The following is a 72,089-nucleotide window of genomic DNA, read 5'->3' on the forward strand; positions in this document are numbered from 1 at the left end:
TTTCCATGTTTGGTGTCAATAACAGCCAGAAAAAGTTAGCAGCAAAAAAATACGCCAAAGAAACGCGCCGTCTACGGGAATAGAGTATTATGAGCAAAGGGGTTCGTGTTAATGTCTTTAACCACACAAAACTTTAATATATTTGTCGCAACGGGAAAACAAGAGTTTTCATCAATGACGCTAAATGTTTTAATGTAACAGGAATTCGCAAAATATTTAAAAAGATCTTCATAATTAGATGGCTTCTCCAACTCACAGACAAACTGTCACCTTCCAATCTACCCAAGACCTGGAGCTATGCTGCAGTTCGGTTTGTCATGTCAGCCTCATGCATACATAACACATTCCGAAACATCATTCCCCTCAGAAGGTCACTATCTCCACTAGGACTATGTAGGTTAGTAAAAAACATGACCTAAGCCACGGACCACAAGAAATAAACGACATATTATCAACAAAACACATGACTGACATTTAGAACTGAAGCATGTAAACTTATACGTCACAGACGGAATCCACGCAGTGTATCTGCACATCGAAGCATGGATCGATGTTTCGCGTTGTTCACTAGATCTGAATGTCTACTTTCTATAAGAACTTTACTCTGAGACAAATTTATGGCTTACATTCAATGAGTCAGGGAACTCATGAATAATTTCACCACCCACACAAAATATTTGTTCGTAACGTGTTTCAAAAGGGAACGAACAGACATTGCTAATGTTATTTCCCTCCCCTTGGAATTACGTATATTCACGTCCTTTTGCATGTTCTCCAGATGCATGTCCATATTAATGCCAGTTCGTTCTCTGCCACAATATGACCACACCTTGTATCGTATGGTGTTTTCAACAGACTACAAATTCTCGAGTCTCTTCAGTCATAAGTTTGAAAGCTAACTCAAAAATGCATAAAATATTTGCCTGTCTTCTTCCATTCAAGAGTATCATTGTAAACCATAACTTTCTCCGTTGTGTCACCAGCAAGCTTCGGTAAATTATTCCTACATAATCAATATGCCGTTCACAGAGAAAATGTTACCCAATATGTCCCATCACATAATACTCCATGTAATAAATTAAGGTGGTGCGCTGCTAACAAAAGGCGTCACATAAATAGCCCCTACACTTTTATTAATACTGCTGAAAAACAAAAACATGGTAAAACAGCCAGTTCTGTTGCTTAGACAGAAACGAACAGAAACTTCAGCACGAAATCATCCCCAACTAAAACACTGCTAACCATACCCAGTTGTTCCATGGGTACTATCTACACATTAGCAACTGTTCAACCCGTTTTATTTTTATCTCATTGGAATGGAGTCAACTATAAGAGCCACAAATCATATTTCCCAAAAGTCATTTACTATTTAGTATTTCCTCTAATAAATGACCTAGTAGATAGTGTAGGAAGTTCCATGCGGCTTTTCGCGGATGATGCCGTAGCATACAGAGAAGTTGCAGCATCAGAAAATTGCAGCGAAATGCAGGAAGATCTGCAGCGGATAGACACTTGGTGCAGGGAGTGACAACCGACCCTTAACATAGACAAATGTAATGTATTGCGAATACATAGAAAGAAGAATCCTTTATTGTATGATTATATGATAGCGGAACAAACACTGGTAGCAGTTACTTCTGTAAAATATCTGGGAGTATGCGTCCGGAACGATTTGAAATGGAATGATCATATAAAATTAATTGTTGGTAAGGCGGGTGCCAGGTTGAGATTCCTTGGGAGAGTCCTTAGAAAATGTAGTCCATCAACAAAGGAGGTGGCTTACAAAACACTCGTTCGACCCATACTTGAGTATTGCTCATCAGTGTGGGATCCATACCAGGTCGGGTTGACGGAGGTGATAGAGAAGATCCAAAGAAGAGCGGCGCGTTTCGTCACAGGGTTAATTGGCAAGCGTGATAGCGTTACGGAGACGTTTAGCAAACTCAAGTGGCAGACTCTGCAAGAGAGGCGCTCTTCATCGCGGTGTAGCTTGCTGTCCAGGTTTCGAGAGGGTGCGTTTCTGGATGAGGTATCGAATATATTGCTTCCCCCTACTTATACCTCCCGAGGAGATCACGAATGTAAAATTAGAGAGATTCGGGCGTGCACGGAGGCTTTCCGGCAGTCGTTCTTCCCGCGAACCATACGCGACTGGAACAGGAACGGGAGGTAAAGACAGTGGCACGTAAAGTGCCCTCCGCCACACACCGTTGGGGCTTGCGGAGTATAAATGTAGATGTAGATGAACGTATTGGTCGAAAAATAATGCAGTGTTGCCTTCACACTGTGTTCTGTTAAGCTATAGCTTCACACTATTACTTCAACAAATATTGTCCATTAAATATTGTACAAAAAACACAAAGATCATAGTACTTGTAAGTAGGATGTTTAGGCTTATATATTGGTAACGCCACGCAGTGCTCTGTATGAAAATCACTGGCTTTGCTGTGTGCAGTCTGTGGCTGGTTGGCATTGTTGAAATATTCTCTATTGTAGTGGGCAGTTGGATGTGAACAGCGCATAGCGTTGCGCAGTAGGAGGTGAGCCGCCAGCAGTGGTGATGTAGGGAGTGAGATGGCGGAGTTTTGAGAGGGCATGATCTGGACGTGTCTCCATCAGAGAGAGTATATCTGTAAGACTGGATGTCATGAAATAATATATATATATAATTACTTTTGAACACTATTAAGGTAAATACATTGTTTGTTCTCCATCAAAATCTTTCATTTGCTAACTATGCCTATCAGTAGTTAGTGACTTCAGTAGTTAGGATCTTTTATTTATCTGGCGCTTGCTGTATTGCAGTATTTTGAGTAACGAAGATTTTTGTGAGGTAAGTGATTTGTGAAACGTATAGGTTAATGTTAGTCTGGGCCATTCTCTTGTAGGGATTATTGAAAGTCAGATTGCGTTGCTCTAAAAATATTGTGTGTCAGTTTAGTGATGATCAGAATAAGTAAAGAGAGAAATGTTTGAGTACATTCAGTTTTGCTCAGCTGTTTGAAAATCAAATAACGTAAGGGGTTTACTAGCACAGTAACTCACTAATTTTTCTAAGGGGAAGTTTCATATGTCGACCCTTAGCCGAGGATACCTCACTGGAATCTTCTGATTTTTTCTTGTAGTTTGTGTAATTAGTGTAGCTATTGTTTATTGCTAGCGCGTAATTATAGAGAGAATCTCCTTTGCAGTTGCAGTTTTTCGTTGTTGTACAGTAAAACGGTTTTGGCATGCATGTAGACTTCCACCAAGTATTTCGCAGCTGCGCTTGCAATTAACGAGATATTATTTTTAATGCTATGTTAATGTGTTTTCTTATTTTGCTCTTCCAATTGTGCTTTTTTGTGTTATCGTGTGAAATATTGTGACAATAATGGCGTGCAAAAAACGTAATACTAGGCTCCAAAGTAAACTAAGAAATGACAGTGGAGACGAAAGCAGTGTGTTAGCGCCACCGTGTAGTGAATTAACTAATGTTCAACATAGTAATCTGGTAATTGTGCATAGGGAAATGGAGTGGGCTGCAAATAATGGTGTAGACAGTGAAACAATTAGTGAACAGGGAAGCATTATCGATCGATCGGTCGGCAACAGCTCGCCTCAGGAATCCGAAATGACAGGACACAATCTTGCAAATACTATAGATTCAGGTTTTGCGTCCTCACCGTTTTCTCAAATAAGTAAAGACACATTATCTGTTTTTCAAAATGCGAATATTGCCGGTTCAAATGCACTGCCGAATAGCACTGAGGAACATGTTTCAGACACCAGTGCATTGTTATTACAGTTAATGCAACAAATGGGACAAAGGCTACAAAAGTTAGACACAACGCTTGAACAAAATCAGAAACAAATGGGACAAAATATTCAAAAGTTAGACACAATGGAACAAAATCAGAGACAAAAACAGCAAAAGCTTCAAAAGTTAGACACAATGGAACAAAATCTTCAAAAGTTAGACACCACGATTGAACAAACACGTGAAGGTTTAACTGCTGAGTTACATAACATCGAATCGAAATGTCAAAAAGTCTGTAATGACGTAAAAACACCAATTTGTGAGCATTTCCAACCTATTTTTTCGTGTCATGAAAATGCATTACAGAATCACGAAGCAGCCATAAAAGAACTGCAAACTATTGTTCATGAAAATCATGAGACCTTGCGGGCTAAAATTGACTCAGTTGCATCTACTGATTCGGTTACGCTACTTGCAAAAACTCAGGAAAACTTAATGGACACAGTAGATACTCTGAAAATTGGTTCAGAAAGGCACATGGAGGAAATTAGTTCATTATCAGAGGAAGTAGTCGAACTTTCGGATCAGCTAAATAATTTATCTACGAAGGTAGATGATAATCTGAATGACACAAGACCAGTAGTGTTTAATGACGCAGAAGAGTACAAACAAATTAGGAAATTCAAACAGAATCAGAATCAAATTAATATGCAACACCAAAGAGAAATCCGGGAAGTACAAAATCAGTTGACACAGGTAATACAAGAATTATGTATTTCAGAGGGCACTCGCGCTCTAATACGGGAAGAGGGACATAGAAATACGGAACAGCCACAAAATAATAACACGGGGCACTTCGGAAGTTACGAAATTAATTGGCAAGGTACACCGAATTTTGAGATGGAACCGCCGAAACGAAGTAACAATGACCGATATGCGACTTGCCGACAAGATGATTTTGACTATAATCTGTTTATTACTACACGTAAATTCAAAACATTTAAGAATTTCGGCAAAGACATTCATCCACAAACGGGGCTGCATCAACTCTCATTGGTTTCCTCCCAACTGGTCATTAGAGCACAGATTAGAATTTAAGTGTGGCTACTTAGAGAATGAACCAGCTCTAAGAACGCGATCGGTCATTCACGATTGTCACAGTGAAGGAGTATTTTAGCATGCCTTCCTCTCAGCATATTGGTCTCAAGCTACACGAGACCGAGTAAAACAAAGCATCATAATGATGAAACATTTCGAACAATCTGAATTTTCAGTCAGTACCTGTCAAACCCATACAGCCCCTCAGAACTCATCCGCATTTGCTTAATCAAATTGACTGCACATTTACGACATATTATTTTGGCAGGAAGTTGCAAAGACGACATTGAAGCTTTTCAGGGATTGTTACAATAATTGCAAATTGACAGTGACAATTGCGGGACGCGAAAACAGGAACACAACAATGACAAGTCACATCAGTCACAAGTCCGCGATGAAAGAAATAATAACTGGGCATGACAAGGCTATTCTTACAACGTAAATCGTGACCAAAACAGACACCACCCGTATGACAATCGTTGGCAGAGTAGTAATAATTACAGAGACGGATCGCATTTCCATAGTAATGAATGTGACAGAGACAACCATAGAAACAGACAATATGGGAACCAAAACAATTATTATCTAGGGAGACAGAATAACTTCAGACACAACGGACCTCTGTGCAGTTACGACTCAGGGAGAAGTTCTCCACCATGTGACCATGTGACAGAAATTACCGACACGACAACAGACGATATAATCGTAATGACAGACCTGAATTTCATCAGAACTGGCGAGATTCAAACAGGGCAGGGCCTTCTCGTCAAGGTGAATTTGTTGAAGTTAGGTCTCCTAATCCTAATAAGGAAGCGCGCCAACAAAGAGACAGAAAATGACTCGCACCGCAGGCAGCCACGTGTGCCGGCTGGCTCAGAGAAAAATAACATAGACGCTAACCTTGAGAAAAATTTTAGCTTTCCTTACCGACGTATACAACATGATAATTGCTTTCAAGTTGAAACTCTGATAACTAGGAAGTGTAAAGGACTGCACCACATTTCACAAGTAAAACCGTTTATTGAAAGATAATCTGCTTTTTAACTTAGTCTTTGCCATAAAATTTTTCACTTCACACTACTAGTACTATTTGTCGCACTGAGAAACTGTTAACATGCAACAATGTTTTGAAGTTAACTACCCGGTCTAGAACCTAGGGAACATACTTCGACAGTATTTACAAATGCATTGTTATAGTGAACAGAGGACACAGTGTTATTGTGTGTACATTCTTGCTTGTTAGTTGCACGATTACGTAACGACTATAAGGCTTACATACTTAGAACATATACCAGTACTGCTAATGAGATTTTAATGTAACATTTTGGTTTACTTGCAAATTCATTCTAGATTTAAAGTACTTTTTGAGAGATACCAGATGACACAGTGGTTAGTTTATGTGACAGCTACATAATTATATCACGACGCTACTAATGTGTGACACAATTTACGTTGTTGCTTTTGCGGTGTATCTGTTTTATCTCTGCACAGTTTTTCTGAATTCTTCTGGAAAGGAAGACATGTTTTAGTAGTAACTTTTGTGGTACAGCTACAATGAGACAGCCTTTTCCGTTGTACCAGTTCTGATGACTGGGTGTTGTGTGACGTCCTTAGGTTAGTTAGGTTTAAGTAGTTCTAAGTTCTAGGGGACTGATGACCATAGATGTTAAGTCCCATAGTGCTCAGAGCCATTTTGTACTAGTTCTGATACTAAATGTAACTGGGTTTTCCCTTTTGATGCTAGTCAATTGTCAGGATGAGCATTCTAAAGCATCATGTCAGGGTGAAAATACTAAATTAATTAATTTTTCTCTCTTAACAACATGTGGGCAGGGTGGTTTCTTCCTTGGCTCGGGTATGAGGTCGAATGAAACATCATTATTACATAAGATAACTTTTATTGAAGATTTGTACAACTGTTTCTTACTCGATGTTCTAGCTCGGAGAGCGGCAGCTGTGTCGTTTGCGAAGTCTTCTGCTGCGGCAGCTGCAGCGGCGGCGTCTGATTACGCGTGGGAGTGTGTATCTCGTGTCGCCGTCTCGCCCGGCTGACTGGAGACGGGCAGCGCGAGGTGGACCGTTTAATTATTGCGAGCGAAGTCGTGCATCGGATGGTGATACCTTCGATGTGGCGTCCCAGTGTTTCTCTTCTCTAAGCGGCCGCGTGTGTTGTGCGTCGGCCAGCGGAGCGGCGCGGTGGGGGAAGGCCAGTGTCCTGGACTCGAACAACGGACTCCCGCTTGCCAGTCTTCGGCTGTCAGATCTTCATCCCAGCTCACAGGTGACTGCTGATGTGAGGCTGTCTCCTTCCCATCCTCACGAGTCACCCGGGTATGTAAAAATCAGACTTCAAATACCTTTTAACTTCTGTCTTCTGGCGCCGCGGCTGCTGCTTGTTATTCCATTACAGCGGCGGACTTGGTGCGTCTGTGCATGATGCAGTCTCTTCTTGCATGACGGTCTTCAGTACCGAAACTGACTAAAAACTACTGCTACGCTTCTTCGCTTCTTCGTCTTCTTCGTCTCTCGTCTCTCGGGCCCACTGCGTCTCGCATATTTATTCACTTCAGTTTACTGAAGGTGAACGACTTCACGGTCATTGCCTCTTCTGTCACGTTGAGAAGCTTCTCGAAGAATCTTCTTAACGTCGGTCATTGGCTCTTGGAATGTAGGCGAGGGCTTTTGATCACATGTGACGACTGAAAAACACGTGAGTCGGTCATTCCCTCTTCTGTCACGTTGAAAAGCTTCTTGAATAATCTTCTTAACGTTGGTCATTGGCTCTTGGAATGTAGGCGAGGGCGTTTGCTCACATGCGACAACCGAGAAACACGTGAGCCGGTCGGGCGATGCCCTGACGGCTGAATCGACAGCGCCCGCTTATGTGGAACTTGCTGACTTCACAGTCATTGTCTCTTCTGCTCTGCTGTTCTGCCCGCTGTTTGCCAGTATGTAACTCTCTAAACTAAACCAAGTTTTTCATTTATATTCTAATTTCTACTTCACTTTGATTTCACTAATTTATTTACTTAAGTACCACTCAACACCGTAGCACAACAATACGTTACAGCACAGTACTTTCTTCATCACGGCAATAAGCGTAATAACTAAGATATCTATACGCAAAGCATTTCACTTTTGTTTATGATGAGGTGAGTACATTGACTTCAGCAGAACTTTGCTTACAGAGGACGATAACTATGACACTTCCACAGAATTATCTTACAGCAAGATGCACATTTAGCACTACAGGACACGCATTTGAGGGATTAATTTTGTACTTAAAACATTTATTTTTAAAGACTTTTGAGTCACTAAGGTACAAAGAATGTTTTCGGTGATACATTTCATTCGATTGCTGTAATCTGTAACACCTGAGGGTATAATTACATTAATCCTCAGGGGGTACACGCTTACTTTGTGTACCATGTGTTTGGCATGCACAAGGAGCGCTAGCAAATATGGTATTTGCTTATACAACTTTACACATCGGTACCATATTTCTCTAACACAGAATTACACAGCTATCTGATCATTTAACTGAGATGGACAAACATTTTTTTTTACTACGTCAGTGACACATGTTTATGCAATTACACAGTTGGATAACTTCACACTTATGAAATTGTATTTTGTCTGTACTGTGTGAACTGTTCATATTTTTTCGGAACCATTGTGATACTATGAGAGCTTTGAATGATATGTGGTATGGAATCATGATTTTTAAAGTACGTTTGAGGTAGATGACACTATTGAAATGAGCAGAGAATTTTTTAGGTTTTGAAATTATTGCAGAAAGCTACGACATTTTTGAGATTTGACTGAGGTGTTATGATGTTGGTATTACGACGACGATGTGTATTATGCTTTGAGATATGTTTATGATCAATAAGCTGATGCTATATGAGGAATTTGATTATGCTACGTATTTATTATGATGAAATATTGAAGAAATGTCGACGAATATGTATATGTGTGATAAGGTAAGGAATAATGAGTAGTGGTTTGGGTCTCTGATTTGTGAAAAAGGATGTTCGAAACCAAGAATTGTACTTTAAGAGTTATGAAATGTGTGTAAATGCGTGAACGTATCACAACACTGCTATTCACGAGATTTCGTTTCTACGCATTTCTACTGAAATTTAAGCGACCTGTGAAATTTTTTTATGAGACTGTCACTGTAGCGCAAATTGCTGTCGTAAATATTTCTGTAAGAAAGCTAAGTAACCTTGACAAATGCGTTGTGGACACTCAGCTGTGCCAATCGCCTGAAAAAAGAAAGCCATTAGGTGGAGAACCTGATTATGACTACTGTCTTTCTAGTTGAGAGATTTTTTTACTGCCTTATGAAATGCCATATGGCTAGTGAATGTTGTTTCATGCCTTCCTTTGTACATATTTGCCTATTTTGTTTAATATCTAGTTTCTAGCTGCACTGCACCATTGGTTAATATAAAATTTAATAGATGTACTAATGTAAATGTTTTCTGTTTACAGATCCATTAAACAATAATTTTATTATCTGCTTTCTTAAAAAGAGGGAACACAAATAGACATTTCCCTTCACAGGAATTGCATAAATAATTTTTTTAAGATTTGGTAACTTGTCTGCTAGAGTAAGTTAGCGTGATGCATCACTCTAGTGTTAAGATGTGACATAGGTATTAAACATGGCCATTTTTACTGTAATATTTTTTCTGCTTGAACTTTGTCATGTTTAGGTATAAGTTGTAGCATTTGCTGCTGTTGTTTGCCAGGCATAGTTCTACTGAATTTTACACTGTATTAAACCAGTTTTACTACTGATTTATTTCTCTTTTTGCTGCACATTGGCTCATATTTTTGATAACGTTGCATTTGCTTTGCTAATTTACATTTATTGCTGCTTGCTTTGCCAATTTGCATTTTTTGTTAATTGTTTTGTGCTGCTGCATTGCCTCGTCCCTTAGTTTAGCATCTGAGCTCAGTAGATTTAAGTTAGCTTAAGAGGGGGTAGGCTATATAACAGAATGAGTTGTGATGAATTGGAAGTAATGTATTGACAAGGTAAATAAAAAAGTGAAATAAGAGGAAACATCTATGAAATGAAGTTTTGGGTTGGACTGCAGTACCAAATGTCACACTGAAAACGAACCCTGTCTTTCCTTTTGTGTTATTCCGCTAGGTGTTTGTGTACCCTTGTGTATATGTGTTCTTCCTGTCTTTATGTGTTTAGCTGATACGAGTTATGTTGCAGAATTTTTCTAATAATGTGTTATTTACTTCGTGAAGATGTTTAGACATTATTTACTCTGTTTTGTTTTAATGCTCACGTGTGAAGTTGATGTTTCGAAAGTTATTCTGACCTTTTATGTATTTACTTATGTCATAATTCCTGTAACACTGATGTATATGTTATTTCGATTCTTTTGTAAAACCTGCATCACCAAAAATGTTATCTGTATTGTTATGTTCTTTAATGATGTATTTTGTACCTTTGTAATTGTATTCTTATGTTGTAATTGTATAGACACCAATTCCTCAAATTAAGTTTCATTTCAGTGCACACGTTTCTGTTGGTCATAGTATATGCACAATATGTGAAAAAAAGGGGCTGTTAGTGCTTGCACGTGTGTTAATAATTCAGCAAGGGACTGGTTAACAGCATTGCTGGTTCTAAGGACATACCAAAAAGTTTGTGAGTGCACAAGTGGTGGTTTATGAACTTGCTATATCGTCCGCAACAGTCGCAACAGATGGGTGCTGGCCGTCTCTACAATCTCTACAGTGGGTCTGCATCATTGATGGCCCAACAATACCATTATTTCTACAAGAACTGAAGTGGGTCTGCACCTTTGATGAGCCACCAACACCATAATCTCTACCAGGACTACAGTGGGTCTGCTCTGTGATGACGTACCTATCAATATTCTTCAAAACTTCGACTGCCTCTGCTGTGGGTTTGCTCTGTTGTGGCCCATTACCTGTCTGCATGTCAACAGTCAGCACTGTCTTTCCTTTGGAAGGACAACACTACTTCTTCGAGACTGCATGGAAATCCACTACTTCCGTGTGCATTCTCTTTCACTGCTCAGACTTTGGAAAAAAAACAAAGCAGTTTTACTGTGATGAATGATCAGGACTGTCTTTATGGATTATGAGAAAATTTTAGCTTTTGACCAACAGTGTATCAATAAGTGTGTGCATTTTATATTTTTGTTATTGTAATTATGACAAATTTTAACAAATATGTATTGGCCAGTGCCCAAAACAATTTGTAAAGTTCTTTTGTGGGGAGCATGGGGGTAACATAAGAAACGTCCTCTTAGAAAAATTAGTGAATTACTGCGCTGGTAAACCCCTCACATTATTTGATTTTCGAACAGCTGAGCAAAACTGAACGTACTCAGACATTTCTCTCTTTACTTATTCTGATCATCAATAAACTGACACACAATATTTTTAGCGCAACGCAATCTGACTTTCAATAATCCCTACAAGTGAATGGCCGTGACTAATATTAACCTATGCGTTTCACAAATCACTTACCTCACAAAAATCTTCGTTACTCGAACTACTGCAATACAGCGAGCGCCAGCTAAATAAAAGATCCTAACTGCTGAAGTCACCAACTATTGATAGGCATAGTTAGCAAATGAAAGATTTTGATAGAGAACAAACAATGTATGTACCTTAATAGTATTCAAAAGTCATTACATATCAGTTCATGACATCCAGTCTTACTTACAATTTCGTTTTTTTTTTTTTTTTTTTTTGACTGACACACGTCCAGATCGTCCACTTTCAAAATTCCGCCATCTCTCTTCCCACATCCACCACTGCTGGCGGCTCACCTCCAACCGCGCAACGCTAGGCGCTGTTCACATCCAACTGCCGACTACAATAGAGAATATTTCAACAATGCCAACCAGCCACAGACTGCACACAGCACAGCCATTGATTTTCATACAGAGCGCTCCGTGGCGTTACCAATATAAAAACCTAAACAGCCTACCTACATAGTTTCCGGGTAAAAACATTCACACTTACGTAACGGAAAAATCAGATTGCAAAAATTAATTACTGACCAGCTGAAGACATGTGTCTTCGTTATCCAAAGACAACTGATGATGTACCACTTGCTATCGGAGCACCGAAAAGAGCATGACTTTGTTAATCGGACCGGATTCCCAGAAATAAATGGATTCACCTTTCGCAGACACTCGCCTGATGCTGCAGATATCCTTCGAAAATATTTTATCCCGTTACAAACAATTCGTACTCCCAGAATGTGCTTGTCTCTTGTAACACCGCTATTAATAATTGTTTACTGAGGCCATTCAAAAGATGCGCGTCATTCGTCCTTTTAGCTCATTAGGTGAAAAACTGCTGACTTCACAACTCCAAACCAATCGGCTCATAGGACATCATGCGATGTAGTCGCTCCTTCTGGAGTGTGAGACGAACACCTATGGAGTATGAATTGAAGCTTTCAGAAACAGCAGGTCCAAAAGACTCTTGCAGTCACGGTGTCCTGGACCTATTCTTACCACTTGAATCACAGTCCAATATGAACAACTATTACTATTTTTGAATCACTGTTGCGTTTACTGCTAAGGTGATATCAAGTCCCGTTTGTAAGATCAGTGACGCCCATTCCAGTGTCACGACTATCATTGCTGAGATATTTTTCGCTATAATACGAGTAGCAATAAAAGTGAGACAAGATCGTACAGTACCAGATCGCAGAATATGGCCAATGTGTTAGTTTTAATGCAACACTTCTCTACACTATAGTGCTAACAATTACAACTGAAACACTAGGAAGGATAGAAAGCTACAAGTTGTATCTATTGTGCGTACACGATGTAGCAGGAAGACTTTGTAGGTGGTTTAGTACTCAAAGCTGCTCTGGTAGCGCCAGTGTCTGTAACCAAGCTGCGCATCGAGTTGAGCTGAGCTTATGTGACTGATGAGGACTTTTTGTTCCACACTGCTTAAACTGGGCACTAGAGTTCTTCAATATAGTGGCTGATGACTGGTGACAAACCAGCATCTCCGCAACTCATGGTAGACTCTTTGCAGTGGGTGACAGGTTTACAGAACATACTGGCCACAGCAACAGTCCAACGCCTTCTGTATCGAGAGGAGTCTAGACGATCGAGACGAGCTACCGACACATGATAAATGGAACAGTGGCATTCCAAAGTTTTTTTTTCTTTTTTTTTTTTTTTCTTTTGGACATCAGTCTACTGACTGCGGCCCGCCACGAATTCCTTTCCTGTGCTAACCTCTTCATCTCAGAGTAGCACTTGCAACCTACGTCCTCAATTATTTGCTTGACGTATTACAATCTCTGTCTTCCTCTACAGTTTTTGCCCTCTACAGCTCCCTCTAGTACCATGGAAGTCATTCCCTCATGTCTTAGCAGATGTCCTATCATCCTGTCCCCTCTCCTTATCAGTGTTTTCCACATATTCCTTTCCTCTCCGATTCTGCGTAGAACCTCCTCATTCCTTACCTTATCAGACCACCTAATTTTCAACATTCGTCTATAGCACCACATCTCTAATGCTTCGATTCTCTTCTGTTCCGGTTTTCCCACAGTCCATGTTTCACTACCATACAATGCTGTACTCCAGACGTACATCCTCAGAAATTTCTTCCTCAAATTAAGGCCGGTATTTGATATTAGTAGACTTCTCTTGGCCAGAAATGCCTTTTTTGCCATAGCGAGTCTGCTTTTGATGTCCTCCTTGCTCCGTCCGTCATTGATTATTTTACTGCCTAGGAAGCAGAATTCCTTAACTTCATTGACTCCGTGACCATCAATCCTGATGTTAAGTTTCTCGCTGTTCTCATTTCTACTACTTCTCATTACCTTCGTCTTTCTCCGATTTACTCTCAAACCATACTGTGCACTCATTAAACTGTTCATTCCGTTCAGCAGATCATTTAATTCTTCTTCACTTTCACTCAGGATAGCAATGTCATCAGCGAATCGTATCATTGATATCCTTTCATCTTGTATTTTAATTCCACTCCTAAACCTTTCTTTTATTTCCATCATTGCTTCCTTGATGTACAGATTGAAGAGTAGGGGTGAAGGGCTACAGCCTTGTCTTACACCCTTCTTAATACGAGCACTTCGTTCTTGATCGTCCACTCTTATTATTCCATCTTGGTTGTTGTACATATTGTATATGACCCGTCTCTCCCTATAGCTTACCCCTACTTTTTTCTGAATCTCGAAGAGCTTGCACCATTTTATATTGTCGAACGCTTTTTCCAGGTCGACAAATCCTATGAAAGTGTCTTGATTTTTCTTTAGCCTTGCTTCCATTATTAGCCGTAACGTCAGAATTGCCTCTCTCGTCCCTTTACTTTTCCTAAAGCCAAACTGATCGTCACCTAGCGCATTCCAAATTACCATCCATTAAATCCAGAGGTGAATGCCTTGCGTACACAACGGGACCTGACATTACCATGTCAGGCTCTGAGCCGTATGACGATATAGAATGCTCTCGGGGAACGTCGTCTGTCCTTGTAGCCTTCTCGCATGGATACCGCCGTATATCACGTGATGAGATGCCTGAGGAACTACGCAATTCAAATCAGCAAGATAAAGGTTTATTACAACACAACTAGATACTAGCTAAACAAAAGTTATCTTCGTATAAAACTCAGTACCAAACCCTCATAAACTTTTATCAGGCGTTCGTCTGAAAAACAACCAAGTTAATCAATGTGAAGGGACGTAAAGACTGGATGGAAGGAGAGGGCACTCTACAGCAGCTGGCTGTAGATACTTCCCTGAGGCGACGTTGGAGAGGTCCGAAGTCCCACGACGGTGACTCCAACTGGGCTCTCATGGAAGGCCTAGTATTAGCTGGAACATGAGCTGGGCCAAGGTGTCGGCAGAGAAGTGCCAATAAGTTTTCTTTTCTTTATTGTAATTTCATGACCCTGCCCCATAGGGGTTTTACAAAAATACATCAAAGGGGAACTGTTACTTAAAAAGGGGGAATAAAAGGGGGACATAAAAAACACAGTAAATGGAGACCATGGGACATGCACTGGGGTACAGTTAAAAAGTCGACATAACGTTGAAAGAACACAGCTCGCAATTCAGTGAGCACTTAATGTCACTGGAGTCAAACACAAGTTAAAAGTCAGCCACAGTATAAAAATCACACAGAGCGAGACACTTAAAAAACCACAGGAAACGACAGAACACGCATGCGGCCATCCAGTTCCTGCAGAGTTTTATGGCCCTTCTGAACCCATTGGCTCCACTTTTGCTTCACAGTCGTGAGATCCCGGCCAACCCGAGTAACAATATCGTCTTGGTAGAAGTTTCTCCTTCTTACAAGAGAAACAGCACGTCGACACGAACAGCCAACACTGAAATCTGATTCTGAGTGAGGCAGCATAATCTTTCCTTATATACAGTACATTGTTGGCAATCCCGCTAAGAGCTTAGTGCGGTTGCGCTGAAAAGCTAATTCAAAAATGGTTCAAATGGCTCTGAGCACTATGGGACTCAACTGCTGAGGTCATTAGTCCCCTAGAACTTAGAACTAGTTAAACCTAACTAACCTAAGGACATCACAAACATCCATGCCCGAGGCAGGATTCGAACCTGCGACCGTAGCGGTCTTGCGGTTCCAGACTGCAGCGCCTTTAACCGCACGGCCACTTCGGCCGGCGAAAAGCTAATTATTTGCATATCCAAGCGTACAATACACGTCATGGCAATTTCATGTTCGTTGCATAAAGCCTTCAAATTGTTGTAATTTTAATGTATTTTGGTGGGTCCAAGAACGAAATCTCCAGAAGATTTTGAAATTGATCATGATGAGTCCGTGCGATTTCTAAAATCGAATAAATACTCCCACCAAATCCACGATTTCATATATTCGATAAGGATTACTTCTCATGGAGATATCCAGTGCTATGTGAACACCGAGGCTCTCCAGACCAGTCGTGCAGACGGTGTCCGCAGATTGAGTGAACTCCACATTATATTTTTAACACATTGTTTGTTCTACTGAATGCGAGAACGCGGACAGATGAAAACACACAAACACTACACAGCTATGAAACTTCCTGGCAGATTAAAACTGTGTGCCGGACCGAGACTCGAACTCGGGACCTTTGCCTTTCGCGGGCAAGTGCTCTACCAACTGAGCTACCCAAGCACGACTCACACCCCGTCCTCACAGCTTTACTTCTCCCAGTACCTCGTCTCCTACCTTCCACACTTAAAAGAAGCTCTCCTGCAGGAAGTTTCATATCAGCGCACACTCCGCTGCAGAGTGAAAATCTCATTCTCACTACACAGCTGCATTCCCATAAATTATTCGAACGGGAAGTACAAGTGGAGAAACTTATAGTTGACACAAATTACTGGCTTCATAGTAAAGAATTCGTGCACTTAAAGTGGAATCAGCGCATCATATTAATTTCAGGTAAAACAACTTGCTGACTCAGATGCGCCGGAAGAATGTTAAAGAAATGTTATTCATTCGTGAATAAAATGCTTAGGAAATACTTACTAGACCGGCTCTTAAGTAATACACAATCTGTTACCTTTATCAGGTTAGCCGGCCGGAGTGGCCGAGCAGTTCTAGGCGCTTCAGTCTGGAACCCCACGACTTCTACGGTCGTAGGTTCGAATCCTGCCTCGGGCATGGATGTGTGTGATGTTTTTAGGTTAGTTAGTTTTAAGTAGTTCTAAGTTGTAGGGGACTGATGACTCCCGATGTTAAGCCCTATAGCGCTCAGAGCCACTTGAACTCTTTTACCAGGTTAGATAAATAGAAGAGGTGGTGAAGATCCAAGAAAGATCGGAGCATATCCTCACTGTGTTGTTTACTAAGAGCAAGGGCGTTACGGATATGCCCAATAAACTCCAGTGACAGACTTTACAAGAGAGGCGCCGTGTACCATATAGAGAGAGATTTGGTGAAACGTCGAGAGTGTACGTTCCATGAAAAGTCGAATAACACGTTATCTTCTCCCGCACACGTGTCACGTGGTTACAACGATAAAATCAAGGAAGTCATTCTTCCTACCAACCATTTGTGAGTGGAACAAGGAAAGGACGTGGTAGTTGTGCCAGAAGTATCCTACGCTACACTTGTAAGGTGGTTATAATTTCGCACTTTACAAGAACTCATCAACATACTTTGCCGTGATCTACAAACACAATTTCGTATCATGTGACAGGTTGTACATCGTATATATGAATATAAAAAGGAGACTGACATTGTTGTGTATGTCTTGTAATTGTTAACCCTTATTGCATGAAAGGTAACGGAGTGGCTTTATTATAAAAACGGCGTAATGAATGATTGCCTATACTAGTAGAGGTTGGAACACCGGTGGAGATGAAACGGCAGGCAGAACTCAAGCTCTGGGTGGAAGGCCGCACAGGTGTTGGTCCTGCTTAAACACAGGAAGTAGTTCGACAGACGTCGTGGCACTTGAGCTCTGGAGCACAACAGGGTGACGGTCGGTCATTATTGTAGTAGGGGCCGGAAGGATAACTGGATAATAGTTCCGAACGCTGAAAATCTTGGACCCAGATGGGAGGAACGAAGAAGCGGCACCTCGGAAACCACGCAGGCTGGGTTATTTGCAGGGATTTTTACTCAGAAGCGTTCCATTGTACGAGTATAAATTTTCCTCGCAAGCTTTCCACGCTGGACGACAAAAGACTAAAATGTGTTTGGTCGGCGTTCGGAAGAATCTGTAGAGAGGGAGAATATTCCGTGGTTTCGGGACTGTGATTCGTTTTCGAAATTACGATGGTGGGGAGCTAAGCCTTGCTGGGAAGCCAGCGCTGGAGAGACGGGTTGTAAGCACCCGTGTGTGACGGTCGCACGATATCAGCTTTTGTTGGTACAGACGGACTTCCTGGCTTTGCTCTCAGTAGACTTTATAGTTAGGACATTTAGAGACTGTACTGTAGCGAACCTATATGATCCGGGACTTCACCTCCGGCTTGGACGTCGTCGTTGAGTATGCAGCGTTCAGTAATTCAGAGCACTTCCTCTGCCTATACTTACGTTGAGACATTATCTGAACTCCGTCCTTGTGGTTGGTAATTCTCGTTTCTCGTCTGTAGAACGCAGAGAGGAGATGACAGTATTAGAGTATATTAGTCAGACGACCGCCTTCTGCCGTTCTAGTGTTTGAAAGAGTTTATTTGTACCTGGAGGTCTTCCATCGTCGCAGACGAGTACGAGAACCATCACTTCGACACACCGGACGCAGTACATACGGTGATATCGCAGATTGCTTCGGCTTATTAGAACTATGAAGGCTAAACACCTGTGATCACGTTAGTTTATTTCCACAGAGGTTCCACACCACCGTAGATCATCTTTGAAAGTAGAGTCTTCTTGTGTTTAGTATGTAGATGATGTCAGTCATTAAGCGTTATTGACATTAGACCGCGCAGTCATAATAAGGGGCAGAGTTGGCCAACTGATTAGTAATTTTCTTTAGAAATGTAAAATTTGTAATCTAAAGGTCTTTTTTTAAATCTACAATAAATATATAAGCAGGAAAAGCGTTTATAATTTAGTAGGAATAGTTGCCTTCGTTATTCATTTACGTTTGGAATTGTAATTTATAGAATTAAGAGATCCTAAGCTCTGCTTCAGGGGGTAGTCAGACAGGGCAAAATCTTCATTTATAGTTTATTATTTTCCGTTGCCCACATTCATTTTACAGCCGCCTGGAGTAGCATCTTGGACACATTACAGTGAAGACTTGTGGAGTTCAGATGTAGAAAATGTATGGCATTTTACACTACTTTGGCAAAGCAGAATGCACTGTGCTTTTCCTTAATCCTGCCAGAAGACGCGGCAATCGAATTCAATGTCCGTAATACAAAGTTACATTTGACCAGTAGCATAATGCAATAAATCTAATTCAAGTAAATACAGCAATGAAACATTTCACATCATTAAGGAAGAGTAATTTTACGCTAAGAAGTATCACTGCTAGTTACTGAATCTAGTGGGCTAGGCTTCTGCTACTCATATCCGTACGTAACTCAGACTTCCGTGATTTTACGGATGCTCATTTCGGTTGTCACTATTATTTTGCTTTAAAACTACAAATTATATTTCCTTCCCCCTTTTGTGTTTGCTTCACTTGCTCTTCTTTTGATGGTCATCTCCTTCTTCTATTTACGCTTCAATTAAATTTAAAACTAACTAGTACTTCCTTCCACACCTATATTTATCTAATTCCATCTTATCACATAATAACCTGATAATATCGATGGACATTAAATCCGTTACCTCATAATCTGTACCATAAAGCTAACTCAGTTATTTCCCGCAATCTATTCGTTGGCGTTTAATCTTAGTTCTGAGAGCCAGTTCTAATTAACGAGGCGAATGGGTAGAGGGATTTCTCCCTCTCATTAAATAATTCCCCCGGCTCGCCAAAGAAGGACTGCTTCCCAGCAGGGAAGTATTCTTTCTTTTTACTGTAAGTAACGTTACTGCTCTCTGTAAATACAGAAAGATACGGAACACTTTTGATAGAGACTGCACATGGTGCGAGCGCGAGCTGTGAGTAAGGAGAAGTATATTATCGCATATTCGTTAGCTCTGTAGGCATTCAGGGACATAGCTTCAGCAGTTCTGTACCAGCAATGACGACTGTAGCTTGTGGTATTCAGTTAGGTTCCTTGCAAAAGTAAGTGTTCTATTGTTGGTAAGCATGGATAAATCTGTGACAAAAAAGCGTAAAGCAACTGAAAGTATTAACAGTGATGTATTCTAGTTCGAATCTTTGGCTTCAACTTCAAGTAATATTAATATTACATCTTCCCACTTACAAACTGCAGCCCTGGAAGTGACACGTATTATTGAAAATATTGACATTATTTGTATTACACTAACCAGGACATGTATAAACACAACCAGATTAGAAGGAAAGGAAAAAAACCGCCCCTGGCTTTCACCGAACGGTCCCAGGGGCCTTACATGCCTGTACCGCTCAGGAATACTAAACCATGGTGCTCTTAAAGACAGTCAAATGCACATTGAGCGAGCTTTCATTAAAGCGCTGAATACAAACAAAATCAAAAAGTTAAATAATCATATTAGTGAATATGGGAGGAGAAACTTTCACTTAAAGTGTGAATATATTTTCAATGAAAAGAAAAAGAAAACAATAGGAAAATATCGCTATGAATGTCTGAGAATGTGGTAAGAAAAGGATTTAGAGACATTACATGTGACTGCCGTAATTAGAACAGCATAGCTCATATGTAAAGAAAACGAGGCATTCTTACTTTCAAAAACTTAATGTGAATTGCAAGCAGTGAACGGTCTCGACGTCTGGAGTGTGATTGATTCCAATCATACGTGTGCATTTACAATGTCGTTCATTAAGAGGTACATGCCATCTCTCCTACCAGAACACTTAACTGATTCCCACTGCGATTTCAGCACTTTCGTAGATGAAACAATGAACAAAGCAGAAAGTTTGTTTCATTGTTTACGTTCATTGTGTCTCCAATGGCACACGCCACGCAACTACTTTTATGATGTAGAGTTAAAGTCATTAACAGGAGGAGCTGTAGCTGATAGTATTTGATCCTTTTTCATTAGAAATGTGATTTTTGAAGAATTTTTTATTAGTCGTTTGGTAGGATTTGCTTTAGACGGGGCTGTATATCTAGGAGCAGCTACATAAATCCGTGATAAACGTAACCCTAGTATTGCATTTATTCATGACGTAATAGATACAATATCTGCTCCACATTTCAAGTCTTTCAGGGACTTCCTATGTTCACACTTTTCTGGCATCCAAAAAATCAGAGGGAATTAACAAAAATCGCCAAGGTATTAGGACTTGAATTTTTAAAAAGTAGGATGCATATTTCAAATTCGCTGGGTAGCGCTCTCATATAAAATCGTGATAGCTGTAGCGTCAAGTCAAAATTCTCTTATTCATTATTTCACAAACTGAGAAAATCATCCCTCAGTGAATCCTCGAAGCAGAGCAGCTCTTAGGGGATGCCTCCAGAAAATGAATTCATGGAATTTTGTCATGTCTGTTTAGTAATATTCAGCAAAGAAATGAAATCACATTCCTTGTACCAACAGTCTAGGAAAACTGAAGCTGTAAATGCTACTTCGGAAACAAAATTTTGTATTGGCGCATTACCCGTAAAGAAGAAATGCCTGGTGTACATCTTCAATCTACTCAAGTCGAATACTCAGCTACAAAAACATTCAAGTCGCATTGCTATTCGAACCTTCAGAGTGGTTGAATCATTCACAAATTTCAAGCAGAAATTTCTTCAAGAATTAGTGGATAACATAACTGCAAGATTTTTCACTGCTAGTGCTAATTTATTCTTGAAGTTTTAAAGAAAATGTGGTGGCCACAGGGAGAAAACCAGTTAATGTTATTTATTGACGACAAATTGAGTCCTTTTGTAAAACCATGAAATTATTGCCTTCGAAGAGTGACAGCTCTACCATTGTAAAAACCGTTAAGGAATTTCGCCAGCTCAGGTAAGTGAAACAGGAAGATTTTGTTGATGAAAATTCATGGGAAATGATGCTAAAGATACAAGTTGCACCAGTATCTTCCGTAGAGTGTGTAAGGAAGTGTAGTATAATGATTAATGAATCGAATGAAAACAATAACATTGACCTCTGTTATGATTCTAATTATTAATAGTTTTAACCAATATTCTGTCGCACGGTTTGTATAACAGTGGATAACAGATGAACATCATTCCGCAAAAGACGTCACGTTTAGGACAGAGTCTACAGAAATTTGGTTGATCAGAGCAAAATATTTATTCAGATTACATTTATTGAATTTATTCTTAATATTTACATCTAGTAGCACAGTTACATGTTTAATGTTCCTATAGTTCTATCTCAGTGTTACTACTACTACTGCCATGTATGCAAATACCACGCAATTACTGCCACTGCTACTGGTATAAGTCTGGTTCGAACTCTATTTACAGCTTAAGTAGGTTAGAAAGTTGGAAAAATGTGATGATAGAATACAAGATTTTAAGGACACTTTTTTTTTTTTTTGTCATCAGTCTACTGCCTGGTTTGATGTGGCCCGCCACGAATTCCTTTCCTGTGCTAACCTCTTCATCTCAGGGTAGCACTTACAACCTACGTCCTCAATTATTTGCTTGACGTATTACAATCTCTGTCTTCCTCTACAGTTTTTGCCCTCTACAGCTCCCTCTAGTACCATGGAAGTCATTCCCTCATGTCTTAGCAGATGTCCTATCATCCTGTCCCTTCTCCTTATCAGTGTTTTCCACATATTCCTTTCCTCTCCGATTCTGCGTAGAACCTCCTCATTCCTTACCTTATCAGTCCACCTAATTTTCAACATTCGTCTATAGCACCACATCTCTAATGCTTCGATTCTCTTCTGTTCCGGTTTTCCCACAGTCCATGTTTCACTACCATACAATGCTGTACTCCAGACGTACATCCTCAGAAATTTCTTCCTCAAATTAAGGCCGGTATTTGATATTAGTAGACTTCTCTTGGCCAGAAATGCCTTTTTTGCCATAGCGAGTCTGCTTTTGATGTTCTCCTTGCTCCGTCCGTCATTGGCTATTTTACTGCCTAGGTAGCAGAATTCCTTAACTTCATTGACTCCGTGACCATCAATCCTGATGTTAAGTTTCTCGCTGTTCTCATTTCTACTACTTCTCATTACCTTCGTCTTTCTCCGATTTACTCTCAAACCATACTGTGCACTCATTAAACTGTTCATTCCGTTCAGCAGATCATTTAATTCTTCTTCACTTTCACTCAGGATAGCAATGTCATCAGCGAATCGTATCATTGATATCCTTTCATCTTGTATTTTAATTCCACTCCTAAACCTTTCTTTTATTTCCATCATTGCTTCCTAGATGTACAGATTGAAGAGTAGGGGCGAGAGGCTACAGCCTTGTCTTACAACCTTCTTAATACGAGCACTTCGTTCTTGATCGTCCACTCTTATTGTTCCCTCTTGGTTGTTGTACATATTGTATATGACCCGTCTCTCCCTATAGCTTACCCCTACTTTTTTCAGAATCTCGAACAGCTTGAACCATTTTATATTGTCGAACGCTTTTTCCAGGTCGACAAATCCTATGAAAGTGTCTTGATTTTTCTTTAGCCTTGCTTCCATTATTAGACGTAACGTCAGAATTGCCTCTCTCGTCCCTTTACTTTTCCTAAAGCCAAACTGATCGTCACCTAGCGCATTCTCAATTTTCTTTTCCATTCTTCTGTATATTATTCTTGTAAGCAGCTTCGATGCATGAGCTATTAAGCTGATTGTGGGATAATTCTCGCACTTGTCAGCTCTTGCCGTCTTCGAAATTGTGTGGATGATGCTTTTCCGAAAGTCAGATGGTATATCGCCAGACTCATATATTCTACACACAAACGTGAATAGTCGTTTTGTTGCCACTTCCCACAATGATTTTAGAAATTCTGAGGGAATGTTATCTATCCCTTCTGCTTTATTTTACCGTAAGTCCTCCAAAGCTCTTTTAAATTCCGATTCTAATACTGGATCCCCTATCTCTTCCAAATCGACTCCTGTTTCTTCTTCTATCACATCAGGCAAATCTTCACCCTCAAAGAGGCTTTCAATGTATTCTTTCCACCTGTCTGCTCTCTCGTTTGCATTTAACAGTGGAATTCCCGTTGCACTCTTAATGTTACCACCGTTGCTTTTAATGTCACCAAAGGTTGTTTTGACTTTCCTGTATGCTGAGTCTGTCCTTCCGACAATCATATCTTTTTCGATGTTTTCATATTTTTCCTGCAGCCATTTCGTCTTAGCTTCCCTGCACTTCCTTTTTATTTCATTCCTCAGCGACTTGTATTTCTTTACTCCTTATTTTCCCCGAACATGTTTGTACTTCCTCCTATCATCAATCAACTGAAGTATTTCTTCTGTTACCCATGGTTTCTTCCCAGCTACCTTCTTTGTACCTATGTTTTCCTTCCCAACTTCTGTGATGGCCCTTTTTAGAGATGTCCATTCCTCATCAACCGTACTGCCTACTGCGGTATTCCTTATTGCTGTATCTATAGCGTTAGAGAACTTCAAACGTATCTCGTCATTCCTTCGTACTTCCGTATCCCACTTCTTTGCATATTGATTCTTCCTGACTAATGTCTTGAACTTCAGCCTACTCTTCTTCACTACCATATTGTGATCTGAGTCTATATCTGCTCCTGGGTACGCCTTACAATCCAGTATCTGATTTCGGAATCTCTGTCTGACCATGATGTAATCTAAAGAGACTAGTACACAATAAATACTTATAAAAATAAGTATAATGATAATATTTTTAATTTTTGTCTTAATTTTCTGAACTATAGAAAGCTTGCTTCAAAGAAGTTTGACAGAAGGAAGCCCCAGAATTAAAAGAAATTGAAAGTGGCTGCACACGCGTTAACAACACCACGTCACAGCTCTGGTGAAAACAGAATATGAGTCTAACTTATTTTATTTGTTTGTTTTTTACTTAATTTTTGGCCTCTAACGTTGACTAACCTATGAATTCAGCATTGTTCCTTCGCTTTTGTTTAAACAGACAATTACTCATCATTTTGGGACAGACATTTGTGATTCCATAGAAGTAATGGAATTAGTTGCGGTATTTCTCTATGAGAATTTACCACATACTTCAGGAAAATTTATGTGTACTTAGGTAGTAGTGGAAGTATACAAAAATTTATCAAATTATGTACTTTGAGAATTGCAGTATGGGCTACATTATGGGTACCTTCTATCAAAGGCCGTCCACAGATGACAACTGATGTCAAGCCATCTGCACACCTGCAAGCGAGTCGTGTGTCGCTACTACAGGGCAATTGTTTAGTTCAACTGGCTGCGAGAATTATGGTTCTTAACTGTTGTGGTCATCAGTCCCCTAGAACGTAGAACTACTTAAACCTAACTAACCTAAGGACATCCCACACATCCATGCCCGAGGCAGGATTCGAAATGCGACCGTAGCGGTCGCGCGGCTCCAGACTGTAGCGCCTAGAACCGCTCGGCCACTCCGACCGGCGCAATTGTTTAGGATAAGACCTACAACCATAATCATTTTTTGCCATTTACTACAATGTAAGTTTTCTAATCTATATACAAGAATCTTATTTATTTATTGTTCCGTAGGACCAAATTAAGGAGAAATCTCTGTGGTCATGGAACGAGTCAATACATGAAATTATAACACGATATTAGAAACAGATAAAATGAAATATAAAAAAACATATTCAGGTGACAAGTTGTAAGTTTAAATAAAGAAATTCAACAATGTAACACTGGAATTTGCTTAATTTTTTAGCTCTTCCATTAGCTCCTCGACAGGATAGAAGGAGTGAGCCATGAGGAAACTCTTCAGTTTAGACTTAAAAGAGTTAGGGCTACTGCTAAGATTTTTGAGTTCTTGTGGTAGCTTATTGAAAATGGATGCAGCAGAATACTGCACTCCTTTCTGCGCAAGACTCAAGGAAGTGCATTCCACATGCAGATTGGATTTCTGCCTAGTATTAACTGAGTGAAAGCTGCTAACTCTTGGGAATAGGCTAATATTGCTGACAACAAACGACATTAAAGAAAATATATACTGTGAGGGCAATGTCAAAATTCCCAGACTACTGAATAGGGGTCGACAAGAGGTTCTCGAACTGACACCACGTATAGCTCGAACAGCCCGTTTTTGAGCCAAAAATACCCTTTTTGAATCAGAAGAATTACCCCAAAAAATAATACCATATGACATAAGCGTATGAAAATATGCGAAGTAGACTACTTTTCGTGTTGAAGTGTCACTTATTTCAGATACTGTTCTAATTGTAAATAAAGCAGCATGTAGTTTCTGAACAAGATCCTGGACATGGGCTTTCCACAACAGCTTACTACCTATCCGAACGCCTAGGAACTTGAACTGTTCCGTCTCGCTTATAATACGCCCATTCTGTCTGATCAAAATATCGCTTCTTGTTGAATTGTGAGTTAGAAACTGTAAAAACTGAGTCTTACTGTGATTTAGCATCAAATTATTTTCCACAAGCCACGACTTTCTTTCATGAACTACATTATTTGATACTGTTTCAGTATTACACACAAGATCCTTCACTACCAAGCTGGTGTCATCAGCAAACAGAAATATTTTTGATTCACCTGTAATACTAGAAGGCATATCATTTATATTAATAAGAAACAGCAGTGGCCCCAGCACCGACCCTTGGGGAACGCCCCACTTAACAGTGCCCCATTGGGACTGAACATCACTACCACTCTCAATATTGCGGAGAATTACCTTCTGCTTTCTGTTCTTAAAGTAAGAGGTGAACCAATTGTAAGCTACTCCCCTTACTCCACAATGGTCCAACTTCTGCAGTAATATTTTGTGGTCAACACAGTCAAAAGCCTTCGTTAAATCAAAGAAAACACCTAGCGTTCGCAACCTTTTTTAATCCGTTCAAAACCTCACAGATAAAAGAGAATATAGCATTTTCAGTTGTTAAACCATTTCTAAAACCAAGCTGAACATTTGACAGCAAATTATGTGACTTTAAATGCTCCAGTACCCTTGTATATACAACCTTCTCGATAACTTTAGTAAACACTGATGGCACAGAAATAGGTCTAAAATTGTCAACATTATCAATGTCTCCCTTTTTATAAAGTGGCTTGACTACCGAGTACTTTCATCGGTCAGGAAACCGACCACTCCTAAAGGAAAAGTTAAAGATATGGCTAAGTACTGGGCTAACATACATAGAACAATACTTCAGTATTCTGCTAGATACCCCGTCATATACATGAGAGTTCTTGGTCTTTAGTGATTTAATTATTAACTCAATCTCCCTCATGTCAGTATCATGGAGGAGCAATTCAGGAAACAGTGCCGGAACACTTTCTTCTAAGAGCGCTATATGATTCCCTGTTGGGACTAGGTTTCTATTTAGTTCACCTGCTGTATTCAGAAAGTGATTATTAAATACTGTACATATATGCGACTTATCAGTAACACGGACATTCCCACTAAGCACTGATTCTATATCCTCGACCTGTCTCTGCAGATCAGCCACTTCCTTAACGACTGACCATATGGTTCTAATTTTATCCTGAGACTTAGCTATTCTACCTGCATACCACTTTAGCCTTCCTAATAACAATTTTAAGCACCTTACAATACTGTTTGTAATGGGCTGCTGCATTTAGATTTTGACTGTTTCTAACGTTTTGATATAATTTCCACTTTGTTCTACAAGATATTCTTATCCCTCTAGTCAGCCATCCAGGCTGCCTGTTTGTGCCAGTACCCTGTTTTGAACGTTCTAACGGAAAGCAACTTTCAAAGAGCACGAGAAAAGTCTTGAGAAAAGCATTATATTTATCGTCTACTGTATCAGCACTATAAACATCTTGCCACTCTTGTTCCTTGATAATGTTTACAAAGATCTCTACAGCAACTGGATCAGCTTTCCTAAACAGCTGATGAATATATTTAGCACGTGTTGCAGCACAAAAATCTTTTAGAGTTAAAATTTGTGCGTCATGATCTGAAAGGCCATTCACCTTTTTGCTAACAGAATGCCCTTCTAGTAATGAGGAATGAACAAAAATGTTGTCTATGGTTGTTCTACTGTTCTCTTGCACTCTCGTTGGAAAGAATACGGTTTGCATAAGATTCTATGAATTAAGGAGGTCTACCAGCATCCTCTTCCTTGCACAATCACATATACAATTAATATTGAAGTCGCTACATATAACTAACTTTTTGTATTTCCTATAAAGTGAACCAAGAACCTTCTCTAGCTATCGCAAAAATGTTGTGAAATCGGAGTCTGGGGATCAATAAATAACAACAGTTAGAAGCTTAGCTCCATTAAATTTACCCACACCTGCACAACATTCAAACACCTTTTCAGTGAAGTACTTTGAAACATCAATTGACTCAAATGGGATGCCGTTTTTCACATACGTGGCTACTCCCCCCACACCGCAAAGAGCTCCTCGAAAAGCTGTTAGCCAACCTGTATCCTGGCAAAGGAAGCCTCTGAATTATCTCCTTATTTAAGAAGTGTTCAGATACACCAATAATTTCAGAGTCAACATCTATAAGCAGTTCACTAACTTTATCTCTTATACCTTGTATATTTTGATGAAATATACTAATTTCCTCATTACTCGAATACCTAAGCTTTGTCAAAAGTTGTTCCTTTGTTAGAGAGACTTCCCTTAAGCAGGAATACCTATCAGCTGACTTCACTCTAAAAAAGGTGCAGCTCTAACACCCACTACTGCAGGAATTTTCCCATGAGTGATCCCACCAACCCCACTTTTGCTGTCACCTATAAGCTTTGCCAACCTCCCCTTCCCATACCTGTTGAGGTGCAGGCCATGTCTAGTGAAACCCGTCCTGCTGATAGACTCCACCGACACCACTGAAATGTGACCCATGCTTTCTTTCATCAGCGCACCCCCAAGTCTCATGTTATTACGCCTGACGGCTGTATTAACATGAGGCCGATCGTGACGCTGAAACAGTTCCCCGAAATGCACATTCGTGTTGCCAGTCTGAGTGGCTATCTTTTCCAGGTCACCATCTATGTCATACTCCCCATCCCTATTAATACTATTACCAGCCCCACCCACAATCACTACCTGATCCTCTTCAGTAAAATCCCTACATAACCCCCCTATGTTAACAGTCACCTGAGCCAATCCTGCATTAGGCTTCACAATGCTGGTGACCTGGTACTCACTCCCCAGCACTTCCTGCAACTGCTGGCCTACACCTCTGCCATGAGAACTACCTAAAGCAGAACCTTCTTCTTCCTCTTCGACTTTGCAACTGTTCTAGCCACCGTAACTACTGAGGCCTGCTACATACTTCCTACATCTACAGCTACTAGAGATTCCTCTCCACTAGACTCTGACAGTTGGTCATATCTATTGTAAACATCAATAGTAAAACTATCTGAAAATCTTCTTCTCCTAGCAGATCTCTTAGTTACGTAAGATTATTAGAGAAGTGTTATATAGTAGGGTTCAAGGCACATACGAGAGTTTTAGCAACTGTTCATGGGAACAGATGCCAAAAATTGTTCTGGTAGGACTACATACTTTGAAAATAGGTTTGCTAGATGGTTTTATACGTTAAGCGTGCACTGTCGACGTGTAAGGTTATGGAATCGTTGGGAGTGCACGGTGGACTAGCTATGTTAAGTGCTTTAACTGCCACTGATCACAGTAAACTCTTTGAAGCACGAAACCAGTAATAATAAAACAAGAATTCTGAAAAAGAAACGGGAGGAAAAACATCATAAACAAGATTATTGTGGAGCTAGGATGGTTTAGTGCTATGCGGGTTAGATAAAGGAACAAGTTGTAAATTTAACTTGAATTTCCGGAAAGCTCACTTTGATATGTTCTAGTACACATTGTTTAAAAACTGTTAAAGATGGAGAGCTAAAATTATGTACACTGTCTTAAAACATACTTAACTGAAAGGTAGACGACCCTTATGCCTTAAATTTCAATATATTTTTAAAAAATAACTACGAGTTAATTGCTGTAATTTCTGATAAACATAATTTTAAATGTTTTGAAACATAGTTTATGCCAGAAACATATTTTTAAAGGTCTAAATTAAAGATAACAGCGTTAACAACTACTAGAAAAAAAGACGTTTTTGTTTCTTTTTAATTTGAGGCGCGTATACTTACACTGTACATAAATTATTATTATGCTTTATTTCACTTCCAATACAAAATATAACTAAGAAGAAGTCTGTGACAAAAAGCCATGGTCCATTCAACAAAACGCTCCAAAACTCTCTGTTAAAGGACGGCAAGCATTACGTGGATTTACACCTCTTATTCTCTGAGGTTTATTGAAAAAGGAAGAGACCTATATATGTGCTTCATCGATTTAGAAAAGGCATTTGACAATGTGGTTTGGGACAAGCTGGCGACTATTATGAGGGAAAAGAGAGTGGACTGGAAAACCAGAAGACTTATAAACTCACTGTACCTTAATCAAAAAGTTTCAGTTAAAGTGAGAGGAGAAAGTACGAACTGGATCAGACTAGGGAAAGGAGTAAGACAAGGATGCTGTTTATCACCTACTCTTTTCAACCTGTACCTGGAAAATATGATTGACCAATGCTCATTAGATGACAAAGGAGTAGAAATTGGAGGAAGAAGAGTAGGGTGCTTGAGATTTGCTGATGACATGGTCCTTCTAGCCACAGGGGAAAAAGAATTACAGGATTTGGTGGACACCATTGCAACTAACGGAAAGAAATATGGAATGAAAATTAACACAAATAAAACAAAAGTATTGGCAATAGGAGGAAATAAGGAACTAAAAATTGTGCTGAATGGAGAAAAACTAGAACAGGTGCAAAATTTTAAGTATCTTGGAAGCAAGATAGACACCGGCTGGAAGTGCACCACAGAAATTAAAACAAGGGTAGCAATGGCAAAAGAGGCGTTTTATAAGAAAAGGAGAATCTTCTGCAGCGGTATGGACAGAGAACTCAGAAAGAGACTCATAAAATGTCTTGTATGGAGTGTTCTTCTATATGGCGCTGAAACATGGACTATGAGGAAAAGAGACAGAGAAAGGCTGGAGGCTTTTGAGATCTGGACATGGCGGAAGATGGAAGGAATAAGTTGGATGGACAGAGTAAAAAATGAAGAGGTATTGAGAAGAGTGGGAGAGAAAAGGCAGTTACTAGATGTAATAAAGAGAAGAAAAAGAAATTGGTTTGGGCATATATTAAGAAAGAATGACGGACTGATAAAAACAGTTTTAGAAGGTTATGTAGAAGGGAAAAGACAGCGAGGAAGGAAGAGATTCCAGATACTGGATGACATGATGGACGGTACAACATACAGCAGCCTTAAGAAGGAAGCAATGGATCGCAGAAAATGGAGAGGCAAAGGACCTGCTAATATAGCAGATAACTGATGATGATGATTCTCTGAGATACAGTGTTCAGCAACGTGACAAATTTTTCAAGATTCCTTTTGGGGGTCACTTACCAGTCCCATTAAGTAAATCTGCAGTGTTAGCCAGAAATTACTTGACCTCGTGCAAAAAGGTTAATTTGTAAGGCAGCAGCCTGTAATCTCGTGCCTGTGATCGTGACTGGACACCACCGCCGTGAATTGTCTCATCCTCGCACACTGAGACACATGCCCTGAATGTCTTCTGGGACCAAGCAGCGCATTTGCCCTGGACCTCGCGTCCGGAAAACAAGTGTAACGAACTGTTTGTGTGCGTCTCCAGGCGTGCGGCGGAATTCTAAAGAGGCTCCGTACGTACGGGCAGCGACGGCGCCGCGGCGCGGCCCCACTCACGAAACGCGCCGCAGCCAGCGGCGCTGAGGGCATTCCTTGTTACGGCCTGTGTGTCTATCCCCTGACACCAGCCCGTTATTTCTGGCTCTCGCGCTCATAAAATGGGCATAGCTCCCGGCGGGGGAAGAATAAAACGAAACCGTAACTGGAGAGACCCGGTGAATTGCTTTTCCTCTGGCCGCGATTTCACTTTGCAACTAGTACAATAAGAATAACCTAGGTTAATTTACAAACACCGCCTCTACGTATAACAATCCTTCATAACATCTACACCGTTAAAATATATATATTGATCAGAAAGGGCTTTGAGTTATTATTCCTGTCCCGGACGTCATTTCTATTCTGAAATTCCACGAACGTGTCATTGTACGTGTGAGTGGCTGACCGTGCCTCTGAATGCCATAACATCTGCTGCTGTAGACTGAAGGATGTTGTAGATATTCCTACAGTTCTACATGTAATTTTAGTTTGTGGCTTTGGTTTTGTGGCGGTGTTCGTAGCGACAAACACTTGGCTGTAGAAATGGCTTACGAAGTCACCGCCACACTTTTAATAGCGGCCGACCGGTCCGCTGGAACAGTAAACAGAAAGATGAAACCCCAAACACTCTGATTAAATAAGTCGGTACTTATCTTTATTCATGAAGATACAGAAACACAGTAGTGAAGTCTAGTTCGAGTCGGAGCGGCTAGGTCAGCGTCGGCTGACGACAAACAACAACTCTGCTGCGATGAACACACAACTGACTAGCAAGTACACAATTCGGCGGCGAGTATACAACTGAGCGGCGAATACACAACTGTCCTAGCGCTCGCGACTCCAGCGCTTAAGAACCCAGAAGCCAGCGGTGCCGCGCGCAGACTTGCGGCGATTTCCTGTCTCGCTGGCGCTGCTTATGCGGACGGCGTCCGAACTTTGATGCTGCCAACCTTTTGGCAGCGGGCTCGGGTGGCATTACTGGCTAGGATATAACATTTGGGTCTTTGAAGAAAAAATTGTTTAGATACTTTCTTACGAGCTACCTCTTTTCGTCTCCTTTGTACATATTACTCAATGCAAAATAGTCTGTGTACTAGTACTCGAATATATCTACAGTGTGAGACAGTTCAGAAAGGTCAAACCCCATTGTTTTCAGAACGACAAAATGCACCGGGATTTGACTTTAACAAAGTTCTCTGATGTCTGCTGCTGTTACGATCAAACATCTTTTTCCTGAATGTCTTATAACTTTCACGGTATATGCTACAGTGGAAGGATATAGGTTCGTTAACGGCGTATGTTATCAAGCTGTTAGAGCAATGGTGTGGCTACCTGCATACGAGTAGAAATATACCGATCGTGCTCAACCCTCGCGATATATCTTTGTGAGCACTGTAAGAAACTTCTGAACAAGTTGATAGGGTAAGGCAAAAAACATTGCAAAGAAAAAGAACAGCAGCTGGCCAGAGAAACGCAACAAAGATCTTAGCAGCTGTAATACAGAATCAAAAAGGGGTAATCCAGGAGTAGGTTTAAAAATGAATAAAAAAATAGGAGTGCGAGTAAGTTACTACAAACAGCATAGTGAACGCATTATTGTGGCCAAGATAGACACGAAGCCCACCCCTACTAAGTAGTACACGTTTATATGCCAACTAGCCCTGCAGATGACGAAGAAATTGATGAAATATATTTTGAGATAAAAGAAATTATTCAGGTAGTGAAGGGAGACGAAAATTTAATAGTCATGGGTGACTGGAATTCGAGAGTAGAAAAAGGGAGAGAAGGAAACATAGTAGTTGAATATGGATTGGGGGAAAGAAATGAAAGAGGAAGCCGTCTGGTAGAATTTTGCACAGAGCACAACTTAATCATAGCTAACATTTGGTTCAACATCATAAAAGAAGGTTGTATACATGGAAGATTCCGGAGATACTAAAAGGTATCAGATAGATTATACAATGTTAAGTCAGAGATTTAGCAACCAAGTTTTAGATTGTAAGACATTTCCAGGGGCAGATGTGGGCTCTTACAACAATCTATTGATTATGAACTGCAGATTAAAACTGAAGAAACTGCAAAAAAGGTGGTAATTTAAGAAGATGGGACCTGGATAAACTGACTAAACCAGAGGTTGTACAGAGTTTCAGGGAGAGCATAAGGGAACAATTGACAGCAATGGAGGAAAGAAGTACAGTAGTAGATGAATGGGTAGCTCTGAGGGATGAAATAGTGAAGGCAGCAGATGATCAAGTAGGTAAAAAGACGAGGGCTAGTAGAAATCCTTGGGTAACAGTAGAAATACTGAGTTTAATTGATGAAAGGGGAAAATATAAAAATGCAGTAAATGAAGCAGGCAAAAAGGAATACAAACGTCTAAAAAATGAGATCGACAGGAAGTGCAAAATTGCTAAGCAGGGATGGCTAGAGGACAAACGGAGGGATGTAGAGGCCTATCTCATTAGGGGTAAGCTAGACACTGCCTACAGGAAATTAAACAGACCTTTGGAGAAAAGAGAACCACTTGTATGAATACCAAGAGCTCAGATGGAAACCCAGTTCTAAGCAAAGAAGTAGTATATAGAGGGTCTATACAAGGGCGATGTACTTGAGGACAATATTATGGAAATGCAAGAGGATGTAGATGAAGATGAAATGGGAGATACGATACTGCGTGAAGAGTTTGACAGAGCACTGAGAGACCTGAGTCGAAACAAGTCCCCAGGAGTAAACAACATTCCATTAGAACTACTGACGGCCTTGGGAGAGCCAGTCCTGACAAAACTCCACCATCTGGTGAGCAAGATGGATGAGACAGGCGAAATACTCTCAGACTTCAAGAAGAATATAATAATTCCAATCCCAAAGAAAGCAGGTGTTGACAGATGTGATAATTACCGAACTATCAGTTTAATAAGTCACAGCTGCAAAATAATAACACGAATTCTTTACAGACGAATGGAAAAACTGGTAGAAGCCGACCTCGGGGAAGGTCAGTTTGGATTCCGTAGTAATATTGGAACACGTGAAGCAATACTGACCTTACGACTTATCTTAAAAGAAAGATTAAGGAAAGACAAACCTACGTTTTTAGCATTTGTAGACTTAAACAACCTTTTGACAATGTTGACTGGAATACTCTTTCAAATTCTAAAGGTGGCAGGGATAAAATACAGGGAGCGTAAGGCTATTTACAATTTGTACAGAAACCAGATGGCAGTTATAAGAGTCGAGGAGCATGAAAGGGAAGCAGTGCTTGGGAAGGGAGTGAGACAGGGTTGTAGCCTCTCCCCGATGTTATTCAATCTGTATATTCAGCAAGCACTAAAGGAAACAAAACGAAAATTCGGAGTAGGTATTAAAATCCATGGAGAAGAAATAAAAACTTTGAGGTTCGCCAATGACATTGCAGTTCTGTCAGCGACAGCAAAGGACTTGGAAGAGTAGTTGAACGGAGTGAACAGTGTCTTGAAAGGAGGATATAAGATGAACATCAACAAAAGCAAAACGAAGATAATTGAATGTAGTAGAAATAAATAAGGTGATGCTGAGGGAATTAGATTATGAAATGAGGCACTTAAAGTAGTAGATGAATTTTGCTATTTGTGGAGCAAAATAACTGATGATGGTTGAAGTAGAGAGGATATAAAATGTAGACTGGCAATGGCAAGGAAAGCGTTTCTGAAGAAGAGAAATTTGTTAACATCGAGTATAGATTTAAGTGTCAGGATGTCGATTCTGAAAGTATTTGTATGGAGTGTAGCCATGTATGGAAGTGAAACATGGACGATAAATAGTTTGGACAATTTGGACAAGGAGAGAATAGAAGCTTTCGAAATGTAGTGCTGCAGACGAATGCTGAAGATTAAATGGGTAGATCACATAACTCATGAGGACGTATTGAATAAAATTGGGGAGAAGAGGAGTTTGTGGCACGACTTGACAAGAAGAAGGGACCGGTTGGTAGGACATGTTCTGAGGCATCAAGGGATCACAAATTTAGCAATGGAGGGCAGCGTGGAGGGTAAAAATTGAATATGGAGACCAAGAGATGAATACCCTAAGCAGATTCGGAAAGATGCAGGTTGCAGAAAGTACTGGGAGATGAAGCAGCTTGCACAGGATGGGGTAGCATGGAGAGCTGCATCAAACCAGTCTCAGGACCGAAGACCACAACAACAAACAATACACAGTCCACACGTCGGAGCGATGCAGCTTGAATGTGAGGGAGTGTTCTGCAAGTACTACAGTCCGCACGTCTTCCCTTCCAAATTCCGTTGCTTCAGCATCTTCATGGGAGTGGCTTTCAGGGTTGTAGTTCTCTGAATGGTGTATACGAAAACTGCAAAATAATGCAACTCTGGGAATTGTGTTTCTTGCACCGAATGGGGGGGGGGGTGTTCCCGTTTTCATTCTTTCTTGCATCTGGCTGCGCTGGTTTTCCCGTTTCTCGCCTTGGGGCTGCGGTCGTATTTAATCACCATAGGCTACTATTTTAATATATATTGACCTTTTATTTTGAACCAGCTGGGAAAATTGGTGTTACCTGAGAATTTGCTTATAGCTGTGTCTGAGACTGCAAACGCTTAGAATTAACGTGGTGGTTACAAGTAAACTTTCGCTACTTCAGCCAGTGTTGACCGAAAACTATATACTGAATTGGCTCCCAACTATACGCGAATCAAGCTCAGACAATGCAAAGCAGTAACATAAGCAGTATTACAGTTTCAGACAGTGAACACGAGTCTTGACAAGGTGAGCAGAGATTCATTCATTTCTATCAAAACAAGAGCCATAGAGGTGCTGCTATTCGCCAGTATCGACGTATTGAAGGAATGGAGCAAGGTCCTCTTTCCGGAACAGGGTTAAGTAACATGATTCGGATTTTCGAATTAACTAGCGACTTGGGTATTGCTCTAGGGAGAGGCCAATGGCCAGTTGTGAATAAATTGTGGAAGAAGTTACTGTTGCCATGACTGAGAATTCTGGACGCAATGTGAGATCAACTATGGCACGAGCTGTGTCATCGTTCGAAAAGTGCTGCTAACATTTGGGACACGGTATTCGTACAAACTTCGTAGTAGTCGTGTATTAATATGCTCTTCATGTTAAGGAACTTTGGTAATCAGAAACTTCACTTGTCTCAACCAAACTTTTTGTTGGATGAAAATTACCTTACGCGTTTCGATATTACATAATTTTCAAGCCTACGACGAAGTATATACAAGGTATCATAAATAGTTGTGGTTGAATTAATGTCGCAATCAATCTGATAAAGTTTATGCAAAAAAGTATCTTTTTTTTACAATTTTGTACACAAGTCTGTAGGTAATTGGCAGAAGTATCATTATCTAGCGCCGCCTTGTGACCGGCTTGAATTAAGACCACGTAGCATTATGGTCAATTTTCACTTCGATGAAGTACACAGCAGATGACGACGCACGTGACACTCGCATGTCAGTATTGCCAACAGCACTTGAGCATGAATATTTGTTTTTGTATTTTTTAAATTTACTAAGATTTTTCCATATAATGTGGCAGATTAATTGTGACTAATGTAACAGTTACCTGTTTATGATATCTTGTATACGAATATACTTTTTTGTAGCCTTCGAAACGCATGAGGTAATTTTCATCCAATAGAGAGTGTGGATGAAACAAGTGAAGTTCTAAGTGTGAAAATGGCTACAACGGTTCATACTACGTTTTTGCAGGTTATCAATAACTTTTGTAACCTACGACGTAAACATGATACTTAGTTAATTAATGTTACCCTTTCATGCGGAAATTAAATTGTATTTCTTTCAGTGGGTTATTCGTCACTTCTCCTCCGTGTCCTTAATAGTGTGTCACCGATGTTTCATTGTCCCACTATTACTGTGATATGATGTTTCGTTTGTGAGTGGTGGGAGGGGCGCTCAACGACGCGGTTATCAGCACCCGCACAAATTTCCAATCTTTTCACAATCCAGACTCGCCATGTTCGTGAATGGGGATGAAGTGGTGAGGACAGCACAAACACCCAGTCACCGGATGGAGAAATTCCCGTATTCGCTGGGAATCGAACACGGAATCCCGTGATCAAGAGGAGCAATACGGCCCACTAGACAACGAGCTGCGGACCTCGCGATTACTCGTTTTTCGTGGGAGCCCTCTCTTGTAGCGAAAGTTCAATTATAACCACCCTGTACATTTGACATGTTTGAAGTAGTATGATTGGGGCCACTAATGGAGAACCTGTTTGCTTGAAAATACGGGGGAGAGTGACGTAGCGCTGGCCGTGCAGAAAGCAATTGGTACTAAAGTACACGCCCGCAACTCGCAGCGTTTGGTCTTATGCTCTGTTAATGGTCATGGCATAATATAAGCTCAACAGGAATTCTGTACGTTTTAAGCGAAATGGTAAATTGTTAGGAATAAGAGGAATTCGGGGTATAATATCTTGTTTACTTGCTCCATTTCCCATCAAAATTTCGACTTCTATGATGTTACATTGGATAGAAATAATTTTAAGCCTATGTGAGTGAAGGGTTCTGACGAGTGAGATAATGCATGATGTTCTCTATCAGATTAGCGTCGCACCTTGCTTTTGGAAGGAGTTCCCAAAGAGCGAGTCAAAACTAGATGTTCTAGAGCCACGGAAACTCTCGCCTCACGATCTTCATTGGATACATGAGACCGCTTATCCCTCTGCCTTTTAGCCATTGTGATTTGTTCAGAAAGACTAGACCAGGTCCAGGCATTTTTATTCGTAAGCAAAATGAAATGAAAATGCAATGATTAAGTACCCAAATCAAGAAGTAGACATAATAAATTTGTTGTTCCTAGCAAATCATAAAAGTAAATTCTATCGAAGGAAACAAATCAATGTCGTTAAGTTTTTAATTCAGAAAGCGAAATCAGAAAATCTGTATATAGTAGCCAAGTAAATTCAATTATAGCTTGTACTGGTAAAGATAAGATTACGGTGCTTCATTCTGTCACTGATGTCAGCTTCCGAAAAAACTTGTGACTCTGAGATGACAAAATTTCCTAGGAAAGAAGTCAAATATAAACAAAACTTATCTAAAAAAGTAAAGCAATGTTAAGTTTTTAATAAATAGGGTGAAATCAGTACATCCGTATATCCTCGCCAAGTAAATTCGCGACTGGTTTATATTTGTAAAGATTTCGGCGCTTAATTCTGTTACTGACGTAAATGTCTGAGAATACATCTGTGAGTTAAAAAAAGCTAACAGCGCCTTCTACTGGTCCTTGGGTAACATATGCTTTGATGATTAAACATCCGAACTACTCAGCTGAGCAGCCTATTTTATATTATTTTTTAGGTTACGGTATCTTCTTTTTTTCATGTTATGAGTTTGATGAAATAATTTGGCTCAAGCTACATTCAAGTGACCTGTGTAAACTACATGAAAATTCATCTGGTAGTTTTGGAGATTAGCTTTTTCAAACAGAGACATACACGACGGCTACACATAAAATTTTAAATCATATCTTTTTTTTACGTGATCCAGTGTTGCTGAAATAATTCCTGTAGTCCTTCACTCATGGTACCTGCGAAAACGCCATGAAAATTCGTCTAGTAGTTTTGGAGATTAGCGTGTTCAGACAGGCAGATACGACAGTTTTGCATATTTATTATTGATAACGAAGTCTATTCTTTTAAAACAACATGAGATCATGCAAAATAATTTTACAGTAAATTAAGTAGAAATTACGTGATATTTCATTTGATCTTCGCTCTCTCGTTGTAACGTCACAAAAAATTGTATTCGCAGCTGTTCGTTGCGTCTCCCTGATAGATAATACATCATATAAGAGCGTATTGCTTGTACCACAATTGGTAGAGTCAAGCCTGAGCCACCGGTGGTAAAAACCGCCCAATGTGAGAATGTGGCACGTGCCACCAGTGGTACACGCCGGCGTTAACATTATAACGACCAAATGGTTCTTCGATGTATGATGAATTGAAAATCCACGCCAACCGATAGAAGTGGATAAGCAACTATCTTTCTCTGTCAACATGATACACATATATTTCAAAAGTTGCAGTACTGATCCCTGTTTGATTAACAGAACGCTAAACTGCCACTACTATCTATGCTGCGCAAGTCAAGTGCTGCTGCAGTTACTGCCGATACATGCCTCAGAACATGAGGCAATCCGTAACGTAAGAATGTGCGTATGTTCCACCTGTTAGCTACAAGTCATTACAGACCTGCTTCATTGAAGATTTGGAAATCGTTGGATTGGTCGTTCTGGAAACACAGTATGGCCCTGAAGCTCATAGGACTTAACGCCTCTCGAGATCTATCTGGTGGAAAAATTGGAACAGGTGATCTCTGAAGAAACACCTATGACACCCGAAGACTCAATCCCCTGTTGCATGAGCCCGTACAGCAGTAAAACCACATAAAGTTCAACGTGCAGTGTTGTCTTTTGGAATCGGTTTTTAGCATATATCAGTGCTCGATGTCAACATGCTCAGCACTTGACATTATGTTACAAAAACGAACCGGACTTGAATTACGCGATGTCTCACATTTGGGACAACAAACAGACATGTGTGGCCTCTTACCCCAACGGCGGGAAAGTGGTTCGCAGTGTTTCCATCATGTCGGTGTTTGATAAATACCGATAAATATCCGCATACGAGAGCGTGTTTAAAGATAATGACTCCGAATTTTATACGTGAAAACTCTTACAGCTTTTTTCAAAGAAAACAAACGTTATTATCATACTACATCTTTATTCTTCATATCTGCACATTTATTTCCCGACATAGTCTCCCTGAGAGGTGCACATTCTGCTTATGAAAATCATACTCCTTTAGAGCAAACCATCCCTCCTGAAAAGTTGTGACACCGCCTGGAACCACTGTGCAAATTCAGTCTCTGGATGTTTTTTTTTTTTTTTTTTTTTTGTGCCTCTAAAACATATCATCAGACTATCTGCAGGTACGCCTTAAAGGATGGTCAGTTACACGGTAAGCTCCACGACAGATTGTTTCGCATTCAGCTGCACGCCATCACGTTCCATAAGTTCATCGCTTCATCACTATCAAAGTGTAGTCCTGGACTGTGTTCCTTAAGTTTCGGAAACAGATGAAATACGGATGACGTCATGCCGGGACTGTATGGAGGATGATCGACAACAGTGAACACAAGACATCGGATTGTTGCAGATCTCGTTTGTGGTCTGGCATTGTAATGCTGAAAGACAGGATGCCTCATGTGCAGACGAACTGTTCGTCACCGTCCTTTCTGTTTTCTGAGGGTCTCGCTGAACTTTCAGAGTCTATGGTGGTGGGTATAGGCATGAATTCCAAATACATCACACCTTTAACAGTCCAGAACACTGAATGATTTTGCCTGCTGTTGGCATCCTTCGTAGCGGAATTCCGTTGATGCACTCTTGTTTTCGATCACAACCCTATGTCGCACAATCAATGCTATCGCAGAAACATCTGAAACTGAGTGAGCATTGTACTAGAGGTTGAAAATAACGCTACAGTAGTAAGGTTCTTTTATTTAACACACACCCATCTATAGGTGTCGTAACTTGGTGCTACATCTACATCTACATTTATACTCCGCAAGCCACCCAACGGTGTGAGGCGGAGGGGACTTTACGTGCCACTGCCATTAACTCCCTTCCTGTTCCAGTCGCGTATGGTTTGCGGGAAGAACGACTGCTGAAAAGCCTCCATGTGCGCTCGAATCTCTCTAATTTTAAATTCGAGAACTCCACGATGGGTATAAGTAGGGGGAAGCAATATATTCGACACCTCATCCAGAAACGCACCCTCTCGAAACCTGGACAGCGCCTCTCTTGCAGAGTCTGCCACTTGAGTTTGCTAAACGTCTCCGTAACGCTATCAGTCTTACCAAATAACCCAGTGACGAAACGCGCCGCTCTTCTTTGGATCTTCTCTATCTCCTCCGTCAACCCAACCTGGTACGGATCCCACACTGATGAGCAATACTCAAGTGTAGGTCGAACGAGTGTTTTGTAAGCCACCTCCTTTGTTGATGGACTACATTTCCTAAAGACTCTCCCAATGAATCTCAACCTGGTACCCGCCTTACAAACAGCTAATTTTATATGATCACTCCACTCCAAATCTTTCCGCACGCACACTCCCAGATATTTTGCAGAAGTAACTGCTACCAGTGTTTGTTCCGCTATCATATAATCATACAATAAAGGATCCTTCTTTCTATGTATTCGCAATACATTACATTTGTCTATGTTAAGCGTCAGTTGCCACTCGCTGCACCAAGTGCCTATTCGCTGCATTTCGCTGCAATTTTGAAATGCTGTAACTTCTCTGTATGCTACAACACAATCCGCGAAAAACCGCATGGAACTTCCGACACTATCTACTAGGTCATTTACATATATTGTTAAAAGCAATGCTACCAAAACACTCCCATCTGGCATGCCAGAGGTTACTTTAACGTCTGTAGACGTCTCTCCACTGAGAACAATATGCTGTGTTATGTTTGCTAAAAACTCTTCATTCCAGCCACACAGCTGGTCTGATATTCCGTAGGCTCTTACTTTGTTTATCAGGCGACAGTGCGGAACTGTATCGAACGCCTTCCGCAAGTCAAGGAAAATGGCACCTATCTGGGAGCCTGTATCTAATATTTTCTGGGTCTCATGAACAAATAAAGCGAGTTTGGTCTCACACGATCGCTGTTTCCGGAATCCGTGTTGATTCCTACAGAGTAGATTTTGGGTTTCCAGAAACGACATGATAGGCGAGCAAAAATCATGTTCTAAAATTCTACAACAGAGCGACGTCAGAGATATAGGTCTATAGTTTTGCGCATCTGCTCGACGATCCTCCTTGAAGACTGGGACTACCTGTGCTCTTTTCTAATCATTTGGAACGTTCCGTTCCTCTAGAGACTTGTCGTACATGGCTGTTAGAAGGGGGGTAAGTTATTTCACGTACTCTGTGTACAATCGAATTGGTATCCCGTCAGGTCCAGTGGACTTTCCTCTGTTGAGTGATTTCAGTTGCTTTTCTATTCCTTGGACACTTATTTCGATGTCAGCCATAGTTTCGTTTGTGCGAGGATTTAGAGAAGGAACTGCAGTGCGGTCTTCCTCTGTGAAACAGCTTTGGAAAAAGGTGTTTAGTATTTCAGCTTTAAGCGTGTCATCCTCTGTTTCATTGCCATCATCATCCCGGAATGTCTCGATATGCTGTTTCGAGCCACTTACTGATTTAACGTAAGACCAGAACTTCCTAGGATTTTCTGTCAAGTCGGTACATAGAATTTTACTTTCGAATTCACTGAACGCTTCACGCATAGCACTCCTTACGCTAACTTTGACATCGTTTAGCTTCTGTTTATCTGAGAGGGTTTGGCTGCGTTTAAACTTGCAGTGAAGCTCTCTTTGCTTTCGCAGTAGTTTCCTAACTTTGTTGTTGAACCACGGTGAGTTTTTCCCGTCCCTCACAGTTTTACTCGGCACGTAGCTGTCTAAAACGCATTTTACGATTGCCTTGATCTTTCTCAACAAACACTCAACATTGTCAGTGTCGGACAGAAATTTTCGTTTTGATCTGTTAGGTAGTCTGAAATCTGCCTTCAATTACTCTTCCTAAACAGATAAACCTTCCTCCCTTTTTTTATATTCCTATTTACTTCCATATTCAGGGATGCTGCAACGGCCTTATGATCACTGATTACCTGTTCTGCCCTTACAGCGTCGAAAAGTTCTGGTCTGTTTGTTATCAGTAGGTCCAAGACGTTATCTCCACGAGTCGGTTCTCTGTTTAATTGCTCGAGGTAATTTTCGGATAGTGCACTCAGTATAATGTCACTCGATGCTCTGTCCCTACGACCGGTCCTAAACATCTGAGTGTCCCAGTCTATATCTGCTAAATTGAAATCTGCACCTAAGACTATAACATGCTGAGGAAATTTATGTGAAATGTATTCCAGATTTTCTCTCAGTTGTTCTGCCACTAATGCTGCTGAGCCGGGAGGTCGGTAAAAGGAGCCAATTATTAACCTAGTTCGGTTGTTGAGTGTAACCTCCACCCATAATAAGTCACTATTACTATCCACTTCTACTTCACTACAGGATAAACTGCTACTAACAGCGACAAACACGCCACCTCCAGTTGCATGCAACGTATCTTTTCTAAACACTGTCTGTGCCTTTGTAAAAATTTCAGCAGAATTTATCTCTGGCTTCAGCCAGCTTTCCGTACCTATAACGATTTCAGCTTCGGTGCTTTCTATCAGCGCTTGAAGTTCCAGTACTTTACCAATGCAGCTTCACAGTTTACAATTACAATACCGATTGCTGCTTGGTCCCCGCATGTCCTGACTTTGCCCCACACCCTTTGAGGCTGTTGCCCTTTCTGTACTTGCCCGAGGTCATCTAACCTAAAAAAAACGCCCAGTCCACGCCACACAACCCCTGCTACCCGTGTAGCCGCCTGCTGTGTGTAGTGGACTCCTGACCTATCCAGTGGAACCCGAAACCCCACCACCGTATGGCGCAAGTCGAATAATCTGCAGCCTACACGGGCGCAGAACCCTCACAGCCTCTGATTCAGACCCTCCACTCGGCCCTGTACCAAAAGTCCACAATCAGCCCTGTCGACGATGCTGCAGATGGTGAGCTCTGCTTTCATCCCGCTAGCGAGCCTGGCAGTCTTCACCAAATCAGATAGCCGCCGGAAGCCAGAGAGGATTTCCTCCGATCCATAGCGACCACCTGCAGATGGGTGCACCCTGTAACATTCATGGTATCTGGAAAGACCGTTTCCACATCTGGAATGACTCCTCCCGGTATGCACACGGAGTGCACATTGGTTTTTCTTCCCCTCTCTTGCTGCCATATCCGTAAGGGGCCCCATTACGCGCCTGACGTTGGAGCTCCCAACTACCAGTAAGCCCACCCTCTGCGACCGCCAGGATCTTGCAGACTGAAGGGCAACCTCTGGAATAGGACAAGCACCCATGTCCGGCTGAAGATCAGTATCAGCCAGAGTCAGAGCCTGAAACCGGTTCGTCAAACAAACTGGAGAGGCTTTCTGTTCAGCCCTCCGGAAGGTCTTTCGCCCCTCTGCCACACCTCTAGACGACCTCCCACTCTACCACGGTTGAAGGGTCGGCCTCAATGTGGGCAGTATCCCAGGCAGCCACAGCCGTAGTCCAATCGGGGGATGCGTGGGACGAGCTGGCCGTCCCCGACAAACCCCCATCCGGACCCCCACAGTGATGCCCATTGGCAACAGCCTCAAGTTGTGTGACCAAAGCCAACACTGCCTGAAGCTGGGAGCGAAGGGTTGCCAACTCAGCCCGCATCCGAACACAGCAGTTGCAGTCTCTATCCATGCTAAAAACTGTTGTGCAAAGAACGACTGAACTAATCTGCAGAGAGCACAAACAATTCGACACAAAGTTTAAACGGCTGTTATAATACAAGATTGCCTAGTAAATGCAGTAATGAATCCGAACGGCGAGGTGGATATGTACAAGACGCGGTGTGCTACCAATGAGCGCAGATCACCTGTTGTATGTCAAATAAAAGAACCTTACAACTGTAACGGTATTTTCAATCTCTGGCCTACATCGCACGTTAATGATGTCAATACAGTCATCTCTGGAAACTATAGTCAGCCTGTGTAAGTCTGAATGTCCTGAACAAAGTTGCAGAAAATCTCTATGTGAAGATAGAGAACCGTAATAGTGGTGGTGATCCTGGTATTCGAACACCGGCGCATCACAATCACGACAGCAGAAGAACGAAGATCACTGTCGGTTTTGATAGCTAGAACGACACTGTGAAAGACGACAGAAGTGGCCGTCCCCCCTGGTTTCGTATCTGCTCATTCCCGTTCGAAAAGCCCACCGGACTGAGACAGTTGTGAAAGTTTCGGAGCTCTGTCATGCCAGTCCAGATTACTTGCTTAGATACCTAATCGCTTCTGACGATAATAGATGTATCAGGTCACCCAAGCACAAGGGAGTGGACATGCGGACTAGCCAAAGGCGAAATAGGCGAAAAGCCAGCCCTGAGTAGAATGACGCTTTTACCGTGGTGCGTTGCTAACACATAGTGATTATGTGGGGAAAACTGTCGCAACAGTACACTACAGAAAACCTCTGACGGGGTTATGGGAACTTGTCAAGGCCAGGCGCCTCAAGAACCTGTCTAAGAGAATGTTTTACCTCCCAGACAATGCCCCGCCTCTAAACTAGCAGCGAGATGAAACGTGTTCCCAGCAACCAAAATGCAGAGTTCCGCAACCATGATCTCCACCGAGTCGTCCATTTGGAAAAAATAGGTCTCATGGACTAGTAAACATTTAGACAATTATTAGCAGCGATTTTTATGGTGGCAGCTTGATTTTCGCGAGGTGATGATTAGAAGTGTTTTCGACTACTTCCCGTACGTGATCTACAGTCTTGATGAAATGTGCTGTTAGGGTAACGTCCTCCTAGCACCCTGAATAGTAGAGTGTGGATCAAAGGGACTACGTAAAAATCATCGAAGCTAAAGTGTGTCAGGGCCCCTCCACCACTGAGCTGCTGCTGCTGCACTCGGCGGCTGACGGAACATCGCTTCTGATGTGGGGCCTGCACACGACAACACAGCGGTGCTGGTGACCGCCCAAGCGGCCAATCGCAGTATATAAACAAACGACACGCTGCTCATAGTTATTTCTTAGTGTAGACGTGCAGGTCACACTGGGCCGGAGATGGATATAAATAAAAAAGTTCAGATATTGACGTTGTAAAATATCCATCAACATGGAACATGGAGTGTGAAGACTATTCAAATAAACTACAGAAGATGAAAGCATGGGAGCCAGTCATTTCTAAGTTTGTTCCGGACTTTGGAGGCAAAAGTGCTACAGTAAAGAAAGCAATTGGTGAGTCTTATAACAACAAAATGATTAACAAATTAGGTACAATTACATTTTAAGTTTTATTAAATGATTAAGCATTCAAAATATACTTCACATACATGAAACTATGAGCAAGATGATCTAATGGCTCTGAGCACTATGGGACTTAACATCTGTGGTCATCAGTCCCCTAGAACTTAGAACTACTTAAACCTAACTAACCTAAGGACAGCACACAACACCCAGTCATCACGAGGCAGAGAAAATCCCTGACCCCGCCGGGAATCGAACCCGGGAACCCGGGCGTGGGAAGCGAGAACGCTACCGCACGACCACGAGCTGCGGACGATGATCTAATAATTTTCAAAGTGCCAATGTGCTTGTCTCTCTGTACTCAAACGTAGTCTGTAAATTTATCACGAAGATTATTCACATTTGCTCCCACTTGCGTTGGGTCTGTTGGCGTATCATCGGAACTACAAGTAGGCAAAGCATCCCCAAATCTGTATCCATCTCGATCACGTGCAAAATTGTGCAACACACAGCATTTTCTTTGGAATGTCTTCAGCAAGTTCTTGAGTCACATTCAATGATCAATGAAAAATTCTCCATTATTAACTAGAATACCAAAAGTGCACTCTAGCACTACAGAAACGGTAGTTGAAAACTATTTTTTTAACTGATAAGAAACTGAATTCACATGGTGGTAGTAAGAACAATGATGTACCGAATCGTTCATCACCAACAATTACGTAAGGAAAGCAATCGGAATCTTTATACAACTTCGTGATTTGAGGAAATTTAATGCCCTCCTCATTTATCTCCTTATAAAAGAATGAATTCTTGAACGCTGTAGAATACAACAATCTTCCTTATGCACCAACGTCAATGTACACGAATTTGTAGTGGGAAACATACAAAGCAAGCAAGAGTACTGAGAAAATGTTTTTGTAGTTATAATGAAGCGACTGACTGTCAGCTGGCTTGATTAGCCGTATGTGTTTAACATCTATATTTTCCACATAGTTGGGGAGATGGGCTGTCCTTTCCAAGCGTTTGGCAGTTTCCATAAGTCGACTTACAGTCAGAAGGAGGAAGCAGACATGTCTCAAGCACTGCAATACAGCCTGCCGCACTTGTCGTATTATCCCAGACATGTTTACCAGGCCAATTCCATATTGTACGTGAAGGTCCGTCATTGTATTTCCGACTCCAGAATATATGAATATGACAAATGACTACTGCACACAAGAATCATTTAATTTGTTTTTGCAGGCAGATCATTACATAAAAAGCCTCAGAGTACAATTCTGACCGATGATACGTTATTTGTTTTCCTTTTCTTTTCAAAGAAAGTAGAAAAGCTTAAGAGATTCTTAACCCAGAGAACTGGCAAAAAAGAAGAAAGATCAGTCTGGTTCTGCAGCTCCTGGGAAAAACAATACGTTTTTTTGGGTATTTATGTTACCTTGAAAAGTCGGTTAAAGCTGCATGTGTCACTACTGAAGGAGATGCCGAGGATGACTCCCAGCACAATGAGTCACAAGTTTAAGGGAATGAAAAGCAAGTAGGCCACACTCATAATGAAAAGAGGAAACGTACAAAGAAGCCTACACAAACAAATGAGCTTATCGAACCACTTGAAACTAATTTCTACAGCAATGAAACATCAAGTGAGCAGAAAGATGAAGATACAGTACATTGTTTGTGTTATCTTTAGTACCTGAACTTAGAAACTTCCAGAACTTGTAAAATTAGACACGAAGGCGGAAATTTGAAATGTTTTACGAAAGGCATGGAACCTAAGTGTCACAGTAGCCTGAAACTCTACATCTTATACCTCACAATGCTCGGTCCCGTATTTTCAGCCTGAAGGGTTCTACATGCAGCGTCATGTGCAACATGGAAATCTTCCAAACTTTTCTCAGACCAATTCAATCACTCTTACCAGCACGCAAACATACACGTACGTAGGAAGTAAACAGCCTCACAGACTGACATCCAATACACCAGATTCAAGTATATCTTCAGAAATAAATTTAGAATAATTTGAATAATAAGTTGATCTGTTATTTGCAAGAAAATAAACGTTCGAATGGATATGAGTATTAAGTGTTTATCTTAATGTGAGTGCAAGCTTCTCATTTGCTGAAAAGCGAGGTTGTATATTGGTACCTGTTCCGTATATAACAGGCTGAACCATGGAAGAAAGTTCGTCGATGGCTTCCAGCCACAGCCTCAGAACTTCCCGTCGTCCTGCTGAAGATCGTCATACAATATACGAAACTAAAAGTTAGCTGTTCTTCCTGCTGGAAGTGGATGCACCCCGAATTTCCTTGTAAATTTCATCTTTTTGGATTTATAGTTCAGTAAGAGAAGTAAAGAAAGGTATCCTCCTCGACTGACTCCATGCCGAAACTCACAACAGCGGCCCAGCATTCAGGGTGGCTGCAGCGCCAGCAGCAAAGCAGCTCACAGCAGCACCCGCGCCTTCCAAGAGTCGCTCCGTTCAGAGCCACGCAGTGTGAAGGATTGGGTGCCATAGAGAAGCGCTTCTCGGTGGCTCCGTGTAGAGGGGGCCTTAGCGTCGAATAATTGATTTTCGGAGCTGTTTGTTTGTCTTTTTGGTTATATTCCCGATAACTCGCAACTCTAGCGGATGTATGTGTATGGGGGGGATGCTACTGGATATATAGGCATGAGAACCACAAATCTGACATCATTGATATAATTTAAAGCTGAGTTGGTACATATGGTGACTGAAAACTGTACTGCTTAGTAAGTCACCTCTGGCGCCCTCACTGTTAGCCAACATATTTGAATATGGTTTGCTATACGTCACTGTTTTGGACAGATACTACTTGTCCATTTTACTCAAAAATGAAATGATTTAACATAAGTATCTGGAGATAGTTGACTGGAGCTTGCTGACTTTGTCGTCTTACCCTATTATCTTTCTTCTATTTCCTTTTGTTGATAATATGGAATTCTTGTTTTTGTGCTGTTTTCTGAGCATCATGATCAACAAATGTTTCCATACTATTGAGACCCAGAGTAAGGATCGGAATTAATTCAAGGAAAACACTTGGAATCGTGACCGAAACTGATGCGCCATTTATCACTCCGAAACAAATATTTTTGTTTTATAACAATTCTGTCATAAGCCAGCTAACAATTACCTAGATTATTGCCAAATTCACACTAACTGTTAAGGTTTTTAAATTAATCTCACAATGCTTAAGAACATTTTCATTATACGTAAAATTACAATAGGTACTCGAAGAACATGTCACTGTGCAATACAATGATGGCCCCATTACAAACAGTTAATTGAGCAAACAAATCTTCGGCGGCACTCTGTCCGCGCGGCTAGCATAATAACTGTAAGCTAACCCCACTACAGGACTTGAACGTAAGTTCAACAAACGTTCAATAAAAGACATCAAAATGCGTAAATATCCACTGCAACGTATAATGTCGGTATTCAAAGTCCATTAGCCATTTCACCACTAGGAGGTACACAATCACGTTAAATTTTCATTTTACTAGCACTACTACAGAGCTTAGGGCAAACGACGACACATTGGTGTCATAACACGATGTTATTCTGCTCTCATATAGACAGGATTCGGACCGAGCGAGATGTTTAGCACAATGGACTTGCATTCGGGCCGACAACGGTGCAACCCAGGTGTCCGGCAATCCTGATTTATGCTTTCTGTGATTTCCCTAAAATCTCTTCAGGCAAATGCCGGCATAGTTCCTCCTTCCCTAACACGGTGCGACCGGTGACCTCTCTGTTTGGTACCCTCCCTCCAAATCAACCAACCAATATACGGACAAGCTGGCCAAACGCTACCCACGTGTAAAAACCTACGCAAACAGTAATACTTCATTGATTGACCACAAGGCTGTTATATATAAACCAAGCTTCCCTAAAGTCACTAAGCCACATTCAAATCCGGTGACACCCCGCCGCATCACGATACCAAAAGAATACCAATAAACTACTCAACTTCAGACTGGAACGGGAGATCAACAGAAGCGCGTGTGAACTTCCAACACATAGGCCTCGAGAGTTGACGGGAAAGCTCCGGACCACCAGAACAGAAACAAGTCAACCGCTGCCGATACAAGGCTGCCGACATATACCAAACAACAAACAACAAAGAAGTTTGATAGAAATTAACATACACATCAATCCTTAAACGGGTAATTAAAGATTATTTTCAAGACAACCATTTATTAAAACTTCAGTGTAGGAGCGGCCCGCTCATAAACATTGCATGTTAACCTTCCCAGCAATAATAAGAAAGAATTATTACACAATAATTCAAACAAGGTTAAAGAAGTCAAGGTATATCCTTAGTGGGGCTTCTTAGGGACCAATAGACACTGTAATTTGGATACGCATCAAATGGCAGGCGGCGGTTAAACAGTATACCTATAACCCGAAGGGTTCCTCAACACGGAGTAAGAGAGTGTTCAAATACAAGCATACACACACACTCACATACACTCACACGACTCGTACGTGCGAACCTTCAGGCTGAGTGCACACAACTTTAGTTACAGTCCGAAACCAAGAACTGGCCTCAGCAAGGGCCATAAGGTCCACAACTAACAGAAATTACAGTGGTATCAAATACTCAACGATAACAAACAATGATTTCAAGTACCAGACTAACACTGCAAAATACTAGCCTGGCGCTTACAGAAAACTCCGTATCGAAACACACAGCCCTAAAAGAAGCCACTGAAAGGCGTAAAGCGACCGGATTCCTGTCCGTAGATTCCTGTCGAGCTCACACCGGGGCAGAATTAACAGTCTTTAAATGCAGTACTTACTCAACAGTCATCATATATAATTTCAAATAAATGTCAAGGAGGCCAACAGCTTCAGGACTCCAGGTAGGCGCGGATAATACTGTCTTCCTGCTCGTAGCTGTTAACAAGTTGTTCTATACATCACGACGTATTTAGCACATCAAAATTAACTGATGCACTTCGTAACCAGGATGCAAGCTACAAAAGCCGCTCCCGCTAAACTCGCCAGTAACAACGGTCAACGCTGCAGGAAAACGCGTGTCGGCATTGTTCACCGGTTTACGGCTTCAACTCGCTGCAGTCGCCAGGACTCCAAGTACTCGGGCACACCCTGTCCAACTCCGTGCCCCAAACCCCACTCACTACCACACAACTCCACAGGGAACACATAACCCAGCAAAGACGATACGACGAGGACCACAGTCGATGGAAGGCGAGCACAAGTGGCGCCAGTAGGATCGCGCACCCCCCCCCCCCCCCCAAAGAAGCCGTCACGGCTCAACTGTTTTAAGGAGCTTGTATTTCAAATGAAAATGTTTTCTTTCTTTTCCTCCATACTCTAGTACCTTCCACCGCGGAAGTCGAACGCACGCCAGAACAAATGGACGTGGTCAGCCCATAGAGGGCTCCGCCTCCACGGAGGCTATTTCGCGCAGCGGCTCTCGCGCAGCGAGGGCGCCACCACCGACGCCACGTGCAGACAGCGGCCCGTCCGGTTTCGTATATAGGGACCCGCTCTGTCCTAGTCCAGATTCCCGAGCCGACTGGAATGCCTACCGGGATACCCTCTCCACCTGGGTCGAAGGCCACCCCTTCACCTACCACCACCCTGACGATGTTACCCATGCCGCCTCCTTTCTCCAGCAGACCTTGTCTGAGGCCGTGGAGGCCCACGTCCGTACTGTCGCCATCCACCCCCACCGTCCTACCAACCCTCCACAGGCCGTCCTCCTCCTCCGTGAATCCCGCCGTCTCTATCGTGCCTACTTCCACACGCGTGGCCCGGACACACTACGACGCCACCGGCAACTACAGAGACACATCCGAAACTTGCTAGCGGCTAAGAAAGGCCGGGATTGGCGGCAGACATGCACCCGTTTAAATTCTACCCTATCTATAAACTCGTCCAAGTACTGGTCAGCCTTCCGTCGCCTTACCGGAACCAAACGCTCCCCCTACTATCATCTTCTCCATGATGATCACCCCTTTCCTGACACCCTTAGTAAGGCATATCACTTTGCCTCCTCCTTTCCGATGTCTTCTCCATCCCCGACGATCCCCAGTTCGATTACTCCCTCTTCCCGGATGTCCGCGATTGAACTGATACCTCTGTCCCTCCCCTCGCACCTGGTTTCCAGTACTTGGACAACATTGCACACACAGAACTCAATGCCCCTATCACTACACAGGATCTCATTGCTACACTCCGCACGAAACGCAACACCACTCCTGGTCACGATCGTGTCACCTACCGCCACCTTCGTGAAGCTCCTGTCTCTTTCCTCTCCACCCTGGCAGGGCTCTACAATGTAGTCCTGTCCACCAGCACTTACCCCGACCTGTGGAAAACCTCCCACATCCTGATGTTCCTTAAACCCGGTAAACCGCCGTCCGCTGTCTCCTCCTATCGTCCCATCAGCCTTACCTCGGTCATCAGCAAGGTCCTGGAATCCATCCTCACCCGATGCATCCACCAGCATCTCCACCAGCACCACCTCCTTCCCATTACCCAGTGAGGCTTTCGACCGTCCTGCTCTTCCAATGACCTTCTCCTCCACCTCACTCATCTCCTTTCCGAACAGCTAAATTCGTGTCACTCCGCAATATTCCTCTCCCTGGACCTCGAACGTGCCTATGACCGCACGTGGCATTCCAGTCTCCTCTTCAAGCTCCAAACCTTTGCCCTTCCCATTAACTACGTCCATCTGATCAGCTCCTTTCTCTCCCACCGTCCTTCCTAGGTCACCATCCATAGCACGGATTCCTACACCTTTTTTCCCTCCGTCAGTGTGCCCCAAGGCTCCGTCCTCTCCCCCCTTCTGTACCTTTTGTATACGGCGGACATGCCGCCGCCGTCACCCCCCCCCCCCCATCCACCTTCTCCAGTTTGCCGATGACGCCACCTTCCTTGCCCTCGCCACACCCTGCAGCATTCCCTTCTCCAATCCCATCTTGACCGGTTCACCACTTGGTGCAACCTGTGGTTGCTCAAGGTCAATCCCTCCAAAACCCAGGTGATCATTGCAGGCAAAACCACCCCTTCCTTCTGCCTCCTTGATTTCTATTTCACCATCTATGGCCGACCTATCGCCCTCACCCCCACCCTTAAGTACCTTGGCGTCACCCTCGACCGTCGCCTTTCCTGGACCCCCCATTTCCAGACAATTCAAACCAAGGCACGCTCCGGACTCTGTCTCCTCAAGCTCCTTTCCGGCCGTATGTGGGGTCTGGAACCCTCCACCGTAATCCACACCTATAAATCCGTCATCCGCCCTATCCTCTGTTACGCCCATCCTGCCTGGATATCTGCTCCCGTACCTTTTACCAATCCCTTCAGATCATTGAACGCCATGCTCTCTGCCTTGCCTATTGCATCCGTCTCCCCTCCCCCACACGGATCCTGTATGACCTCATTCTGTTCCCCCACCTCCTCCTTTTCCTTGAACGGATACAGAGCCTGTACACTTCCCGAAAACTCGATCCTCCTCACCCGCTTGTCTCCCCCATCCTCTCCCACCCCTGGCCGCTGCCGTGCCTGTATTCCCACGTCCCACCCGGTCTCCATCTCTCCACCCTCCTTACCCTCTCCCAAGGTGGCTTCCGCCAGCTCCCTCTTCCTGATGATGCCCTCCTCCCCTCCATCTACCCCTCCTACCAACTTTGATCCTCCCTCCCCCTTCCTGTGTTTGCTCCTTTGGGCACCCTCCCTCCCTTCTCTCCCCTCTTCCCTCCCTTCTCCATTTCTCCCCTCTCCTCCCCTGGGCTTCCCCTCCCCTGTCCGTCTACTCCTCCTCCCATCTCCTCGGCCACTGGCATCTTTGTTCTCCCCTCTCCACCCCACCCCCCCAACCCTTCTTCTCCACTTGACAGGTCCCCGGACTCACACACACTACGTGGACATTCGCGCGCCGGAGATCATCGCCATTAGTGTCTCGTGTGTGTCGTTGTGTTTAGTGTTCAGCGTTCATCATCACACTCCATCGTTCACCAGTGCCATCGACATCTTCAGTGTTGTGCTTCGTGTCAACAGTTTGTATTGTGGATTGTCATCGAGTGTGAACGGCTTCATGTTGCGTCGGTCATGGTCGTGGTCGGTTGTTGTCAGTTGTCGTTGGTCTGTCGTCCGACTCGTCCTGTGTTTACCCGGTGGTGCGTGCTCCACCCGCGGCGGCTTCCCCGCCTGGCGGCTCCGATCCGCAGCCTAAGGCGTTCCCGCAGTTGGTTTTGGTTACAGCATTGGCGACGAGGTAAACGGAACATAGGAGTATGGAAGAGAAATTGCTCACTCTCTTAGAGCAACAGCAACAGCTCATGCGACAGCAGCAGCAGCAGTTGGAGGTCTTACAGACGTCACTGCAGTTGCTCTCGGACAGGGTCAATAAGCGGGATTCCCTCCCGCCTCTTCTCCCAGGTGCCCCGCTTTCAGACACGTTCCCACGTCCGCCGTCGTTCCCACCGTTCAACGATGCAAAAGAAGATTGGGAAACGTACCCGCATCGTCTGAAGCAACATTTCACGGCCTTTCTGGTGTCGGATGACTCTCTGCAGCGGACATTATTCTTGTCTTGGGCCGCACCGGACACGTTTTCCTTGCTCCGCAAGTTGGCACCATTGGCAGACCCCGTGGCTCTCTCCTTTCACGAGATCTGTGTACTGCTAACTAACTATTATTCCCAGCGATACCACGTGGTTGCGTCTCGCTTGGAATTCCATCAATACCACAAGCAGCTGGGTCAGTCCTACCGTTCCTGGGTGACGGATTTGCAAGGCCTCAGCCGAAAATGCAACTTCACGTGCACCAATCAGAAGTGCAAGGCGTCATATGCAGATTCGTTAATTCGGGATGTGGTCGTTCAACTGGCGCCCGATCCAGAGGTCCGCACTGCGGCGTTAAAGTTGCACAACCCCTCGTTGGAAGACATTCTGCGTATTGCCCGTTGCTTCGAAATTGCTCAGGCGGCAAACGAACGTCTCATGGCGCGGCCCCAGGTGGCAGCAGTCGAGTCCACTTCCTGATCCACTCCTTCCCGCCGTCGACGGGGCGCAGTCTCCAGAGGGAACCGCCATCAAGATTCCTCGCTGTCTGTCGTCTCTATGGCGTCTGAACTGCCGGTCGCCCCTCGACGTCCGCCGCGTGGCCCCCTCCCATCGTGCCCCCAGTGCTTCTCGGCTTACACTCGAACTGTCCCCATACTGGAAGACCTGTTCGCTCTGTGGGAAAGAAGGCCACCTTCGATCAGTCTGACGTAGCCGCTCGATCCGCCCCCGTCCCGCCCCTGCAGGCCAACAGGAAGCTTTACACACAGTCGCCCCTCGGACCGACACATCGGCTCAAAATTTATTCCTCACCCTACGCATCTTTAACGAGGACGTCCGTTTCCAGGTCGATACGGGGGCCACAGTTTCTTTGGTCAATCTGACGACGTATGCACGTCTCGGGTCTCCAGAATTGTCCCCACCCTCTCGGAGGCTGGTCGCCTACGGCGACGGTTCCATCCCTCTCCGTGGGCAGTTTTCTGTTATGGCCATCTACAAAAACGTTCCCCGGCCCCTTACCCTATTTGTGGTGTACCACCCGTCGGCTTTGGACATTTTTGGACTAGATGCGTTTACACGGTTTGGCTTTTCCATTCAAGACGAAGTGCAGTTCGTTTCAACTATGGTTCCATTTCAGGACCTAGACGATCTGTGCATGTCCTTTTCCTCCCTGTTTTCGGCAGACTTGGGCTGCGCTTCCGATTTCCAGGCACACATCACTTTACTGCCGAACGCGCGGCCTCGCTTTTGTCGGGCTCGGCCTATTCCGGTAGCTTTGTGTGCGGCCGTCAAGCAGGAACTCGATCGGCTCCAGGCTGCGGGGGTTATCGAGCCAGTACAATCGTGTGCCTGGGCAACGCCCTTAGTGGTCATCAAGAAATCCAATGGATCGCTTCGTCTTTGTGGGGATTTTGGGGCTAAGGTCAACGCTCAGTCTTTGGTCGAAACTTATCCCATTCCTCGACAGGAAGACCTTCTCGCTAAGCTGTCAGGTGGCGAGTACTTTTCTAAGATTGATCTGGCAGAAGCCTATCACCAATTGCCGTTGGATGAGGAATCGCAGGCCATCGTCATCATCAACATGCCTTTCGGTCTCTATAAACACAAGCATCTTCCGTTTGGCATTTCCTCTGCCCATGCGATTTTCCAGCGGTATCTCGAGCAACTTACGCAACCAATACCGGCTTGTGTCAATTACCTCGATGATATCTTAGTCACGGGGCGCACGTGCCTGGAACATATGGCCAACCTCAGTACCTTATTTCATGCTCTGCAGGCTGCGGGTTTACGTTGTCGGCTGGAGAAGTGCAGTTTTTTTCAACCGGAATTGGAGTACTTAGGACATTGGCTCAGTAAAGATGGCATTCGCCCTTTGGACCGCAATGTCGGAGCCATCGATGCCCTTCCACGTCCACAAAACTTATCCAAACTCCAGGTATTTTTGGGGAAAGTCAATTATTACTTAAAGTTCTTACCCCAAGCCGCCCACGTCGCGCATCCCCTAAATCGCCTGCGTCGCGAGGGGGTACCTTACACGTGGACTTCTGCCTGTGATCAGGCTTTCACCCGCCTGAAGACGATGCTGAAATCTGCCCCTGGCCTTACGCCTTTCTCTCCGGATCATCCCTTGGTGGTGGCGGCGGCCGATGCCTCAGCGTACAGGATTGGGGCAGTCCTGGCACACAGGAATTACGATGGGTCGGAACAACCTGTGGCATATGCATCCAAGACGCTAACCCCTGTGCAAAGTAATTACTCTCAGATCGAAAAGGAAGCTCTTGCCATTATTTTTGCAGTTCAGAAAGTTCACATTTACCTGTTTGGGGCACAGTTCTCCTTCCTCATGGATCACAAGCCCTTAGTGTCGCTTTTCGGGGCCCCATTCGCACCTCCCAGAACGGAGGGCTCAGCGTCTTCAGCGCTGGGCGTTGTTCTTGCGTAATTACACTTACACCATCCGCTATAAGCCCACCAGTCAACACACTAATGCAGATGCCTTGTCACGTCTCCCAGCAGGACCCGATCCGGCGTTCGACCAGCAGGAAGTCCTGTGCTTCCACATCGACTCTGCCCACCCTGAGACTCTCGATGGATTTCCTCTGACAGCTGCGCAAAACGCCGCTTCCACGCGCAGGGACCCCATTCTGTGGCAAGTCCTCCGCTATGTGACCAATGGTTGGCCACCCTACCTTACCTGACGTTTGAAAACTGACTTCAGCCCGTGCCATCACGTCTCACACAGACTTTCGGTGATGGAGGACGTCCTCCTGTTGTCCACGGACTCGGACGCCCATCGGGTGGTCATCCCTCCAGACTTATGCCATCGCGTCCTGCACTTATTACACCACGGACACTGGGGAATGTCTCGCATGAAGGCGTTGGCTCGATGAAACGTCTATTGGCCAGGGATCGATGGAGACATTGAGCACTTGGTCTGTGGTTGCACAGTGTGTGCACGTCATCAGGCTACTCCTCCACAATCTTTTGCGCCCTGGCCGACACCCAACCAACCCTGGGGCAGGATCCATCTCGATTTTGCAGGCCCCTTCTTAGGCTCCATGTGGCTCCTCATCATTGATGCCTATTCCAAATAGCCATATGTGGTCCACATGGCGTCCACCACCACTGACGCCACCCTCACCACCTTGGCCCAGGTGTTGGCCATTGAAGGCCTTCCTCAGACGTTGGTCACAGATAACGGGACCCAATTCATGGTGTCCTCGTTCCAGACCTTCTGCTCTGCTAATGGTATCAAACACATTTGCTCTCCCCCCTTCCATCCTTCATTCAATGGCGCTTAACACCTGGTCCGCAATTTCAAACAGCAGCTGATGAAATCAGTGGAGCCGTCGGCCACCACCTCGGCCCTCACCTTGTTTCTCAGCACCTACTGCACTACGCCGGTGGCTGGTCATAGTCCTGCTGAACTCCTTCACGGGCGACAACCTCGGACCCTCCTCCACCTGCTGACACCATCCCCTTCTGGGACCCTCTCACACCCCTCCCGGCACTAAGCCCTGGGCATGGCCGTGTGGGCCTGCTCCTATGGCAGCACACCTGCATAGACGTCCGCTACAGTGACGGCGGCTCATGGGCGGCGAGTGACGACCGTCCAGACACACAGAGGGCTCGAGCGTCGCCACAATAACCAACTCTGCCCTTGGGCCCCTGCCTTGATTCCTCCCCTCCCACAGCGGTCCCTCCGGACGTCTCACAACCCGTGCCCTCGTTCCGCCCGCCTTGGCACCGTCCGGGGCATTTCCGCCCCTATGCACCAATTTCGGGGGGGGAGGGGGGATCTAGGACCTTCCGCCATGGAAGTCGAACACGCGCCAGAACAATTGGACGTGGTCAGCCCATAGAAGGCTCCGCCTCCGTGGTGGTTATTCCACGCAGTCTGGGCGCCACCACCGACGCCACGTGCAGACAGCGGCCAATAGCTGCTCCTTCCGGTTTCGTATATAGTGACCCACTCTGCCCTAGTCCAGTCAGTCTGGTACTCGCTCTGGATTACCTTTCTATCTCGGCGGTATTGCGTTCTGGTCGTTACTCGTTGTTGACATTTGCCTGGCTCTAGTTCTGAGTGGATTTATTGTTGGTGTTCGGTGTTGTGGTTTCCGTTGTTTATCTCTTCCTTGTTGTGTCGGTCATAGTCGGTCGTGGTCGGTTGTTGTCAATTGTCGTTGGTCTGTCGTCCGACTTGTCATGTGTTTACCCAGTGGTGCGTGCTCCACCGCCGGCGGCTTCCCCGCCTGGCGGCTCTGATCTGCATTCTAAGGCGTTCCTGCAGTTGGTTTTGGTTACAACACATACTTTGTTCATGTATTGCATATTACACTACTCATACCATAACCAATCAGAAAGAGCAAGTGTTTTGGAAGAGAGTGGGATAAAAATGACATTATTAATTGTTAGTAGTCAATGAATGAAGAGCTTTTTTCTCAGATGTAACAAACGCTTATTGTACTTTCGCAGCAATCCTTCGTCGACGTCATGGTTTGAGGAAAACTGATGATTTCCGAACTGGATGCACTTTACAATGAATCAAATTCGAACCGCACTTGTAGAAAGACCAGGAACAGTTCAGAATTGCAGTGATAATTAGTGGAACAATGGAGAAAAATTTTTTGTTTGCAATATTTGAACCTCTATGTAAAATCTGCAAGTGTATTCCCTGTCTAGTTGCTTGCTGACAGTCGGAATGTACACTGTACATTCGAGGTTACCAGTTTTCTCAGGAAAATATATCACTGCCACAGTTGGCTTTTCCCCAAACTGCTCCATACCGAAAGTGAAAATACTATTACGCTGTAGCATGTAAAGGCCAAAGTATGTGCTGAGGAAGAAACAGGCAGAGCAAACAGGTTTGAGCATCAACAAATAGTTCTCTAATTACCATAAAACTGAGACATTGTTTTTTATATTGAACCTTTTGTAATACCACACCCGAAGAATGCACAGTACCCAAAGTGGAAAATACTAAAACAACCGTTTATCAAACACGTAAGTCACTATGCAAGATGAAATAAGAACGTTCAAAGTAACACATAAAAATGTTCAAAATGTCAAGTAGAATGTGTGTTAGCAAGGAATCAAAGTAGTTTTGACATCAGTAAGATAATCTCAGAGACTTCCAAAAGAAAATGCAATGCTATGTCTTTCATGTAATAAATTGTAATAAATTTACGTTAACTCTCCATCAGAAGATACATTGTTGCAAATGGTGAAATGAGGACCGTTCAACCTCTGAAGGAGTGTGTGTGTGTGTGTGTGTGTGTGTGTGTGTGTGTGTGTGTGTGTGTGTGTGTGTTTTCCTCTGTGTGTTTCTTTAGTGAAAAATGCTGATTATGAGTGATATTAAATTTGAACCTGAGAATCCCTCCACTACAACCATTCAATAATAAATGAATAGTTCTATTTAATTACCAAATATACTGACTTTGCTTTCTCGTAATAAAAAAAGTTGAAATTTTTTTCTTGACCTGTGGTCCAAGTCATTTTGCCCAGATACTGGGGAAAGATGACATTCTTGCATTAATTATTAATTAAGAACCCTGCCCAGTTACCTGTGTGGTCTAATGCACTGCTTTCTGGGCGGGAAGGCGTGCCGGTCCCCGGCACGAATCCGCCCGGCAGATTAGTTTCGAGGTCCGGTGTGTCGACCAGTCTGTGGATAGTTTTTAAGGCGGTTTTTCATCTGCCTCTGCGAATTTGGGCTGCTTCCCCTTATTCCGTCTCAGTTACATTATATCCACGATTGGGCACAAACACTTTCTCCACATATGCGTACACCATAATTACTGTACTACGCAAACATTGGGGTTAAACTGGGGGCCAAACCGCATAATAACCCTGGGATCGGTGTGGGGCAGCAATGGGGTGAGTGGACTGCTGTGCCTGTTGTGGGGTTGTGAAGCACTGAGGGCTACAGTGGGGACAAAGCCTCTCAGTTGTTTCTAGGTCTTCAGCTTCATACAACACAATACAATACGGTATTAATAATGAAACATTTGTAGTGGCCATTTTAAAGTGAAATGTTTATGCAATTACGTGCATTCCAATAAAAGGTTATTCTGTGAATACACGAAAAAATATCAGTAAATACTCTCTGAAAAAATGTTAAGCACTTGGGTGAAAAACGAAATAAAATTTCACAAGTTGAGAAGTTTGTTATTTCGGTGATTAGAATACACAGACAATAGAAACTGACAATAATGCACCACTTACTAGTATACCGTTGCACGGCCCTGACCTGTATGAATGCACTGATTCCGTTGGGAAGGATATCAGAAAGCTGTTGGATCCTCCCTGATGTCAGACAGCCCACAACTTCTGTAACTGTTTTTTATATTCTCGATACTGGTACTGTGTCAAAGATGCAGTCAAATTTGTACCCTCATATGCCCTGTCGAGGACAAATCTAGACATCCTGCTGGAGACGGGAGTACCTCCTGTGAGTTTTTTGCACCTCTATCATCTCAAGAATAAATATAGCCTCTGTGAGCTTTGGAAACGCGTAGTTAAATCTCTCAGGTATACAACGATGAGACGTCACGTTGCTCGTTTTGGGTGCGCAGCGCCAGTCGCGGTTGTCGTTCAGAGTTGGCCAGAATCGATAAGAGTCATCTTCAAAGAGGTGCCATAAAACGTGTTCGGCCACATGCCGAGTAATTAGTATGAGTGTAACGAGTGGCGTCCCCAAATGAATCATTTCACAACGCAAGGTCTTGTTAGAATCTCGTGGCATGATTGCGTTATTCTCATTTCATAAATGTCATCTACAAATGTATTAATAAATAAAAAAGTTACACCTTAGTCTGCTGTACTTTCTAAACTTCGAGAACTGGTAATTATTTGTTGTTAATTAGTCAACAAAGAGAGGCGGTATTCCCAGTTAAATGAAGCAAGAGGCATCTTACAATCTGCACCATGCAAAAAGTATATAGAGACATGTGCCATGTGTGGACGAGTATTGTCCTGTCGAAAAATGGCACCAAGGTACTATCGCCAGAGGGTTAAAACATGAGGGTGTAGCATGTCCATCCCATGTGCTACAGTGCTATACCCTCCACCGAAAGGACGATCTGAGGCTAGGGACAGATCCAAGTGAGGGGTTGCTGTGTTTGCCACAACACACACAACTCCCTTGCTCTATACTATGTTACTGACGTACAAGCAGTACCTATTGCAGTATATGTGTAACAGAAGATCAATATCTAATCGCTGTACTTACCTCCACAGGAGGAGATAGGCTCTGAGGCTCCCAGAGACCTCATTGAACAACTACTCCACCCATTTCTCCTACTGGGTAATAAATCCCCATAATTTATCGTGGGTTTCGCACTATATTTGCCCTAGGGGTTGAGTCTTGGAGACCCTCATGGTGTCTCGGGAGCTGTGTATTATCAATGCAGGCAGTCCCACTCCTTTCTCGGATGCTGCTGGATCGTCCTCAGTCATCGACTTCCCATTCTACTGTCCAGCTCTTGCAGACTACGATCAGTGGAAAGCAGCTGATGACCTCCATCCATTGACTGCTTCCCATTGTGGATCACCTACAGGTTGGAGTATTACGTGAACTTAAGGCACCAAATTAATGGTCAGCAAGTCTAACTGGGCACTGTTCAGCCAGCTGGCTATGTTTGAAGACCACGACAGTATCCAGGAATTGGTGGACCTCATTACATGAGTGATCCTTTATGCCGTTAACTTTTCCAGCCCAAAGTCCTCAAGTGCCACACGGCAAACCGAGACAGACATGCGACTCTTCGACGGTTTAAGCAGCTCCCAAAAGCAGGAAACCTTACAACCTTCAGGTCACGTGAGGTAAGGCTCGAGGTAAGGAGAGCAAGAAAAGATCATGCCAAGGTTCTTGGACTCCATAAACCGTTCCACTGGTTCTCCAAAAGTAAGGGAAGCTATCAGGAGGATTCTCGGTAAACACAATCTTTTATCAACTCCAGCAGTGCTGAAACAGGAATGTCTGTAAACTACGCCCGGAGACATTGCTCACACTATGGCATTGCCAATGCCAGCTAGAATCCGGCTTTCGTCGCTACCGTGCGACTATTGAGAGGGGCACGTTGGACCTCAGATCTAACAATTCTGAATCTTACATCTCCCTTCCTCCATGTGGGAGCTGGAACCGGCATTATCTGAGATTCGTACTACTGACTACTGCAACCGGTCACAACCAAATCCGGTTTGCCTACAGCGTCAAAGGAAATCCTCCTCGAATGTTTCAATTTGATATGGGAGTCAGGTCAATCCCATAACTCTCGAAGAGAAACAATTCTGATCCCTTTACTCAAACCAGGAAAGTACAGAATAAGTCGCAGTAAATATTGTTACTAGACTAAAGCCTTAACGAGCTGTGTCGGAAAGACACAGGATCGAATGATTAACCTCGTCTGGCCTGGTTGTCAGGACCAGGCAACTCCTTAGCCGCTCTCAGAGTAGATTCCGGAGATTTCTGTGGCAATAACCTGACGCTAATAAAGGTAGCTATTCAGCAGGCTATCCTATGAAAACATCACTGTCTTGGTATATTCTTTGACATCAGTAAGGCGTACGACGCTACTTAGAGACATAGTACTCTAAAACAACTTGATCAGCGGGGCTTTCGTAGCCACCTCTCTACCTTCGTACGGTCTTTCCTCTGAAAGCGGTTTTTTAGGTGTTGTGTTGGTGACATGCTGTCGAAGCGTTCTGATCAGGAGACCGGTGTCCATCAGCTTATGTTTTAGGCGTTACCGCCTTTGCCATAGCGATAAAAAGTATCAAGTATACGATGAGGAGTCTTGTACAATCCTCCTTATCTGTGGACGATTTTGCAGTTTTCTGATCCTCTTTTAGTGTTGCAACAGCGCCTCGGCAGTTGAAACTTACATCGCAAAGACTGGGAGAGTGAGCTGCAAAGGTGGATTTTCAGTTTTTTGCAGTTAAGTGTGTGTGTGTTCATTTTAATTGTTTTCGTCATATTTGTAATTTACCTGAGTTGCACGCCATTCTGTATTTTAAAGACTCAGTGAAGTTTCTGGGCCTCAGTTTTGGCTCTAAATTTTCGTATGCTACATCTGAGAGACCTAAAAACAGAATCCTGAAGACAGTGAATATCATTAACTGCTTTAGCCACAGTTCTTGGGGAGTGGACAAGGCGCGCCTGCTTCAATTTTACAGAGCCTTCGTGCGTTCGCGGTTGGACTATGAGTGTACAGCGTATGGATCGGTGAGGTCTTCTTATCTGAAGATCGTTACGCTGACCATCAACATGGGAGTAGGCTGGGCACGGGCGCTGAGGCTGGTGAACTTATAGTCCAACGACAACTGCACATGGTTCGTCAGGCATGTAAGTCCTTCGCTGCTCCGAATCCACTTACATACCATACTGTTGCCCGTCCGCCTTTCTTGATTCTTGTTTTTTTTTTAATTTGTTTTTTATCCAGTCGTCCACGAGCCACAAAGCGTTTTGGATCCACATGCAGTGTGTGCTGGAGTCACTTGGTGTGGAGCAAGTACAGCCCCAAATCCGAGGTTTTAACCGTCTGTCACCCTGGTGAATGCAAAGGGCCCGGAGTAATTTTAGGTTTAGTGCAATACAGGAGAAGCTGCACTTCTGTATAAGTTTTTAACACATTACGCAAGACCCAGCAAGGTGGTGCAGTGGTTGGCACACTGGACTCGCATTTGGGCGGAAGACAGTTCAAACCAGCGTCCGGCCGCCCTGATTTAGGTTTCCCGTGATTTCCCTAAATCGTTTCAATCAAATACCAAGATGGTTCCTTTGAAAGGGTACATCAACTTCCTTCCACGAATTTCCTAATCCAATGGGACTAATGGCCATGCTGTTTGGTCCCCTCCCCAAAATTAACCAACCAACTATTATGTAAGGACATTTTATCTGAGCACCGCAACTCTACAGCTGTCTTTAAGGATGGGTCGAAACAGGGGACTCCGTTGGTTGCACTGCTGTTTTTCCTGATCGTGACCTCAAGAAATGACTTCCTCTTTGAATTATATGCGACGTTATGGGCACTGGAGCAGACGAGATATGGTTCAAATGGCTCTGAGCACTATGGGACTTAACTGCTGAGGTCATCAGTCCCCTAGAACTTAGAACTGCTTAAACCTAACTAACCTAAGAACATCACACACATCCATGCCCGAGGCAGGATTCGAACCTGCGTCCATAGCGGTCGCTCGGTTCCAGACTGTAGCGCTTAGAACCGCTCGGCCACTGCGACCGGATAGACGAGATATGATTCGAGAACTAAATTCCTTGCCTGTTTCGGTTCTCTGAGTACCCTTCACTCTCCACAACCCCTGTACCCAGTAGACAAAACAGTCCAGAATGCCCAAGACGCCCTCCTCCAATTACAGCAGATGGGGAAGGAGGTGTCTTTCTGCTGGGTGCCAGAGTACATGGATACTGAGGGTATCGAAAGGGCAGATGTAGCAGCCAAGGAGGTGTGTCGCGATCCTCAGTTAATTCGGTGTGCCACCCACCAGGATACTATCGCCCCGATGTTGAAATACGTCAGTGAGAGGATGAGTGACTGGAAGTGACAGACAATAAGCTCCGTCTCGTGAAGCCCACATCGCGGCCGTGGCGTACCTGTTTCCAGCCCTATGAAGCATGGCGTCTTGCTTCGGCGAGGGAATCCTTCAATGTGTGGTGCTTGTGGCGCAGAGATCACTGTGCGCCACATTTTGTTAGACTGTGTTTTACTTTCAGATGAGAAGGTAGCGGCAGATTTGCCCTCTGTTTTAAGTGAATTCCAACTGAACTGATCACTGACGAAATGGTTCTGTTCGGCTACTTGAACACCATTTGCAGCCATTTATGGTCTTCATGCCCCCCCCCCCCCCCCAAAAAAAAAGGAAAAAATGGAACTTTTATGGATGACAACGCGCCATGTCCCCGGGCCACAAGTGTACGAAATTGGTTTCAAGAACATTCTGGACAATTCTAGCGAATGATTTGGCCACCTTGTCGCTCAGCATGGATCACATCGAACATTTATGGGACATAGTCGAGAGAGGTCAGTTCATGCACAAAATCCTTCCCCTGCCACGGTCTGCCGTTATGGACGGTTCTTGAGGTAGTGGGGTCAATATTTCTCCAGAGGACTTCCAACGACTTGTTGAGTCGCCGTCTCGTCAAGTTGCTACACTACGCCGGGCAGGAGGAGGTCCGACACTATATTAGGAGGTATCCAATGACTTTTGTCACCGCAGTGCAAACATAGCTGTCAAATATTTTTGTACTTGTCAGCTGCAACCAGTGCTTGCATTAGACAACAAACACTGCAACTGAGCAAGAGACGTAAAAATACCCTCGTCATCAGCATGAATATTTATAATTTCAAGAGCTGCTCCCTTCAACAATTTCATTTTTTCTGCGTCCTTAACATTTCTCAGTACTTGTCTGTGTCATCACGCTGTAGCTCTAATTATTCAGCTGTCGTAAATCGTATTAGTTTTGGTTGCCGTCCTCCTAATAATTTGTTAAAAACCATATCGGGGATTCTAGTGGATACGTTCAATTCGATGTTCCCAGCAACGTTTGATTTTTCACTCCACTCAAGAAACCTTTCGTGGGTCGTTTTCGGAGTAATATTTACCAAAACTCTCGTGCATTAAAGTCTGACGAAACGTTCAGCAAGATGTGAGATGTGAGGCTAATAAGAGATGTGAGGCTAAGAAGTCGTCTTCATGAATGGACGTCTATAACAAGTTATTCATTGAAATAGTTTTCCAGTATGCATATTCTCTGTTGAAGTCCTGTTACATAATCAGTCACAATCTCAAAACAATAGTGATTTCCGCAACCACGACGCTGTAACAACAAATTGTCCTGTATTAGTCATATCTGTCTTTTTGTAGGGCTCCAGTTGCTTGAAAACATGATAAAACCCTTTGATATGTTTTCCAATAATATAAAATGCCTCACTAGTAACAAGGCAAATTTGAAATCTGAAGTGGTATTGTTTATTAAAGGCAAATGTTTCTGCGTGTGGACTAATTTTTTATTGAAAACCAGTAGCACATATAATACAGAAGAACAAACCGATGATAAACGACTTCCGTTTTATCAAACAAATAGAAAGCGCCGCTCGATCTCCACACTAACTTTATGTTTTCGTTGCTGACATCACTGATCTTTCCCTGTACCAAGTGACTGCCTGTGTCACTGAATCTGTTTCAGTGTACTCTTTATAACGCGTGATATCAATGTTGCTCCGCACACTACCCAACTGGCTCAGCGCGGTATTCTAATTAGCGTCTTTTAGTACACACTTGAATGTCAATGAGACGTCGTTACTCTCACATCCATCCAGTCGATGACAATATACTGATAGACAACTTTCTCTGCTACTACACTGTCTAATATTTTCTACATAGGCAATACAACTATGAACACGTGTATGCCTACAAGCAGTCCATAGATAAAAAATATAAGGCATGTTAAACAATGAAAATGTCTAACGAAAGCTCTTTACTCAATGATTGCCTGTCTCTATGATTTCTATTCTGTACTCAATTTTCTGTGAAATACAAGCGAGACTGTCTAATATAACTTAATAATACTGTCTGTGAACTTCTCAGCGTAGGTTTATATTTCGTATTCTTGATAGCGAAACAACCTAATGATACTGTCTGTGAACTGCTCAGCGTCTGACTACGTGGTAGATCTCACTGAACACTACTGTACCGAAATACTACAAATTCAACAGCGAGTGCAACTGCATAATTGACTACTTACCTTTAAATCCATTATATTTCACAAGATAACTTGACTGAATTGCTTTTCCATATTCAGTTGACCCTACTGCTTCCAAAATTTTCATTTTACTAAAATTGTCTTTGTGAGAATTATAATGCTCACAGAATATCAAACGAGCTGTATTATTTCTTTATCGCCGGTAACCAAAGATGAATTCAGTTTCCCCTGCCTATGGCTCTAAAGAGTATTTTTTCACCATATGCTACATAATGTACCACTGGACCGCTCTGCCATAGCTGCGAAAATGGCGGCGTCTTCATTTCAGATTACGAAATTAAGCCGCAAGCTACTACACTTTAACTGCGCATCAGGTGACAGTTTGATTTACTTCAAATAGCTTGATGAATTGAGAGCAAACTTCACGATGCGATCTCAGCAAGGTGTTTGGTTAAAACACAGTGTTCACCTTCTACTAATGAGCGCACTGATTAGTACACTGGACTAGCATTCGGAAGGACGACGGTTGCTATCTGCATCCAGCCATCCAGATTAACGTTTCCGTCGCTGTCCTTAAATCGCTCCGGGCAAATGCCTTGATGATTCCTTTGAAAGGTCAAAGGCGATTTCCTTCCCCATCCTTGAAGTAAACTGAACTAGGGTTCCGCCTCTAATGACGTCGATCTCGACGGGACATTGAAACATCCCCTTTGAAAAATTTATCAATTACTGTGCTGGTAAACCCCTTACGTTATTTGATTTTCAAACAGCTAAGCAGAACTGAACGTACTCAGGCATTTCGCTCTTTACTTACTCTGATCAACACTAAACTGACACACAATATTTTTAGCGCAACGCAATCTGACTTTCAAAAATCCCTACAAAAGAAGGGCCCTGGCTAACAATAACCTATACTTTTCATGAATCACTTACCTCACAAAAATCTTCAGTACTCGAACTACTGCAACACAGCGAGCGCCACTACTGCCAGTTAAATAAAAGATTCAAACTACTGAAGTCACCAACTACTGATAGGCATAGTTAACAAATGAAAGATTTTCAGTTCATGACATCCAGCCTTACAAATTTACTGCCTCTGATGGACACACGTCCAGATCATCCGCTCTCAAAACTCTCATCTCTCTCCCGACATCCACCACTGCTGGTGGCTCACCTCCAACTGCGCAACGCTACGTGCTGTTAACAGCCAACTGCCCATCACTACAATAGCATATTCCAACAATGCAAACGAGGCAGAGACTGCACACAGCACAGTCAGTGATTTTCTTATAGAGCGCTACGAGGCCTTACCAACACAAAAACCTAAACAGCCTACTTACAACATTAAACCGTACTCTTCATTGTTCCTAGCAATGAGGAGACGCAATATTATTATACTGGCTCAAGTGAAGAGCCCATGTATTTACGAGCTTGCACTTTTCAAATAAAAATTGTTTACTACGATCCCACAAATAATAAAGTCTGTTCTAATTTGAACGCATAATAGGAACGTCCACAAAAATTTACTTCTTGATAAACATGGTTTGTTCATCTACATCTACATCTACATGTAAATCTACATACGTACTACGCTAGTCACCAAGCGGTGTGTGGCAGAGGACACAATTCGCCCCATAGTCATGTCTCCCCCCCTCTGTTCCACTCGCGGATCGCGCGGGAAAAACGACTGTCTGAACGCCTCAGTACGAGCTCTTATTTCCCTTATCTTTGAATCGTGACCATTGAGCGATTTGAAAGTTGGTGGTAATAAAATATACTCTACATCCTCGATGAAGATCGGATTTCGGAATTTAGTGAGCAGCCTCTTCTGTTTAGCGCGCCGTCTATCTGCAAGTGCGTTCCACTTCAAACTTTCTATGAGATTTGTAACGCTCTCGCGATGGCTAAATGTACCAGTCACGAATCTTGCCGCTCTTCTTTGGACGTCCTCAGTCTCTTGAAACAGACCCAACTGGTAAGGCTCCTATACTGACAAACAATACTCTTAGACTGGACGAACTAACATATTGTAAGCTATTTCCTTTGTTGAAAGACTACATCGCTTCAGTATTCTACCAATAAACCGCAGTCTAGAGTCTGCCTTACCCGTTACTTGTGTAATCTGATCATTCCAGTTGAGAGCATTACGAATAGTCACACCCAGATACTTGACGGGCGTTACCGCTTCCAAAGACTGGGCATTTGTTTCGTACTCGTACATTAACTGGGATTTTCGCCTTGTTATACGCAGTGGGTTACACTTATTACTACTGATAAATAACTGCCAGACATTACACCACGCATTTATTTTCTGCAAATTCTCATTGATTTGTTCACAACTTTCGTGTGATACAACTTTCCTGTAGACTACAGCATCATCGGCAAACAGTCTAAGGCCGCTGTCAATACCATCAACCAGATGGTTTATGTAAATCGTAAAAAGCAGAGGACCTATTACGCTGCCCTGTTTAAGTCACCCCGTTCAGGACGACATACTGCTCCCTGTCTGTTAGAAAACTTTCTATCCAACCGCATATGTCATCGAATAGAACGTAAGCGCGCCTTTTTAGTAGCAAGCGACAGTACGGAACTGAGTCAAAAGCCTTTCGAAAGTCGACAAATATGGCATCAACCTGGGAGCCGGTATCTAGAGCCTGTTGTATATCATGCACAAACAGGGCCAGCTGTATCTCGCATGACCGTTGTTTCCTAAAACCGTGCTGGTTTCTGCAGATGAGCTTCTCAGAGTCTAGAAATGTCATTATGTCTGAATACAAAATATGTTCCATGATTCTACAACAAATCGATGTCAGTGAAATTGACCGGTAATTATGTGCATTCAATTTTCTACCCTTTTTAGAGACTGCTATGACCTGGGCCTTCTCGCAGTCCCGTGGAACTTTCCGCCATTGCAATGATCTCTTATAGATGACGGTTAACAATGGTGCTCTGTTCGTAGCATAGTCAACATAAAATCTTACGGGGATACCATCTGCACCAGATATCTTCCTTGCGTCTAAGGATCTTAACTGTTTTACAATCCCAGTTACACTAAACACTATGTCAGTCATCCTTTCGTTTGTTCGATAATTGAAAGGGGGAATGGTGCTGCAGTCCTCTATCGTAAACGAGTTTTTAAAAGCTAGGTTTAGAATCTCGGCCTTCTGTGTATCATCATCAGTTACATTGCCCGTACTGTCAACAAGAGAAGGTATTGAATTATTTGTAGCGTTCATAGATTTTACGTACGACCAACATTTTTGGGGTTATTTTTAGAATCTGCAGAGTAAATATTACTTTCAAATTCGTTAAAAGAATATCTCATTATCCTTCTGACAGCTGCTTTCATTTCGCATAATTTCTGTTTGTCAGCGGGGCAGTGTCTACGTTTAAAACGACTACGCAAAATTATCTGTTTTCTCATTAACTTCCTAATATGTTTGTTGAACCAAGGTGGATCCTTTCCCTCCCCCATAATTTTGCTAGGCACATACTTGTCTAGCACTTTGTGGACAATACCTTTAAATTCCGACCAAAGATGCTCAATATTTTTGTGTCCCCCTGTGAATTCATGGAGCTGACTATGAAGATATTCATTAATGACACTTTCATTTGCTTTCCCAAACAAGAAAACTCTACACTGTTTCTTTGGTTTTTTTGCAACTTCCATTGACATAGAAGCCACAAAGACATTATGGTCGCTAATACCTTCTTCTAGATTAACTTCCTCAAAAAGATCAGGTCTGTTTGTCGCCAAGATAACTAATATGTTCCCAACTCGAGTTGGTTTTCTAACCAATTGCTCAAGGTTGTATGTTGAGAGCGCTCCTAGAATAACTTCACACGAATCCTTGTTTCTGTCCCCTGTGATAAACGTGTAATTTTCCCAGTCAGTGAATGCTAGACTAAAGTCTCCACCTATAACTAATGGATAATTTGGATATTTCCTTCCTATGAATTCAAGACTTTCCCAGAAACGTTCTGCAACGTTTCTTGCGGACGCTGGTGATCTATAAAACATCTTAATACAATGGTCAATCCTTGTCTGATTGACAAATTTATCCAAACTATTTCACAGTCCTATCCAGTAACGATCTCAATTGCGTTTAAACAGCTTTTACCTGCAATGAACACACCACCTCCCATAGCATCAGTTCTATTCTTCCTAAACATTGTCCAATCCGAGTTCAAAATTTCACTGCTTGTTATGTCTGGTTTCAACCAGCTTTCGATGCCTAATACAATATTGGCACTGCTACTGTTTATTTCGGAGATTAACTCGGGGATCTTGCTACAGACACTTCAACAATTTACTAACATGAGATTAAGCATATTTAAATTCTTTGGAATGACCTGTTTAGGCGAACTAACAATTTTTACAGTTGGCACACCCACATCAGTGTTATGAACTGGTAATTTTTCAGGCCAGCGGTTTGTTGCCCATGGGGAAGAACCTAATCTAAAACAAAAACCATGTGCACGCCGCAAGTACTGTGCTACCCATGTACCTGCTTCCTGTGTGTAGTGCACCCCTGATGTATCGAGGGGCGTCCTACAACCTTCCACCCCATAGCGTAGGTCGAGGAATCTACAACCATTTTCGTCACAGAGTCGACGTAGCGTCTGGTTTAGATTCTCCACTCGACTCCAAACCAGAGGACCCCGCTTCAGGTC

The sequence above is a fragment of the Schistocerca piceifrons genome, chromosome 5 (assembly GCF_021461385.2).
Source record: "Schistocerca piceifrons isolate TAMUIC-IGC-003096 chromosome 5, iqSchPice1.1, whole genome shotgun sequence".
NCBI classification, from domain to species: Eukaryota; Metazoa; Arthropoda; class Insecta; order Orthoptera; family Acrididae; genus Schistocerca; species Schistocerca piceifrons.